This window comes from Lithobates pipiens, unplaced genomic scaffold (genome assembly GCF_037356315.1).
Source record: "Lithobates pipiens isolate NorthernLeopardFrog02 unplaced genomic scaffold, aLitPip1_a1.2 Scaffold_23, whole genome shotgun sequence".
NCBI lineage: Eukaryota > Metazoa > Chordata > Amphibia > Anura > Ranidae > Lithobates > Lithobates pipiens.
The window spans coordinates 47340583-47412671 of record NW_027507785.1 but is presented as its reverse complement, the minus strand read 5'-3'; the positions used below and the strand labels follow the sequence as shown (position 1 = coordinate 47412671).

The 72089-nt window shown below is 45.1% G+C and overlaps 2 protein-coding genes across 3 annotated transcripts; one reads left to right on the top strand and one right to left on the bottom strand.

Annotated features, from left to right (window-relative positions):
- Positions 1-3770: 3770 nt before the first annotated feature.
- Positions 3771-7823, bottom strand: LOC143927113 (toll-like receptor 7). Its single transcript, XM_077451068.1, has 2 exons — positions 7710-7823; positions 3771-6870 (listed from the first exon to the last, which is right to left on the bottom strand). The coding sequence occupies exons 1-2, from the start codon at positions 7821-7823 to the stop codon at positions 3790-3792; spliced, it is 3195 nt and encodes a 1064-aa protein (XP_077307194.1). The 3' UTR covers positions 3771-3789.
- An 11365-nt stretch (positions 7824-19188) lies between these two features.
- LOC143927459 (cadherin-related family member 4-like) lies at positions 19189-69320 on the top strand. Of its 2 annotated transcripts, none has more exons than XM_077451542.1 (20): positions 19189-19577; positions 20799-20936; positions 24950-25140; positions 27496-27658; positions 30468-30553; positions 32430-32522; positions 33928-34031; positions 38312-38442; positions 40946-41129; positions 43402-43552; positions 46025-46127; positions 47091-47303; positions 48504-48649; positions 54052-54196; positions 57317-57534; positions 58295-58434; positions 60665-60721; positions 62407-62506; positions 67227-67345; positions 69033-69320. In XM_077451542.1, the coding sequence occupies exons 2-19, from the start codon at positions 20870-20872 to the stop codon at positions 67302-67304; spliced, it is 2370 nt and encodes a 789-aa protein (XP_077307668.1). In that variant the 5' UTR covers positions 19189-19577; positions 20799-20869; the 3' UTR covers positions 67305-67345; positions 69033-69320. The 2 variants fall into 2 exon arrangements, with proteins under 2 accessions (XP_077307668.1, XP_077307667.1); XM_077451541.1 differs by having other exon boundaries at positions 19190-19577; positions 67227-67254.
- The last annotated feature ends 2769 nt before the right edge of the window (positions 69321-72089 follow it).

Here is a 72089-nt window from a genome sequence, read left to right as displayed (position 1 = left end):
TTTAGACCCCTTAGATGAGACAGTGTCACTGTAGCACCACCACAGGTACACAACCATCCTTAAAGTGGTTGTTTACCCTGTACAACCACTTTTACCTACAGGTAATCCTATATTAAGGCTTACCTGTAGGTGCTGGAAATATATTTACAATAAAGCCATGTGCCGATGTCTACGGCCCATGCGCACTTTAGAAAGGGCAGATCGTGCCTTTTCTAAACGGGGTCATGCTGTGACTGGCGGCTCCTGTGTGCATGCGCGGGAGTGGCGTCACGCCACTCCGGTCAGTCACAGAGCCGGAGTTTGCGGCCCAGGAAGGAAGAGGGGTGAAGAGGGACGATTGCTGCTAGTGGGGACATGGTGACATCGCAGGCTTCGGTTTCAGGTAAGTGACACATAATGGGCTACTATACGATGCCTAGTAGCCCATTATGCTTTACCTTTGCAGGGAAATAAAGTGGAAGTAAAACCATCAGGGTTTACTTCTGCTTTAAGCTATGGCCCCAAAACTAAAATATACATTTTGGGCATGGTATTTGTTGAACTGCATTGATAACTAACAAGAATGAGTCCTTACTTGGGATTATACTAATGCCATTTGCCATGAACCATATATCTTACTGTTAGGGAATAGTGTTGCCAAAATTGTTTTTGCAAAGTATTGTTGACTTGCTGAGCCCTCCATTAATAATACTTTGCTCAATTTCCGCTGAATCTTGGATCCATGCACACACCATTTTTTATTTTTTTTGCTGGGAGTCAGTCCCATAACTCCAGTGCTACACTAAGCCACCATGCTGCTATAATGCTTGACCTTCTTTATTCAAACTGATACACCTACAGCTGGTTTCCCACTGGGTTCCCTCAGGCATAATGGGAACTTCACTTTGTAATGCTCTTCTTTTCTGCATCGGTAACTTGTAAGTGGTATGGCTGAACTGGAATAATCTCTAATGCCGCGTACACGCTCCCGGACTTTCCGGCAGAAAAGGTCCGAAGGAGTTTGCGACCAAAAGAACTTGCCCACACACGAACGGACCAAAGTTTGTTTGTTTTGAACGTGATGACGTTGTCAGGTCACCTTGAGGCGAGGTGACAGATGCACACCGTAGGGATCAGGAGTGCACCGCAAGGTTGTGGACCCTACGGCTGACTGCTGCAGACGGGGGACAGATCTCACTGGGGTTAGAGCGCAAGATTCCCTGGGGCCCTGAGTCTAAGAGCCAGCAGGTGTTCACCAGCGCCTCTAGTGGTGAGGATGGACTTGGCTGCGACCCCTAGGGTCCCCCAGCTCACACCCACAGTAGGCAACAGGAGGATAGGGATAGTGAGGGACAAAGCCAAGGTCAGGGCCACAAGCAGACAGGAATAGTCAGGGACACGCCAAAAGGTCAGGATCACAGGCAAACAGGGATAGTCAAGGACACGCCAAAGTCGGTAACGGAACAACAGAAGAGCACACGGCAGGTAACAGGAAGCTAACACACAAAGGTTGATCAGCAGGGTTGGCTTGCAGTGCACAGGTTAATATAGAGCTCCCTGATAGGAGCTAGGGTGGAGCCATGCCAGAGGATGGATTACAAAAGCAGACAGTTGAGGGTCGGCTGGTCTCTAGATGAACACATGGAGACAGGTAAGCAGACAAACTATTGCATAACCATGACAGAAGTAAAACAGGACTAGAAAAGGAAGATCAATAGCCAGTAGGCCAATAGCTGCCCTTGCGCCATATTTTCGGCCCGTCGGGCCAGCATACAGACAAATGGTTTTCCCGATAGAATTTGATTCCATTGGACAGATTTGAAACATGTTCTTTTTCTGGGTCCGTCTGAATTTTTGAAGAAAAAAGTCTGCTGAAGCCCACACATGATCGTAATATCCTACGGAATGATTCCGTCTGACCTTTTTCTGACGGAAAGTCTGGTCGCGTGTACGCGGCATCAAATTAAATTTAGAGCAAAACTGCTTTCTTATCACAAAATAAAAATGTAATTTATTAAATAGGAAACAAAAGATTTGCGGAGGAAAATTTGATTTTTAGGAAAATCTTGGGACAATAATGGATTGTTTAAAATATTGGGTGTAATAATATACTAATGAATTTTTAAGGGGGAGGCAAATAAAACGCAATTTTTATATCAGATTAGCACATTTATCTCAAACATACATTTTTTTTTCCAGCTCAAAAGATGTCCATAGCAGAATTATAAAACCTTGAGATAAAAAATTAAGCTCTATCAGTGGTTAATATCATGTATATTTCACTTGGGGAGTTGTTTAGACAAAACTGGGAATAAGACCTACTGGGCTGTTTTTGGAGATGAGGATCATAGTAACGCTGACTCTCTTGTTTTAGGGGGGCCCGCAGACAGTGCCAGAGGTAGCTGTGTGCTCTGGGGTTCGTTGGCCAGATCATGAACGTTTTTGGGCAAATCCTTCTCCTGGTAAGCAAATTATGAACAACGGTTCACATAACGCATATTTTACTTGGGGAGTTGCTTAGACAAAGCTGGAAATAAGCCCTACTGGGCTAATTGTGTTTGAAGGTGGAGGTCGTAGTCTCAGGAGGACTCGAAGGCGGTGCCAGAAGTAGCCGCGTGCTTTGGGGTTCCTTGGCCAGACCAAGAATGTTGTTGGACAAATCCTTTTCCTAGTCAGTAAGTAACGAGACATTCTTATCCTGTGATTGAGAATCACCAGAACCACCACATCCTTCTCATCCAGTAGTCTTTGATGGGACATTAATGCTGAATATACAGACTAGTTGTTGATCATGAATCTGGGAATCAGCACCCTACCAACACACAGAATATTAAAGTGGTTTGGTACCTAAAAATGAAAGTTCATGTTATTAAAATCAACAGATAGCATACTTACCTAAACGAACCCTGAAAAAAAAAAATATTATTTACTTACCTTTTATTTCTGATGTTTCAGCTGACTTCCGGGTTGTCCTCCTGTGGGAGTAGGCGTGGCTATCGTCCTCGCAATGGTCCCTGGGAAATTTCCCAAGAATCCATGGGGGACAATGAAAGTTTTTCTTTCCTTGTCACTGCTCTCACTGAGCATGTGCAAGATGGAGCGGAGCATGCTGGGAGCCAGACGTCATCATATACCAGGAAGTAAATGCCTGTGGGCTTCAGACGCCCACAGTTAAAATGGAAAACGCCAGAGCAGGTTTTTATAAGTCATCCTGAGGAAAAGATTCATCGCGCCGGGGGTCAAATAAACGCCGGACGTGGATGCCAATCGAAGGTAGCACTCGCCCACCAGTGAGACAGGTAAGAAAAAAATAAAAAAAGAGTGGAATCCCGCTTTAAGTGGTCTTTCTTCACTGCTTTAAGGGGTTCTGGAATTAGAGAGTAGTGCTACCTCCAGGGCCTCTAGCCAGGATTATTTTAAAATCCATACTGATGCCATTTGTGCTAAATAACAGCTTCTATTATCAGGGAAGAGAGTTGCCAAAATAGTTTTTTGCAAAGTATTGTTGAATTGCTGAGCCCCTCAATATGTAATGCTTTGCTCACTTTCTGCTCAATCTTTAAATCCATGCACACTTCATCTCAGTTGAGAGTCAGAACTCCATGCTTCTGAAACACTCAACGTTCCTCAATTGAACTGATACTACTACACCATGTTTCACCTTTGTTGAAAATGGAGATGTTGTCCAGAGCCACTAATGCACTAAAACTGATACAATATGCCTCTTGAAATAAAAATTTTAAACTCACAACGGTTCACATAACACATATTTTATTTGGAGAGTTGCTTAGACAAAGCTGGAGATAAGCCCTACTGGGCTAATTGTGTTTGAAGGCGGAGGTCGTAGGAATGCTGACTGTCTAGTCTTAGGAGGACTCGAAGGCGGTGCCAGAAGTAACCACGTGCTTTGGGGTTCCTTGGCCAGACCAAGAATGTCGTTGGACAAATCCTTTTCCTAGTCAGTAAGTAAGGAGACATTTTCATTCTGTGATCAAGAATCACCAGAACCACCACATCCTTCTGCTCATCTAGTAGTCTTTGATGGGACATTAAGAAGGCATGACAGAGGACACCAGTACTAAATTCTTCACAATCAAGAATGAAGATCGTTCTCTTGCTTTTATATATGGCATCATATAAGTTCTCGATGCTCGATTTTCCAGCTAGCCAATCTCTGTCTTCCAGGCATAAGTTAAACCTCTCCATTTCGTGACCCTCCAACTGCACCATAAGCTCGTGGTAGACCCAGTCAGTTATGGCATCATCCTTTGTATTAAACACTATGAAGGCATCATACTCCTCAGTTGACTGCCCTGGTAGCTTTGAATAACTTCCGATGGATGCTAAAAGCACCTGACTCAGGTACCACAGGTCCCATGAAAAAAGCTTCAAGGTTAGGGTAACCACCAACCAGGAAATCACTAGAAAAGTTGAATATAAAAAGAGTGTTTCACCATACAAGTCTTGACAGGACTGCGGGTTCATAGAATGTAGCAGCTTACCTCTCATGCTGTCCGGTGAATCACATTTTATATTAGTTGAAAGGCTGGGAATTATGACATTTGTCTCCATCAGGAAATGGATGAACGAACTGGTGAGACATGTACAGTCAAAAGGATTTTTCCGCACATCCATGTATTTCAAACTCTGGAGGCGATCCTTCGGGAAACTGTTCACATCTATGGTTTGAATCTGGTTTTTACCTAAGAAAAGGAACTGGAGCTCCGGATGTAAATCAAAAAATTCTTTGCTTACAGAGGTAATTTTGTTTGAGTGCAAGTTTAAGTGGGTGAGCTTGCTGTACATGGTGGCCTTGATGTAATGGGATTTCAGGGAGTTATAACTGAGATCCAGGTGGGTAAGATTGGCTAGATGGGTGATCTTCTCCCAGTGAAATAATTGCACATTATTGTGAGAAATTATGAGAGTCTCAAGTGACCCTGGAAAATATTCCAAAACTTGAACTGGGATGGCCACTAACTTATTGTAGCTGATGTCCAGTAACTTCAGATTGGTAATATTAGTAAACAGAGTAACGCATGTACGTTTACCATAGTTCCACAAATACATCAACTCGTTATTCCTGAAAAAAAGTCTCTCCAGTGAGGGGTTCTTAAGTTCTTCCGTTATACGGTAGCCAATCATGTTGTTGTTCAGGTTCAGTTCAATCAGATTGGTGAGATTCTCAAGGAAACTGAGATTGTGGTTCACACCTTTTAGCATCATGAACTGATACTCATTATTAGCCAGGTTTAATATCCTGAGGTTCGTCAGTTCACTAAAAGCCAAGTAAAAGTACAAATCAAATCTGTTGTATGAGATATCCAAATGGCGCAGTGACTTCAGATGCCCAAACTGATTACCATCCAGACGTTGGTTGATGTAGTTGTAGCTAATGTTCAGGCATTCGACGTCCTCCATTCCCACAAAGTTATCTGAGTGGAGAGCCATCAGATTATTAAACGATAAGTCAATTGACCGGTTATATTGCCAGCAGATTCGGCTTTCATTCTCAGTATTTTTATATTGTATTTTTGTGTCATGTTGAAACTCCACCGAGCCAGGAATGTTATCCTTATGTCGACTGAAAGAGGAAACTGAGAATCCATGAATTCTTTTTTCGCAGGTTGGTTGGAAAGAGATAAGATTTCCCCCCAAATCAACTCTGCGAATGTTCTTGTTTAGAAAAAGCATGCTTAGGTTTGCCTGTAGGATAAAATTTGTTCTGAGGGTAATTACTTCCAGGTTGGGCAGTTTGAGCAGAGATTGAGTGCTGTTAAAATCTAGAGTTTTGAAGAAGTACCCATCCAGGGAGATGTTCTTTAGAGACTTCATGGAAGCAACACTGGGGTTTATAAATAATAAATCGCGCGTTTCATTTAGTTTACCGTTGAAGCCTAAGTCCAAGGTTTGCAATTTTGGTAACTTTGAAAAAAACACCTCCTTTTCTAGATCTAGCAAGTTATCAGATAAATCCAAATGGGTCAAGCAGCTCAAATTGTCAAACAGAGAACTGTTCACGGTGGGAAGTGAGTTTCCTCGGAGGTTGAGGTCGGAGAGGTTGGTGAGGCAGTCAAAAGCTCCAGGCCCGAGCTGCAAGGCACTGTTGTTTTGGCAGGGAAAGCAAGCCTCGGCGGCATGGTCACACCTCTGGCAATTCCACTGAACGTCCAGTTTCCGGAGCTTGGTGAGGTGGCACAGGTCCTCTTTGTCAATCTTCCAGATCTTATTTTCTGCTAGATATAATTCTGTGAGAGATGAAGGAAGGTTCCTGGGGAAGGAACTTATGTTGTTCAAGGACAGCACCAATATTTCCAGGGAGGTGATATCTCTGAGAGCACGTTCTGAAATATTAAATTCACTGGCACACATGTTCTGTTCATAACAGTTCCATCCAATGTTTAAAGAGATCAGTTTGGTTAATCCAAAAAAATCTCCCCCAGACAGTGTATAAATGTTGTTTAGACTTAGATTCAAGTATTTCATGTTTTTAGGGAACCGAGGGACCGTGGTCAGACTGTTTCCACTCAAGTCCAGATCTTCTAGCTTCTTCAGATGCTCTAATGCTTCAGGTTCAATGGTCAGCCTGCACTGCTCTTCCTCTAGTCTCAGGTTTGTTGGCAGGCAGTTGTTACTAATATTAAGCTTTTTCAGATTTGCCACTCCGGCAAAAGTTCTGTTGGTCAGATGTCTCAGGTTATTGACTGACAGGTCGATTTCAGTGACTGAGTCTGATTCGATGTGAGGCACATTCTTGAGGGAACGTCCACTACATCTCACAACTTGGGCATTATTGTCATCATCACATGGGAGAAACTTCGGGAAGATGCAGAGTGAGGCAGACACCCCAAATATCAACAGTTGAGACAATTTTGGAAGATGTCTTTTGTCCTTTGAAAGGGAAATAGAAGGTAAAAAAATAAAATTAGACTTTGTTAATATTGTAAATTGTAATAAAATTATTAGGAGCATAAACTTTGACATTCATATACAGTGCAGGCTAAGAAGTCATGGAGATGATTCCAATCGTGGTGATAATCTTCGGTCGTGAAGGTTGATTTTAGTAAGGCCGCGTACACACGGGCGGACTGTCTGACGGACTTGGTCCGCTGAAACGTGTTTCAGCAGACAATCCGCTCGTGTGTGGGCTTCAGCAGACTTTTTCAGCGGACAGTCTGGCGGACTAAGTCTTTCGGAATTTCCGTAATATTGTCCGTCCAAACTTGGTTTCAGCGGACAGTCCGCTCGTGTGTAGGCTAGTTGGACGGACTAAGTATGGCGCATGCTCAGAAAGGATTTACACGCCGAAGGTTGCATTGCAGTGTATTGGACGTCGTATTTCTAGTCCCGTCGTACGTGCCGTACAAGTCATCACGCAAGTTTTCAGCGGACTGTCTGTTCGTCGTGTGTGGTCAAGTCCGTTCATTCAAAAGTAGGACGGACTGTCTGTCGGATTGTCTGACGGACTTAGTTGGACGGATAGTCCGCCTGTGTGTAAGCGGCCTAAGGGCTCGTTTACTCTTGCTTCAAAATGTGGCACCCTTTTTTAAAGCGCTATGAATGCCAATCAAAGCTCCTGTCACTAAATAAAATAGTTATCTTACAGTTCTGTTCACACGCTGTGTTTGCTTTGCTTAAAAAATTATACTTCGTGTTGCTTTATTGGTGTTTCAAAGCATTTCCAAAGCCTCCATAGAAGTCTACGACAACGGTCCCTTTACAGGACCTACAGCTTTTGAGAGGCTTTTACTCAGCGTTAACTTTGCTTTGCTTTGGAGGTATTGCACGTATGAGATATCCCAGGATGCACTGGGAAACCAACAAGTGAACCAGAAAGACGTCATCAGCGATCACTTCCAGTTCATGATCTGGAAGTGTCTGGTGCAGACGTCACATCTGGCAGGAAAGCAGGAAGGTTGAGCGGGGTCTGGACCAGAATGGAGCAACTAGCAGACAGCACACGTAGTGAGCAATGTGGGAACACTATAGCAGAAGGTGAGTGGGGACTGGAGAGAGGGGACTGAGCTGCAGAGGGTCAGCAGAGATGGAGGACCGGAGCAGAAGACATTAGCTGATGTCACACGTGGTGTGCAGCGTGGGATCAATAAAGTGGGAAGTAAGCGGGGACTGGCAAGAGAGGAGGCTCAGCAAACCAGAGAATCAGCAGAGTTGGGGGTTACTACTGAGTGGGGGGGACTACAGAGCTGGGGGTTACTACTGAGTAAGGGACCAGCAGAGCTGGGGGTGCTACTGAGCAGGGGATCTGCTGATCAAGGGTACTAATAAGTTGGAGATTTGCTAAATGAGGGTACTAATGAGTTGGGGATCTGTTGAACAAGGGTACTAATGAGCTGGGGTTACGCTAAGTGGGAGTACTACTGAACTGGGGTTCTACTGGATCCCTTTAAAACTAATAGAAAATCAATACACACACAGGGCATCTGACAATCTTCATTAAAGCTTCAAAAATCACATCTGCCAGTGCTGATATTTTTGTACTCCATTACTGGTGGGAGAGTGAAGGAAGGGAAATAAATGCTACTAAGGAGGTCAGTATGGAACTGAACCCATCGCTTTGCCTAACCAACCACCAATACCCCAACATTTTCATTGCCCTAGTCTTACTTTTGTTGCAGAGCATTGGGGGGGGGGGGGGGGGGGAGGGGTGTTTGGAAAGTTTTGTGCTCTGGATGTCAAATCTGCTCAGATTTTTCTTTTTCCTTAACTTAACTATCACAATACTGTACAGTGAGCTGTACATACACCAGCCTTAAAGTTTTTAACTTGGAGGAGCCAGTGAAATACATTTCAGGTCTCTGGGAACCCCTGAAAATAGTTACTACACATAGCACATTAGCATGGTTGTCAGTCGGAAGAATGTTCCTTACATTGGTGATCAGTGAGAAGAATGTCCCTTACATTGGTGATCAGAGGGAAGAATGTTCCTTACATTGGTGATCAGTGGGAAGAATGTCCCTTACATTGGTGATCAGTGAGAAGAATGTTCCTTACATTGGTGATCAGTGAGAAGAATATTCCTTACATTGGTGATCAGTGAGAAGAATGTTCCTTACATTGGTGATCAGTGAGAAGAATGTTCCTTACATTGGTGATCAGAGGGAAGAATGTTCCTTACATTGGTGATCAGTGAGAAGAATGTTCCTTACATTGGTGATCAGCGAGAAGAATGTTCCTTACATTGGTGATCAGTGAGAAGAATGTTCCTTACATTGGTGATCAGTGAGAAGAATGTTCCTTACATTGGTGATCAGTGAGAAGAATGTTCCTTACATTGGTGATCAGTGAGAAGAATGTTCCTTACATTGGTGATCAGTGAGAAGAATGTTCCTTACATTGGTGATCAGTGAGAAGAATGTTCCTTACATTGGTGATCAGTGGGAAGAATGTTCCTTACATTGGTGATCAGTGGGAAGAATGTTCCTTACATTGGTGATCAGTGAGAAGAATGTTCCTTACATTGGTGATCAGTGGGAAGAATGTCCCTTACATTGGTGATCAGTGGGAAGAATGTTCCTTACATTGGTGATCAGTGGGAAGAATGTTCCTTACATTGGTGATCGGTGAGAAGAATGTTCCTTACATTGGTGATCGGTGAGAAGAATGTTCCTTACATTGGTGATCAGTGGGAAGAATGTTCCTTACATTGGTGATCGGTGAGAAGAATGTTCCTTACATTGGTGATCAGTGGGAAGAATGTTCCTTACATTGGTGATCGGTGAGAAGAATGTTCCTTACATTGGTGATCAGTGGGAAGAATGTTCCTTACATTGGTGATCAGTGGGAAGAATGTTCCTTACATTGGTGATCAGTGGGAAGAATGTTCCTTACATTGGTGATCAGTGAGAAGAATGTTCCTTACATTGGTGATCAGTGGGAAGAATGTTCCTTACATTGGTGATCAGTGAGAAGAATGTTCCTTACATTGGTGATCAGTGAGAAGAATGTTCCTTACATTGGTGATCAGTGGGAAGAATGTTCCTTACATTGGTGATCAGTGGGAAGAATGTTCCTTACATTGGTGATCAGTGAGAAGAATGTTCCTTACATTGGTGATCAGTGAGAAGAATGTTCCTTACATTGGTGATCAGTGGGAAGAATGATCCTTACATTGGTGATCAGTGGGAAGAATGTTCCTTACATTGGTGATCAGTGAGAAGAATGTTCCTTACATTGGTGATCAGTGAGAAGAATGTTCCTTACATTGGTGATCAGTGAGAAGAATGTTCCTTACATTGGTGATCAGTGGGAAGAATGTTCCTTACATTGGTGATCAGTGGGAAGAATGTTCCTTACATTGGTGATCAGTGAGAAGAATGTTCCTTACATTGGTGATCAGTGAGAAGAATGTTCCTTACATTGGTGATCAGTGGGAAGAATGATCCTTACATTGGTGATCAGTGGGAAGAATGATCCTTACATTGGTGGTCAGTGAGAAGAATGTTCCTTACATTGGTGGTCAGTGAGAAGAATGTTCCTTACATTGGTGATCAGTGGGAAGAATGATCCTTACATTGGTGATCAGTGAGAAGAATGCTCCTTACATTGGTGATCAGTGGGAAGAATGTTCCTTACATTGGTGATCAGTGAGAAGAATGTTCCTTACATTGGTGATCAGTGGGAAGAATGTTCCTTACATTGGTGATCAGTGAGAAGAATGTTCCTTACATTGGTGATCAGTGGGAAGAATGTTCCTTACATTGGTGATCAGTGGGAAGAATGTTCCTTACATTGGTGATCAGTGAGAAGAATGTTCGCCTAGAGGCGATTCAGTTCGCATTGTGCGCTATATAAGTATTTCATTCATTCATTCATTCAATGATCACCAATCATTCATTCATTCATTCAATGATCACCAATGTTCCTTACATTGGTGATCAGTGGGAAGAATGATCCTTACATTGGTGATCAGTGAGAAGAATGTTCCTTACATTGGTGGTCAGTGGTAAGTATTTCATTCATTCATTCATTCATTCATTCATTCAATGATCACCAATCATTCATTCATTCATTCAATGATCACCAATGTTCCTTACATTGGTGATCAGTGGGAAGAATGTTCCTTACATTGGTGATCAGTGAGAAGAATGTTTCTTACATTGGTGATCAGTGAGAAGAATGTTCCTTACATTGGTGATCAGTGGGAAGAATGTTCCTTACATTGGTGATCAGTGAGAAGAATGTCCCTTACATTGGTGATCAGTGGGAAGAATGTTCCTTACATTGGTGATCAGTGAGAAGAATGTCCCTTACATTGGTGATCAGTGAGAAGAATGTTCCTTACATTGGTGATCAGTGAGAAGAATGCTCCTTACATTGGTGATCAGTGGGATGAATACCTTCCCTTTGGTTAATTTAAATGATTATTGGGAACCCCTAACAATATCTGAGGAACCCTTAGCAGCCCATCAGACATCCCTTGTGTACAGTTTTAAAGGGACAGCTACATGTACATCACCAACAGAAGGTGCAAACATATAGCCCGAAACAAAAATAATATTTTTAAGTCCGTAAAAAGAGTCCACGGTATAGCGGTTTCATATGTTATAAGATCATTTAGATACGGCTAACAGGGGGGATAATAGTCTACGATTCAGGGCCAGCTTTGTATGGGGGAGCAGAAGCTGTCTCCAAGCATGCAAAGAGAAAACAGTACAGGCACCTCTGAGTGTAGACTGTAAGATACTTTAATGAGAACCACCTACAGAAGGGCCCCATGAAAGCCAGCCAACACTAACAATTAGACGCCAGGTGCTTTACAGTCAACTCCAGATGTACCCTCATTTTTTATAAATGCATACACTCACCCACTAAAGGGCTGTATGCACAGAGTGCACCCAGGGACACTTTTTGAGTAGTATTACAGTGGGGATTCTTTTAAGCCATTCATGGTTGATGCTTTTCTTACCAATACTGTGTGGACTAGTGTAAATGGGCTTAACCTTTTTGCAGTATAAGTTAATGGCAGTACGTGAGTCTAACCCACCCAGCAGTTAATCTAACATTTTCTATTGTGCTGTTTGTTTGTTCTATGCATTGCATTTGCTTACCCTTCAATAATACATTCATTCTATTATTTCTTAAGTTGCCTGAATTGTTGGCATAAGCATTTTAGCAGGGGTTTCTTGAGACCTGAAATTTTATTTTAAGGATTCCTCCAGGGCAAAAAAAAACAAAACGGAGAAAGGTTGTGTTAAAAGTTCACCATTATCTCGAATCTCTTTCTGTCACACCAGAGAATGGAGCATACTTCTTTGGCCAGTTCCTCATTTTCTAAGTATTACAATCACAAGTGTTTGGATATTCAGTATCACCTGACCTGCACATGTGAGAGGACACGGGAACCGGTGACCTACGATAGAACTTCCATTGGTTAACCACTGAGCTCAATGGAGAAGTGAGCACCATCTACAATTTTCAAGAGAGCAAATATAAATTGTTCCCCCCCCCGCTGACAAGGATTTTTGAGAAAGAAGGACATTTCCGAGCTCTGGACAGCAGGTGGCGCTAGTGAAATTTAACATTTTGATTGTGATCTTTCCTACAATAGATTATGAAACAGTGTTTGTTTTCAAATTGATCAGTTAAAAAAAAAAAAATAATAATAAAAATTGCTAGATGTTTTAAGAGTTGAGATTTGCCAAGTGTACAGAAGCTGCAATTTTTTTAATTAACAAAATTGTAAACCTCTCAAAATGCTAAAGTGAAATGTTTACAATGTCACTGGAAGTGGCGGGTTTCACAAACTTTCAAACCTCCTGTCAAAATGGCAGCCTGTGTAAATACAGCAGCTGTAATAGCTGCTGCTGTCAACAATCGACGGTATGACACAGTGTTTATAAACATTGTAGATAGAAAAAAAGTAACATTTTTACTTTTGTATTTACATTGTTTCACTCATCTGCTGTCCAGTTTCCTCCCACCCTCCAAAGACATGCAGGTAGGTTAATTGGCTTCTGTCCAAAATTGACCCCTAGTATATGAATGGGGACCTTGGATTGTGGGCTCCTTGAGGGTAGGGACCGATGTGAGTGTGCAATGTACAGGGATAGGGACAATTGTACACACCTCACTCAGGTTGAACTGGATGGACTGGTGTCTTTATTCAACCTTACTAACTATGTAAGACTATGTAATGCCGCGTCCACACGACCGGACTTTCCGGCAGACTAGGTCCAACGGACCTTCAGCGGAGTTTCCGACTGACTTTCCGAACGAACGGACTTGGCCACACGCGAACGGACTTATGCCCTGTACACACGGTTCAGACATTCCGACAACAAAATCCATCGGATTTTTTCCGACGGATTTTCTGCCAAACTTGTCTTTTGCGTACACACGGTCGGACAAAGTTGTCGGAAAATCCGATCGTTCCTATCGAGGCGACGTACAACGCGTACGTCGGGACTATAAAACGGGCCAGTAGCCAATGGCTGTGGTCTCTTAATTTTATTCTGAGCATATGCGTGGCACTTTGTCCGTCGGAATTGTCTACACACGATCGGAAATTTAAACTATCGAATTTTGTTGTCGAAAAAAATGTAAGATCCTGCTCTCAAACTTTGTGTGTCGGAAATTCTGACGGAAAATATCTGCTGGAGCCCACATACGATCGGATTTTCCGACAACACGATCCGATCGCACATTTTCCGTCCGAAAATTCCGACCGCGTGTACAGGGCATAAGTCCGTTCGAAAGTCCGTTCGTTTTGAACGTGATGACGTAAGACGGGACTAAAAAAAGGAAGTTCAATAGCCAGTAGCTGCCCTTGCGTTGTATTTGGTCCATCGGACCAGCACGCAGACAAGCGGTTTTCCCGATAGGAATAGAGTTTTTCGAACAAATTTGAGAATTTTTCTATTTCTAGGTCCGTCTGATTTTTTTTTTTAACAAAAAATGATTGGATTAGCCCACACATGATCGGATTGTCCAACGGACTGATTCCGTCGGACCTAGTCTGCCGGAAAAAGACCGGTCATGTGTACGCGGCATTATATTCAAACTTTTTTTTTAATTTTTACTTGTTTCATTATTTATTGTTTTAGAACCACATACAAAGTAATTGGTAAATAACATTGCAATGCTTTTTACCAGAATTTCAGTTTTAGTGTTATTTTAACCACTTGCCTATCGGGCAGTTTTACCCCCTTCCTGCCCAGGCCAATTTTTAGCTTTCAGCGCCGTCACACTTTGAATGACAATTGCGCAGTCATGCAACACTGTACCCATATTACATTTTTATCTCATTTTTTTTTTTTTACACAAATAGCGCTGTCTTTTGGTGGTATTTAATCGCCGTTGGGTTTTTTATTTTTTGCTCAACAAATAAATAAAGACCAAAGATTCTGAAAAAACAAAAAACAAATTTGCTTAGTTTCTGTTATAAAATTTTGCAAACAGGTAATATTTCTCCTTTACTGATGGGCACTGATGAGGCAGCACTGATGAGAACGGATGAGGAGACACTGATGAGGCTACACTGATATGCAGCACTGATGGGCACTAATAGACGGCACTGATGAGCACTGGACACTGATAGGCGGCACTGATGGGCACTGATAGGCGGTACTGATGGGCACTGATAGGCGGTACTGATGGGCACTGATAGGCGGTACTGATGGGCACTGATAGGCGGTACTGATGGGCACTGATAGGTGGTACTGATTGGCAGCATTGATGAGCATTGATTGGCAGCACTGATCATCAGGACACTGCACACACTGATTCCAAAAATAGCCGAACATGAACGGCGCCTGCGCCGTGAGTCCAGGTTCTTGCCCCACCATCCAAGTGGACATAGAGTTGGAATAAAAAGAGCCAATAAAAAAAGCTTCTTCTGCTCCGTACTGCGCAAGCGCTGCGCATGCACAGTACGGGGCGGACACTATATGATGGCCAGACTGAATATGCCAGAACACCGGCTCCCATTGCAGATCCTACAGATCAGCAACACACCGACACGGAGGAAGCAGATGAGATACCTGAGCAGCCTACACTGGCAGAAATACTCCGGGCAGTTCATAAATGCATTGCCTCAGTGGACACGCTGAAAGACCATTTTGGGGGCCTGAAGGAAGCTGTGGCACTGATCTGACAGGACCTGCAGAAGGTCAGAGAGAGAGAGAGAGAGCTTTGTAGTAGCAACCTGAGAAGATCTTCTGGACATCCAAGCAAAGTCCTTTCACTAAGAATTAACCCTTTCCCACCGCCACCCCCCAACCCTTTAAGCCCTTGTACACACGGTCGGACATTCCGACAACAAAATCCGTCGGATTTTGTCCGAGGGATTTTGTCCAAAACTGGTGTTGCATACACACGGTCGGACAAAGTTGTCGGAAAATCCGATCGTTCGTAACGTGATGACGTTATTTCGTTACGACGGGACTACGTACAGGCTAGTAGCCAATAGCTTTGGTCTAAGAATTTAATCTGAGCATGCGTGGCACTTTGTCTGATCGGAATTCTCTACAAACGATAGGACAAAGTCCAATCGGATCATGTTGTCGGAAATTTTTTATAGCCAAGCTCTAAAACATTGTCGGTCGGATATTCAGATGGAAACAGTCCGATTTAGCCCACACACGGTCGGATTATCCGACAACATCGTTCCAAGTGGACATTTTCCGTCGCAATGTCCGACCGTGTGTACAAGGGCTTAGAGGTTCTAAATGCCAGGAGGCAGAGGCGGGCATTCTGATCATATAGCCACTGCGATTGGCAGTCACAGCGATCACATGATCGCAAAGCTCTCGATTGCAAGTAGACATCGGGAGCTCTCTGGCACCCACCAGTAACTGTGCTGGGAGATTGCAGGGTGCGCGCTCTCAGCACAGAACATGTCTACATATATGTGGTCTTTTGATATTAAAGCCCACACGCAGAGAGTCCATATATATGCGTATGGCCGGCGGGAGCAGGTAAATAGACTGAGCTCTTCAAGATACACTATCCCCTTTAACCATGCTGACACTAGCATGGAAACAGAACACAGTCTGTATAATCTTTCATATTAGTCAGGAACTCAATAGTGTCCTTGGATTATTGGTTGCCTTCTTCCAATATCCTCCAGATGCTTTCACCCCGTGGTACTAGACAAGATCCACAGACGACGCCCCTCAGTCAGCTTCAGCAATTCTTAGCAAAAGTAGGCCTTCAGCTAGCTCTACTGAGGCACATCCCCCCCTAGGCTGCGATCTCATCCTGAGGAAAAAGACCCCTCTGCTTTCAGTCTCAGAGTATTTATACAGACTCCCAACTACCATCTGGGCACCTCTCCCCAGGCAGCTGCTGATTATACTCTTCCTGCCCACTAACTTCCAGGACATTCCTGGGCACCTCTCCCCAGGCAGCTGCTGATTATACTCTTAATGCCCACTAACTTCCAGGACATTCCTGGACAACCAGGGGGAAGCAATCAATCCTGCAGCCACTGAAATACAGAACAGACCAGAACAATCAAACACAACTACACTTATTACCTAACCTAGCACCTATCTAGGAGGGAGCTACACCTATATCCAAGCTCTGCAGGTAGAGGAAGCATTATGGCACACATTGTTACATTGCTGATACTAAATATCTCTATCAATATGTGAAGCTGAGAGGAGAACTCACCATTCTTCCCGGATCAGTTGTCACGATTGCGGGGGAATCAGGGATGGAGTTGATGGTTTTCAGTCTGATGTTCTCCTTTCAGTTCTGCAATTTTACTTGTGGTGTGTCCCATGTAATCCCACTCAATGACAGCTGACTGATCAGCTTCTGGTAATTGGCTCAGCAAGGCAGAGCGGAAAACCTGTCCTGTGTCATAGTTCTAACAGAAGATGAGAGTAATAATTGGGTCGTTATAGATTATCGTAAAACTGAACTCCAGAAAGGTATAGAGAAAACAACAAATTCTGCAATTATATGTTCATTTTTACATTATTAAATATTTTATAATGAATCGGTATAAATAGTTTTGTCATATTTCCTCCTGAAATCGCAGTACAGCGGCACATAGGCTGGGAGAGGCAGCACCCAGGAACCAATTAGAGCTCTTCTGCATGCACAAGGACGTCCCATCAGTGTGCTGCTGCTTCATTCTACAATCATCAGGGTGGGGGCGTGTCCCTGACTAAGGTTTACTTTTTTACTGTCCAGTCAGCAAGGTGGGGGCGTGTCCCTGACCAAGGTGTACTACTTCAATGTTTCTCAACTCGAGTGCTCAAATACCCCCAACCGGAGCCGGACTGGGAATAAAAACCAGCCCTGGAAAAAAATTCATACCAGCCCCATAGCTGTATTATACCAGCACAACATCCATCATTATGTCATTTTCTTATTCATAAAAGGGGTAAACCATGCATTTTAAAGCACATTTGAAGAGTGTATTGTATATAGATAAGACAGATATGAAAGCACATAGGGATTTATATATATATATAACAGCAAATTCCAGTTAAGTGGAAAGGGGAGCAATCATCATGGGGGACACCGGGGGGGGGGGGGACTCTGGTGACCAGAGACCACCTTCCACAGAAAGAATACACAAAGGTAAGGGGGGGTGGGTTACTGATATGAGGAGGAACCTTTATTTCAGTGCCCTCTTATTGTCTCACTCCCCTCCTTACATCAGTGAGCCCCTTTCAGTTTGCTTCTCCATGCAGCCTCACTTTGCCCATCAATGCAGCTTCACTATGCGCATCAATAAGCCTCATTGTGCCCATCAATGCAGCCTCACTGTGCCAATCAATGCAGCCTCACTGTGCCCATCAATGCAGCCTCACTGTGCCCTTCAATGCAGCCTCACTGTGCCCTTTAATGCAGCCTCACTGTGCCCTTCAATGCAGCCTCACTGTGCCCATCAATGCAGCCTGACTGTGCCCTTCAATGCAGCCTCACTGTGCTCATCAATACAGCTTCACTGTGCGCATCAATAAGCCTCATTGTGCCCATCAATGCAGCCTCACTGTGCCAATCAATGCAGCCTCACTGTGCCCTTCAATGCAGCCTCACTGTGCCCATCAATATAGCCTCACTGTGCCCTTCAATGCAGCCTCACTGTGCCCTTCAATGCAGCCTCACTGTGCCCATCAATGCAGCCTGACTGTGCCCTTCAATGCAGCCTCACTGTGCCCTTCAATGCAGCCTGACTGTGCCCTTCAATGCAGCCTCACTGTGCCCATCAATGCAACCTCACTGTGCCCTTCAATGCAGCCTCCCTGTGCCCTTCAATGCAGCCTGACTGTGCCCTTCAATGCAACCTCACTGTGCCCGTCAATGCAGCCTCACTGTGCCCATCAATAAGCCTCACTGTGCCCTTCAATGCAGCCTCACTGTGCCCTTCAATGCAGCCTGACTGTGCCCTTCAATGCAGCCTCACTGTGCCCATCAATGCAGCCTCACTTTGCCCTTCAATGCAGCCTCACTGTGCCCATCAATAAGCCTCACTGTGCCCTTCAAGGCAGCCTCACTGTGCCCATCAATGCAGCCTCACTGTGCCCATTGATGCAGCCTCACTTTACTGTTCATTCAGAAGGGGAGGGGGTGTGTCCCTGATCAATGTTTAATTTTCACTGTCCAGTCATCATGGAGGGGGTGTGTCCCTGACCAAGGTGTACTTCTGCCCTGTCCAGTCATCAGGGTGGGGGTGTGTGCCCTGTGTAGATCCAGGACCTGGCAGTGCTGTATGACAGATGTGTCTGGATCATGAAACAGACTCAAAAGAATTTAAAAATGACCTGTTTATAGGTAATCAGCCCATATACTGGCAAGATCCAGCTTGTGTTTAGTATACAGTATATACAGCAAGCATGTTCTTCTCACTACTGCCATGCTTATTTCGTCATTTTCACATCAGCAGTGTGTTGTTTTTAGCAGGTGATCCTGGAATATAATTCAGGTGGTGCAACATACTGTATGAGGTACAGGCTAGCCTTGTATATATATCAGGGCTAGCTATACATAGGACATGGGATTTGCAGCAAGTGAGATGTGGGGATCTACCATGTTGGATTTTTTTTTTTTTGCGCTATAAACATTTATCCCTGACTTTCATTTTAACAATCGGTTCACCTTACTATAATAATGTGTGACATCAGCATCCACATCACCTGCAGAAAAAGGCTGTCCCGGTCATGTGACCAGAACAATGAGCCCCTCCCCAGTCCAGTGTTTCTCAAATCCAGTCCTCAAGGCACCCTGACAGCCTGGTCATGTTTTCAGGCTGTCCATTATTTTGCACAGGTGATTCGATCAGTTTTCGCTGCCACGGTAATTATCACAGCCGTTTCATCCGAGGGAAATCCTGAAAACATGACCTGTTGGGGCACCTTGAGGACTGGAGTTGAGAAACACTGCCCCCAGTCTATGCACCGGCCATTATTCAATACAAGACAAAGACATTGTTATATAAGTAAATACAGTGATGAGATCTGCTGTGATACAAGTCTGAGTATACAAAGCTGTGATGTCCTCTGTGTGTATTATGAGTCCCAACATGTCCCGTGTTTACTGGAGGAGATCCCCGACAACCCGAGCCAGAGAGGTGAGTGTTGTTAGTTACCTGCAAAGAAGGCGAGGAGGAGGCCGAAGGACAGGTAGGAGCTGGATACAACGTAATATATTATATACAACATACCGGGGCTATACAACACATAACATATATAACACAACTGAATGACTATAAAATAGTGACTATATAATGTATAACATAGTAACAATATATTAAATCACTGAATAAATCACATACAGCGCCTTGAAAAAAAAAAGTATTTATACAATAGAGCTCAGGCTGGAAGAGGGAGAAGCAGCACAAGAAGCCAATCGATTGGGCAGGCTAACTCAGAACATGTTGCTAGGAGGAGAGAGCAAAGTGACAGAGAGATGAGTTTATCAGTCTGCTGCTTCTCCTTTCACTGTCCAATCACAGGCTAGGGGACGGACGAAACCTGTAGGGATTAATGAGAGAAAAATTGCATCTCATTGGTATTGCCGAATATTCATGATGCCAGACAAGAATTGTGTCACCTATAGGCTGTCTCTCTAGTGGTCTGCCCCGCCTCCCGCAGGGAGCTGTCAGTCATGTGAAGCCTGAGGATCAGCCTCTCCTAATTGGAGGAGTTGGTCAGTGACAACCGACTGTTGCTGTCCTCATAAAAAGACAATAAGGAGAACCTGTCACAGGAATGGGGACTACAGGTTACAGAGTCCGATGGTAAATAATCTCACCACACCCATCTCCTCCCCCCATAATCATGATGTCATAATAATCTTCAAAGTAAATGTGGGATAAATCTCAGTTTTAAATACAAATTATCATTTTTTTTTTTTTTCCCACTAAAAGATTGTATTTGGGATCATACAGTCTTGTGATCTTTTAAGGTCCTGGAACCCCCCCCCCCCCCCCCCCCCCACTGCAGCTGCAGCACAGCCTGTGATTGGACAGTGAAGGAGCAGCAGCATGCGGTTGAGTCATCACTCCTCCCCTCAGCATGTTCCTGTCAGCACATGTGCTCTGCAGTGCAGCCTGATTGGCCGATATTTTTCATACCAAGTCAGATTTGTGTTGTTTTTTTTTTTACATTAATATACAGTTATTGTTTAATTTAACTTGTAAATATAAGATCATGAATTGTTTTTTTTATATCTGTCTGGAGTTGCCATTCTCCGATCTGGTAGAAGGCCACAGACTTTCTCCATCATTTACATTTACACCCATATACACAGAATACCCTTCTGGAAACCCCAAGTGGAACCTGCTGGTGTCACAGAGCCATCACGGTCATCCTGTCTCTTATCTCCTCTGTGTTTCCATACAGGTGACACCCCCCTGAGATCTGCGGTAGGAAAGACACCCGCTTCCTCGCCCTGAGCCCCCACGTCTGAAGCCATGGGGTCCCTACCCCCCGTGCTACTTTACATCACCCTACTCTTCATCCATGAGACCTGGGGACAAGGTACATACATGACGGCAGTGCTGCTATTACCTAGAATCCCAAGCTGGGCACTCTGATCTCTTCCCCAATCAGAGTGCTCAGCTCGGGGGTGTTTTATAGATCGGTTCAGGTTAGAGATGACAAATCTGTGTTATCGTTTACGATCTTGTCTGCTGCTGTGTCTGTACAGGTGAAAGCAGGAAGGGAGGAGGAAGGGCAGCAAGGAAAGAGCAGATGGAAGCAAGGAGGCAGCAGGAAGGAAGTAAGAAAGAAGATGAGAGGGAGCATAAAAGGAGAAGGTGAGATCAGGGTGGAAGCCTGGAAGGTGGAAGGAAAGGGTGGGAGCAGAGAAGGAGCGTGGAAGAGTGGGGAAGAACCAGAGGAGGAGCAGGAAGGAAGCAAGTAGATGCAAGGAAGGTACAAAAAAAGGCACGGAGAAGGAGTGGGGAAGGGGCAGAGAATAAGCAGGAAGGAAGAAGGAAAGAAGAGAAAACGGGACAAATGGTAATGGAGAGGAAGCAGGGAGGAGAGTGGAGATCAGGCTGGAAGGAAAAAGAAAGGGGCAGAAAAGGAGTAGGAAAGGGGCAGAGAATGAGCAAGGATAGGGGATGGAGAGAGGAGGGAGCAAGTGGTAGTGGGGAAAGAGCAGGAAAGGAGCAGAGAGGAAGCAAGTAGGAACAAGAAAGGAGCAGAGAAGTAGCTTGGAAGGGGCAGAGAAGGATTAGGAACTGCGTGGGGAAGAGGCAGAGAAGGAGTAGGAATGGAGTGGGGAAGAGGCAAAGAAGGAGTAGGAACGGCGTGGGGAAGAGGCAGAGAAGGAGTAGGAAAAGAGTGGGGAAGAGGCGGAGAAGGAGTAAAAACGGAATGGGGAAGAGACAGAGAAGGAGTAGGAATGGACTGGGGAAGAGGCAGAGAAGGAGTAGGAATGGAGTGGGGAAGAGGCAGAGAAGGAGTAGGAAAGGAGTGGGGAAGAGGCAGAGAAGGAGTAGGAACGGAGTGGGGAAGAGGCAGAGAAGGAGTAGGAACAGAGTGGGGAAGAGGCAGAGAAGGAGTAGGAATGGAGTGGGGAAGAGGCAGAGAAGGAGTAGGAATGGAGTGGGGAAGAGACAGAGAAGGAGTAGGAATGGAGTGGGGAAGAGGCAGAGAAGGAGTAGGAAAGGAGTGGGGAAGAGACAGAGAAGGAGTAGGAACGGAGTGGGGAAGAGGCAGAGAAGGAGTAGGAACAGAGTGGGGAAGAGGCAGAGAAGGAGTAGGAATGGAGTGGGGAAGAGGCAGAGAAGGAGTAGGTATGGAGTGGGGAAGAGGCAGAGAAGGAGTAGGAACGGAGTGGGGAAGAAACAGAGAAGGAGTAGGAATGGAGTGGGGAAGAGGCAGAGAAGGAGTAGGAACGGCGTGGGGAAGAGGCAGAGAAGGAGTAGGAATGGAGTGGGGAAGAGGTAGAGAAGGAGTAGGAATGGAGTGGGGAAGAGACAGAGAAGGAGTAGGAACGGAGTGGGGAAGAGACAGAGAAGGAGTAGGAATGGACTAGGGAAGAGGCAGAGAAGGAGTAGGAATGGAGTGGGGAAGAGGTAGAGAAGGAGTAGGAATGGAGTGGGGAAGAGGCAGAGAAGGAGTAGGAACGGCGTGGGGAAGAGGCAGAGAAGGAGTAGGAATGGAGTGGGGAAGAGGCGGAGAAGGAGAAGGAACGGAGTGGGGAAGAGACAGAGAAGGAGTAGGAATGGACTGGGGAAGAGGCTGAGAAGGAGTAGGAATGGAGTGGGGAAGAGGCGGAGAAGGAGTAGGAACAGAGTGGGGAAGAGACAGAGAAGGAGTAGGAATGGACTGGGGAAGAGGCAGAGAAGGAGTAGGAATGGAGTGGGGAAGAGGCAGATGAGTAGGAATGGAGTGGGGAAGAGGCAGAGAAGGAGTAGCAATGGAGTGGCGAAGAGGTAGAGAAGGAGTAGGAATGGAGTGAGGAAGAGGCGGAGAAGGAGTAGGAACGGAGTGGGGAAGAGACAGAGAAGGAGTAGGAATGGAGTGGGGAAGAGGCAAAAAAGGAGTAGGAATGGAGTGGGAAAGAGGCAGAGAAGGAGTAGGAATGGAGTGGGGAAGAGGCAAAGAAGGAGTAGGAATGGAGTGGGGAAGAGGTAGAGAAGGAGTAGGAATGGAGTGGGGAAGAGGCAGAGAAGGAGTAGGAATGGAGTGAGGAGGAGGCAGAGAAGGAGTAGGAACAAAGTGGGGAAGAGGCAGAGAAGGAGTAGGAATGGAGTGGGGAAGAGGCAGAGAAGGAGTAGGAACGGAGTGGGAAAGAGGCAGAGAAGGAGTAGGAATGGAGTGGGGAAGAGGCAGAGAAGGAGTAGGAATGGAGTGGGGAAGAGGCAGAGAAGGAACAGAGAAAAGGTGGAGAAGGGGCAGAGAAAGAATTGGGAAGGAGAGGAGAAGGGGTAGAGAAGGAGCAGAGAAGGGGCAGTAAAGCAGTGGCAAAAGAGAGGGGCATGGAAGGAGTAGTAAAGGTGTGGAGAAGGAATGGCAAAAAGACAGAGAAGAAATATGGAAGGAGCGGAAAAGGAGCAGGAAAGGAGCTCAGAAGGAACAGGGAATGGTCAGAGAAGGAGCTCAGAAGAGGAAAAGGTGCAGGAAAGGAGCTGAGAAGGAGTGGGGAAGGATCCGAGAAGGAGCGGGGAAAGGGCAGAGAAGGGGTAGTGAAGAAGAGGAGAAGGAATGGGAAAAGGGCAGAGAAGGTATAAGGAAGGAGTGGAGAAGGAGCAGGAAAGGAGCTCAGAAGGAACAGGGAAAGTTCAGAGAAGCCGTACGGAAGCAGCAGAGATGGAGCAAGGAAGAAAAGGCACATGAAAGGAGCTGAGAATAAATGGGGATAGGGCCAGAGAGGAGAAGGAAGGGGGATGGGGCAGGAGAGGAGAATAAGCAAGGAGGGAGAAGCACAGAGGTGGCAATAGAGTAGGAGGAGAAGGAGTAGGGAGGAAGTAGAATAGGAGCAGGAAAGGAGCTCAAAGGGAATGGGGAAAGGGCAGAGAAGTAGCGAGGAAGGGGTAGAAGATGAAGCAAGGATGAAAAAGGGAACGAGCAGGTAGGTAAAGAGGAGAGAGCAACTGGGAGGGGAAAAACAGGGAGGAAAGAGCAGTGCAGAAGCACAGAGGGAGCAGGGAAGGAGCAGGGAGGGGGCAGGTAAAGAGCAGTGCAGAAGCACAGAGGGAGCAGGGAGGGAGCAGGTAAAGAGCAGTGCAGAAGCACAGAGGGAGCAGGGAGGGGGCAGGTAAAGAGCAGTGCAGAAGCACAGAGGGAGCAGGGAGGGGGCAGGTAAAGAGCAGTGCAGAAGCACAGAGGGAGCAGGGAGGGAGCAGGTAAAGAGCAGTGCAGAAGCACAGAGGGAGCAGGGAGGGGGCAGGTAAAGAGCAGTGCAGAAGCACAGAGGGAGCAGGGAGGGGGCAGGTAAAGAGCAGTGCAGAAGCACAGAGGGAGCAGGGAAGGAACAGGGAGGGAGCAGGTAAAGAGCAGTGCAGAAGCAGGGAAGCAGCAGGGAAGGAGCAAGGCAGGGGAGCCCGGGATAAACAGGGAAGGGGGAAAGAAGAAACAAATAGGAGCAGAAAAGAAGGGAAGGAGCAGAAAAAGAGTCCCCAGGTCAGCTCCATACACTGCCAGCATGTTAGAAAGCTATATTGCCGACCCCCACTGCTTTGTGCTCTGCAGGTACTGAAATCTGCCATTTTAGTGCACCCAATAATCTGGGGGTTGTATTAAGAAAATAGCGATGGGGACTCTGATGTAAGGGTGGGCTCTGACTTAAGTGGGGACTATTAAGGTGGACTCTGATATAAGGAGGCTCTGATGGGGACCCTGGTGTAAGGGGGGGCTTTCATTGGGATCCTGAAGTAAAGCATTTTTACTTATTTAAATGTGGCCCTCATACTGAAAAGTTTGGAGACCCCCCTTGTATAGAATAAATGTGAGCTGTGATTGGGTGGCCTCTGTTCCCGTGGTGAGGCAGATGCAGATCACCCCCTCCCCCCCCTGTACTTTGTGTCTTCTATTTGCAGTGGAGTTCCTCTCCTTGCCGGACACGGTGTCCATCAAAGAAAGATCTCCCATCGGCACCTCCGTCCATAACTTCAGCCTGATCAACTGTACCAGCAACAACCCCACCGTCACCATCACCAGCGTCACCCCACCGACAACGTACTTCAACACCCCAACGCAGACTCTCAGGGGATCCGTCTTTAATTTACAGGTGAGACCGGCGCTGGGCACACTGTCAGGGAGACTCGGTACCCGCTGAGTGCACAGAGAATGAGTCTCTGCTGGAGGGTCAAACCAGAAACATTGGTTCCTTGACCAAGACAGACCATTGTCCTAAATAGTTGTTAGATAAAAAGAATTGTGCAGATTCTAACATTTTGTTGAGAAATCATACCCATACCCCCCTCCCCCCCAGCATTTCTAGCTTTGGCCATCTTGAGTAAGGGCAGATTATTCATGCAGCATTTACTTCCTGGAATCCATCTGTCCTTAGCTCAGGCATGCATGCAGGAGGTGGTGCTTAGCTGAGAAAGCCCCTCCTCATGACATCATTTTGCTCTAGTCATTGGTGACAAAGGCCTTGTCTGGGAAAAAAATGAATCTACTCATTGTGTCGCACAGGAGGTGACCGGTACCAAGAGGACATACGGAAATCAGCGGCCAATGACAGATGACCCACGAAGTTTGCACCACACTCCACTCATATTATAATTTATCAGTCGCCATGGGATGTAATCGGTTTCTGTTTAATCTGACAATCGATTCCCTTGCAAATAATTAATTGAAGCTCAGACAGCACCCATTTTCTATTACCCTTTTCTATTACTCTGTTCTATTGGAGCTGGGGGGGGGGTCTAAGGTCCGTGTCATATGTGTCCCAAATTTCCTCTTACTTCCTGTCCACAGTCCAGGTGACAGCGTCTCTCCTAGTACAGGAAGTGAAGTGACATCTCCCCAGCGGAGTCTCAGGCAGCAATGAGGTCCTAACAGAGGTCTGCACTCCTCCCCGCTCCATCCAAAGAAGGGAGCTCCAAACTTTCTAAACAAAAGGCCAGTTTTTCAGACTTTAGGGGGCCAGACTGTGGCCACTGGGAGCAGAAAAGGTCCTGAGGTCAGTGGGAATAAACAATGGCCCATCTTTGGTGTCAGTGGGAGGAATTGTGCCTTATCATTGGCGTCATTGCGACCCATCGTTGGTGTCATTGGGAAGAATTGTGCCCCATCTTTGGTGTCGTTGAGAGGAATTGTGCCTTATCATTGGCGTCATTGCGACTCATCGTTGGTGTCATTGGGAAGAATTGTGCCCCATCTTTGGTGTCGTTGAGAGGAATTGTGCCTTATCATTGGCGTCATTGTGACCCATCGTTGGTGTCATTGGGAAGAATTGTGCCCCATCTTTGGTGTCGTTGGGAAGAAATTGTGCCCCATCTTTGGTGTCATTGGGAAGAAATTGTGCCCCATCTTTGGTGTCGTTGAGAGGAATTGTGCCACATCTTTGGTGTCGTTGAGAGGAATTGTGCCTTATCATTGGCGTCATTGCGACCCATCGTTGGTGTCATTGGGAAGAATTGTGCCCCATCTTTGGTGTCGTTGGGAAGAAATTGTGCCTTATCATTGGCGTCATTGCAACCCATCATTGGTGTCATTGGGAAGAATTGTGCCCCATCTTTGGTGTCGTTGAGAGGAATTGTGCCTTATCATTGGCGTCATTGCGACCCATCATTGGTGTCATTGGGAAGAATTGTGCCCCATCTTTGGTGTCATTGAGAGGAATTGTGCCACATCTTTGGTGTCGTTGAGAGGAATTGTGCCTTATCATTGGCGTCATTGCGACCCATCGTTGGTGTCATTGGAAAGAATTGTACCCCATCTTATGTGTCGTTGGGAAGAAATTGTGCCCCATCTTTAGTGTCGTTGAGAGGAATTGTGCCCCCATCTTTGGTGTCATTGGGAGAAATTGTGCCCCATCTTTGGTGTCATTGGGAGAAATTGTGCCTTATCATTGGCGTCATTGCGATCCTTCGTTGGTGTCATTGGGAAGAATTGTGCCCCATCTTTGGTGTCGTTGAGAGGAATTGTGCCTTATCATTGGCATCATTGCGACCCATTGTTGGTGTCATTGGAAAGAATTGTACCCCATCTTATGTGTCGTTGGGAAGAAATTGTGCCCCATCTTTAGTGTCGTTGAGAGGAATTGTGCCCCCATCTTTGGTGTCATTGGGAGAAATTGTGCCCCATCTTTGGTGTCATTGGGAGAAATTGTGCCCCATCTTTGGTGTCATTGGGAGGAATTCTGTCCCTTCATTGGTGTCAGAGGGGGTAATTGTGTTGCATTGCTGGAAACAATGGATGAAAGTAGTGTCCCAAGGGCTGGATAAAAGCAAACAAAGGCTGCAGTTTGGAGACCACTGAAAGGGAATATTTTCCCAGAGAGATACAAACCTTATTGACTCTTTGTGCATGTTGGGACTTGTAGTTCCCCAGGGGCTGGAGGTGGCAGATTTGGAAATGGCAGAATACGTGTGATGATGTCAGGTGTATGACCTCACTGTGATTTGTCTATTAGATCACGCTCAGCAGCACGGCGACTCTGAACGCACAAGTGGTGAATGAGTACATACTACAGATCACCGCCGAATGCGGCAATGAGACCGTCACCGCTCAGCTGTTTGTCAAAATCATAGACGACCTCCCGGAGCCGCTGTGTGAGCCGAAGTTCTCCAGCCAAGGTAAGACGGTGACCAAATGCCTTGCCCATCATCATGTGACCACACAGCTCCAGTAATAGGGTGCTTCCGGGGGTACTATTTTTCTTAAACATAGGGGGTCACACAATAGTCAACCCCCACCTGTTAACATGGATGAGATACATTTTCATGCACAACAACAAAAATTGTATAAAGAATGTACACAACATTCTGACCGCCATCTATATGGAGCTTCCTGATAAAATAGCCGGGCAATGCTGTATGTAAACCCCAGCAAGAGCTAAGCCTCCAGATAGGACTTCTATAGAATAATTCAAGGAAGAATAGCTACTGTTATTTTTAAAAAACCAACGCATTTCAAGGTGAGCACCATCTCTTCTTCAGGGTTAAACAGAATTCACAACATCATGTTGAAACTGTGGTTTCCCTGAAGAAGAGGAGATGCCCACCTTGAAACATGTTGGGATTTGTCAGGAAGGGCATGCCAGTAGACAACATGGTTCCTCTAGACCAGGGATATGCAATTAGTGGGCCTCCAGCTGTTGCAAAACTACAAGTCCCATCATGCCTCTGCCTCTGGGTGTCATGCTTGTGGCTGTCAGAGTCTTGCTGTGCCTCATGGGAGTTGTAGTTCTGCAACAGCTGGAGGTCCGCTAATTGCATATCCCTGCTCTAGGTGAACTTCTGTGCCTCTTCACAGGCTAATTTATGCTCCCTCTCATACATGTAGAAATTTGGCTAATACTTATGCACAAATGCATATGGGCACACGTGTGTGCATACACATGCACGTCAGCGTGCTCATGTGCACAGGTGACAGATGTTGGCGCCAAATGGGCAATTTAAACTGTCAGTGCTCTGGATCAGTGCTGCTTTGTCTTTCAGCCTCCTGTGTATCCTGTTGTGACCCTGTGATTCTGTATCCTGATTCCAGTTGCTGACCCAGCTTGCCTGACTCCGCCTGCACCGACCCACGGCTTGTCCTTGACCTGCGCTTCTGTCTGCTCCATTTGCTTCTCTTCCACTGATTGGCTCCTGACCCAGCTTGTACCCAGACCACGCTCCTGCCTGCTACTCTGCACCTGATACGCCCTGCCAGTGTGTGACCTGGCTTACCTGACTCTGCTTCCTGACACTTCCTGCTGTTCTACATCGGCTACCAGTTCATGCCTCATCTGCCCGCTGTCGCCAGTACCAGCCTGCTTCAGTCTGCCATCCTTCAGCTGTCTACCAGCCTGCCTGCTTCACTGAAGACTGCTGACGACTCCCCTGCCTGGCATGCGTACCCGCTCCGCTACTGGCCAGACTTACAGGCACTCGTGCCACTTTGCACTCCTGCGCCTCCTGTCAACACTATCAGGGGCCTGGAGTCAGAGGTGTAAGAGAGGCCTTCCTCATCATTTCAGGCTCTGCTACCAGGTACGTGATTTTAGCAATACAATTCCACAATTATATCTCTCTACAAGACAGGCAAACAGCCCAGAAAACAAAATAGCTCACTTCAGTTAACAAACTCAAAATAGTCCATAACTCAGGTTCAAATGGAAAGCAGGGTATTGGCTCACCGCCGCTCTTCTGGTCCCACAATGGGGTTTTGGTGCTTCCCGTATGCTTTAGGCAGCATTCACATCTGATCGTTTTGTAGCTCAAAGCTTGAAGATACTCAACAAGCAAAATATTATTTATTTCAATGGCCCCTCCTCACATGTGTGTGTGATCAGGGGCCATTGAAATGAATAGGATTTTGCTTGTTGAGAGGCTTCGAACTCCAGGCTGTGAACTCCAAAACGCTCAGGTGTGAATGCAACCTAATGGATCCCAAAGAAGAGGTTTCCATAGTTCAGCAACCCTGGCTTGATCCCAAATATAGGAAAAGAAACTGTAAGCTCAATGATGGAGTGACTGTAAGACCCCTTCCACACGAGGCGGATCCGATTCAGCGGGAGATCTCCCCATTGATCTCCGCTGAGCCGGCGGATGATAGGTCCGTCTCTGCTCACTGAACAGGGAGGCGCCTGCCGAGAGCCAATGATGGGGCACTATTCCTCCCACTGACATCAATGATGGGGCACTATTCCTCCCACTGAAACCAACCATGGGGCACTATTCCTCTCACTGACACCAATGATGGGGCACTATTCCTCCTACTGACACCAATAATAGGGCATTGTTCCTCCCACTGACACCAATGATGGGGCATTGTTACTGATGGCAGTACATTTTCTACTTCCACTAACCACAGTCTGCCCCCCCCCCTATCCCTTGTATTTAGAAAGTGTTAAGAGCCCTGCATCAGATGACAGCTTAAGAAAATCACTATTTTTAGTGTTAAGATCCAACATGTTCCAGGGTGGGCATCGTCTCCTCTTCAGGGATAAAATAGCATTATCAACAGTCTTATAATACTCTTCTGTCCTTTAGGAAGAGGAGTTGCTCACCTTGAAATGTGTCAGGTTTTACCATTAAAAATAGCTACTTTGTATTTTTGTGACCCCTCGATATACACACAGGTACCCGTAGATACTCTGGTTTCTGGTTGTTGGTTTCAGACCCATTTGAGGAAGACGTAGGATGGCTGCTGATCAGCAGGTATTTTGTTTTAACTCCCCCCAAGTACCTCGGATTGTTTGCACCCCATGGACATGATTTGTGGGTCTCTACCGTATAGCTCTAGTAACAAGGGATTATGCGAAGGAACACAATGGTGGTGGCAGTCATGGTTCTTGCAGTGCCATCATGGCTTCTTCTCCCAGAAGATCTGTAGGGGAGTGCTTGTAGGGTCCATACTGATTATAGGAATAATGGATCTAATTGTTTTTTCTCTTGGCAGTTGGAGACACTGTTGAAGTCTACTCCAATGTTCCGGCCTCCAGCACCATCTACACTGTGGTGTTACCCAAAATGACAGCAGTGACGGTAAGGTGCCTATGGCATGAAATGGTGTAAGAAAGTTGTGGCAGAAATATTTCGCTCTCACAGTCGCTGGCCAAACCCCAGCTCCAGCCAAAGAATTTGATTTTGTGTTGGGTGGAGCAGGGAAGTGATGGAAAATCTCTCCAATTGGGACTTGTCAATATACAATGGTATAGTACTAGTGAAGTACAAAGTGTGGAAATCCAGTGCAACCAATAGGAAGTCACCCTAATGAGGGCAAATTTGTACTAAGAGGACCGTTCTGGATGCATTTATCACTTTCTACGCTCATAATTTTCTGATGATGTGTATATGATTGATGAGTTACAAAGTAACTTATATCATTTCTATATATATAGTGAATATGTTGTATAATATCTCTATGTATAATAATTATGTCATATGTAGAGTGTTTATGTTGTATAGTATCTCTACACATATAGACTATATGTTTTATATAGTCTCTCTCTTTATATATATATATATATATATATATATATATATACTAGTATCCATCTGTATACTGCATATGTTATATGGAAGCTCTATCTATCTATAGGGTACATTGTATATAGTATCTATGTATATATCATATATACAGTATGTTATACAGTACTGTAGATGTATGGGTGCTGCCAGCATTGCTGCAGAGGTTGGGGGGATAGCTTGTCAGTGCTCAGACCATACGCCGCACACTGCATCAAATTGCATGGCTGTCATCCCAGAAGGAAGCCCCTTCTAAAGACGATGCACAAGAAAGACCACAAACAGTTTACCGAAGGCAAGCAGACTAAGGAGATGGATTACTGGAACCATGTCCTGTGGTCTGATGAGACCAAGATAAATGTATTTGGTGTCAGATAGTGACAAGCGTGTGTGGGGGCAACCAGGTGAGGAGGACAAAGACAAGTGTGTCTTGTCTACAGTCAAGCATGGTGGTGGGGGTGTCATGGTCTGGGGCTACATGAGTGCTGCCGGCACTGGGGGGCTACAGATCATTGAGGGAACCATGAATGCCAACATGTACTGTGACATACTGAAGCAGAGCATGATCTCCTCCCTTCAGAGACTGGACCGCAGGGCAGTATTCCAACATGATAACCACCCCAAACACACCTCCAAGACCACCACTGCCTTGCTAAAGAAGCTGAGGGTAAAGGTGATGGACTGGCCAAGCATGTCTCCAGACCTAAACCCTATTGAGCATCTGTGGGACATCCTCAAACAGGAGGTGGAGGAGCACAAGGTCTCCAACATCCACCAGCTCTGTGATGTCGTCATGGGGGAGGGGAAGAGGACTCCAGTGGCAACCTGTGAAGTTCTGGTGACCTCCATGCCCAAGAGGGTTAAGGCAGTGCTGGAAAATAATTGAAAATAATGGCGGCCGCACAAAATATTGACACTTTGGGCCCAATTTGGACATTTTCACTTAGGGGTGTACTGACTTCTGTTGCCAGCGGTTTAGACATTAATGGCTGTGTGTTGAGTTATTTTGAGGGGACAGCAAATTTACACCGTTATACAAGCTGTACACTCACTACTTTACATTGTAGACAAAGTGTCATTTCTTCAGTGTTGTCACATGTAAAGATAGAAGAAAATAGTTACAAAAATGTGAGGGGTGTACTTACTTTTGTTAGATACTGTATATTATCTATATGCTGTATAGTACCTCTATATATGGTATATACAGTATGTTATACAGTATTATCTCTCTGTATATACAGTGTACATGTTGTACAGTATCTCTATGTGTGGTATAAAGTATGTTATATATTATCTATATATACTGTATATGTTATGTAGTATCTCTACTGTAATATGTAGTACAGTATGTTATGTGGTAGCACTCAATGAATCCTTTTTCCATTCCTTGCAGTATAAGATCACCTCCCCCAGCCCGTCCCCATTCACCGTCTCACCGGATGGAACTGTCCGAGCTCCTGCTGCAGGATTCGCCAATGCGAATTTGGTGAGTCCCACACAATGTTTATTGGCTATTCCATCTCTCCATCTGCCATCTCATGTGCCCCCTCATAAGAAGGTGGTATGTGCGTATGCCCCCGGGGGCATGGGGGGAGGGTACACTCTCTTCACCCCCATCTACAGCTTCTCATTTATTTCTGGCTCCTTCTAAATATGCATAATGAAATTCCTGCTGTGTCTATATGATAAATATGTACCCAACAGAAGCCCTCAGAATCTTCCAGGAATACTCCCTAGGGCAGTGATGGGGAACCTTGGCACCCCAGATGTTTTGGAACTACATTTCCCATGATGCTCAACTACACTGCAGAGTTCATGAGCATCATGGGAAATGTAGTTCCTTGGCACTACACCAAAATGTAGTGCCAAGGTTCCCCCTCACTGCCCTAGGGGAAGGGTGGAGTACATTTATTGGTTGAAAAAAATGAGCTTCAAGCCAAGCAATACAAGTAAGAGAAGTTTTTTTTGGGCTGGTTTTTGGTCTTTTTTTTATTGAATTCAATTCTATTTCCGGAGTGTTTTACAGTATCCGCCACCATTGTTTCAGCAGTTGAGATGGAAGTCATGAGTTACGGGGTCTATCAGCTTTCATTTTTGCAGCAGTTCAGAGGGAAGACACGGAGCATGTGATCTATCATCCACTATCCGTTGTTTTTATGGGTAAAATCCAACGCGTTTCATGGTGGACACCATCTATTCTTCAGGGGTAAAGGATAAAATAAAATTATAATACTCTGCTGTGCCTGAAGAAGAAGAGTTGCCCACCTTAAAATGTGTTGGATTTTGCTATTAAAACAAAGGACTTTTTGCTGCGTGACCCCTTGATCTATAAGAATACTGGTCACCATTGATGCTTCCTGTGTTTTAGGTTCTTGTTTTCACACGTTTCACACCCATTTGAGTAAAAGACGTTTTTAACTCCCACTGAGTACCTTGGATTGTTCACACCCCATGGACGTGATTTGGGGGTCTCTACTACATACTTTCAGTAATAATGGATTATGAGGTGGAACGCAAAAGGCGGTGGAAGTCCTGGTTCCTGCCGTTCCATCATGGCTTCTTCTCCCATTATATCGGTAGGGGGGTGTTTGTAGGGTCCATACTGAATTTAGGAACAATGGATCTATCATCAGCTGCTATTGTTGGAGCAGCTTAGAGGGAAGGCACGGGTCATGTGGTCTATCCGGTATGCTATGACTATTATTGGGACTATCTTACTGGTCAAGTCTTCACTATAGTCTTTTCTATTGGGATGTAGCCGTGTTGTCCTCTTTTACATTTTTTTGGTTATCACGTGGTCTATCAGTTACCATTGTTATCTTCTAATAACTCTCAGTTTAACGAAAGATCCTGATCTGCCTCTTATTAATCAGATACATTCTCCCTTCCAGAATTATCAGCTGCAGATCCAGGTCACTGATACGGCGGGCAACACATGCAATGGAACGCTCAACGTCAAAGTTCTTCCTGTCTACCAAAACAGTGTCAACTTCACGTAAGAGTGTGCAAGAGGTGGGGTGGGGGGGTTCCTAAAAAGCGGTGAGCTCCTTTATTATTATTATTAGCACCCTCCTGGCAGGGCCGTCTTTAAGGTAGGGCAAAAGGGGCAGCTACCCTGGGCCCTGTCATTGTTGTGGGGCCCAAAAGCAGCTGCCTCATACTTGCCAACTATCCCAGTTTACATTCCCTTGAAGTTTTAGTCCTGTGCTGCTACTAATGCTGCCCAGCTCTGCCCTATTGTGTACAGATGACTCACCTGCAGACCTGTGTTTACATGTAAATACTGGCATTCATATGTAAATAGCAGTGACATGCATATGTAAATAGCTGAGGCCCACTGCATTGATATGTAAATAAAGGCAGCATTCATAGGTATATCATAGCCCCCTGCAGTGAGGAGAAGATGTGCTGTAACCTATAGCAACCAGTGAGCAGTATTACTGTACAGCAATCTCTAGCAGCCAATCAACAAGCAGAAATGTGCTGTAACCTCTAGCAACTAATCAGTGAGCCTTAAGGAGTGCTGTAACCTTTAGCAACCAGTCAGTAAGCAGTAATGATATGCTGTAACCTCTGGCAACCAATCGCAATCGCTGCCTGATCTGATACAGTAAACTGATTTTAAGTCTAGCTGCTATTTATTGTATGTCTTAGAGAAGGTGGAGAGCGAAATTGCATGGGAGGGGGCCTAAGAAAATTTTTGCCCAGGGTCCAACCAATATTAAAGACGGCCCTGCCTCCTGTGTGGAATCCCTGGTTTGGACCCTGTATTGCACTTACCATGAAAGCAGACAAGGGAGTCTCACTCTTCTTGCCGCACTCTTCAGAGTATAAATTTGTTGTTTGCTGCAGAATATGTGGTGTTGAGATCTTATTTCTGCAGCCCCAGAGAGACGACTAACGCTGGTGGGTCACAATTAACCCTTTAGAGTTCCAAATGGCAACAACAGTCCGGCAGCAGCAGGTCATTCATACGGCATTATTATATGAATGATCTGCTCCCATTGACCCGGGTTCAGACCCAGCGACACGTTTTGTGTCTCGCCTTCAATCTTTGTCAGTGAGAACTTGAGAAGTGATAAATAAAGATACATTGCGTGATGTAATCTTCCAAAGCTATGGGGCGCAATCGCCCAAACTGCCTCGCTACATACCCTGCCTGACATTCCTGGAACACAAAGGGGGTCTTATGAAAAAAATCGCATAGCAATTTGTCCGGTGAATCTGTATGTACATTCATTCTGTCTAGAGTCCATCTAGTGCTCTCTAGAATTGTTACATTGTGTCTTCATGTTACAAAGTTGGATGTGTTTCCCAGGCTACTCAGCTCCATCTAATGGCCAAAATGTGGTATTTTACTACTTCAAATGGAATACATTTTTTTTTTTTTGCTAATTCCCTCTAGTTTTCTCTACAATCGTCATATAGTTACGAAAATAAGACCTAGCGTGATTGTCGGTGATGGCTGCAATATAAGCCCTTCCCCCCAAATAAGCCCTAGTTAAAGTCCTTGTAGGTCGTATTTTCAGGGTAGGGCTTATTTTCGGGGCAAACAGGGTAGGGCTTATTTGGGGGGTAGTGCTTATATTGCAGCCATCACCGACAATCACGCTACGTCTTATTTACAGGGAAACAGGGTAGTTACATAGTAGGTAAGGTTTAATAAAGACAACAGTCCATCTAGTTCAACCTGTGTGTGTGTGTGTAGAAAAATTATTACCCATATCCCCGTATATTGTAAATTGTTGCAATGTATCCCTTGCTACAAGGATGTACGGTATGTATTTTCAGTGCTCATTAGCTCCATATAGTAGCCATAATGTGGTATTTTACTACTACTGAAAATTGGCTTTATTTATTTGTTAATCCCATCCAGCCTCCTCTAGAATTGTTACATTATAATTCTTGTTGCTAAAGACGTATGTATTTTCTATGTTGCTCGGCTTCATCTGGTGGCCGTAGTCAGGGGTGGCCGTCCATTAAGGCGCATTAAGGGCGACTCCACCTATCCGTGCATCTGGCCCTTTTCGGGACCCTAGATGCATGGATTCCAATTTGGGGGGGGGGGGGGGGGGCTGTCAAGAGATTTGTTTTAGCAATTTCTGAAGGTTTCTCTGTCAGTGGTGGCAGGTGTTGGGAGAAGGTCACCTCCCGGAGGTGCATAGGTTTTTCCCCAGTTGTCGCGGAAGTGGGGTAAGTAGACATCCCCGGGTGGGGGGTACAGAGAGTCCCAGCTGTTGACTAGGAGACACTGAGCGGTATACCTCACCAGTGACATCGGTCCCATCGTGGCTACAGGATGGCACTCTCCTCCTCTTGCCTCGCTGAGCTTGGTTACCGTTCCATGTTGCCAGCACAGACACTTCCCCATCCTGGGCTCTTCTCATCCCGTGCTCCTCTCCATTCAGGAAATGGCTCACAGCTTCTCCCCAGCCAATGTGAACAGATGGGGTGTGGACTGTGGAAGGCAAAGTAGAAGCCCAGTACTGGAGCGTGGCTGTGGGGCACTAGGGCAGATCGGAGCTGGATTTTGTGGAGGATATGATAATATGACAGGAAAGCTGCAGGGGTCCCCTGGATCTATGGGCAGGGTTGCGATTGTGACCCCTGCAACCCTTTATGCTACACCCATGTCTACAATAGCTGTTTGATGATGCCATGTCCTGACTCCCCTCCCTCCCGAGCTCTGACTACGATTACCATGTCTGCTAAGCCGAGAGATCGTAGTCTGCATCACAAGCAGCTCTACTATTCTCCTCTGGGCCTGTCTTCAGCTCCCCCTTCCTCCTCCTCCTCCTCCCTCTTCCTGTCAACACGTAGCCTCTCTCCTCTCGGATTGTCTGCTCGGCTCTCATACTTAACCTGAAAAGCTCCCATCCCCTTGTATTAGAACAAGAAGTGCCCCAGTGTCTGTGTTTTATCATATAACACATTGGCTCCCTGCGATCACATGACTCTGTCTCTCCTCTCTCCCCTCCTCCCCAGCTGACGTCAGTGGCAGTGCTTGGCCCCCGGTGTTCTGGCAGATAGTGTCCTACCATCATATAGTGTCCGTCCAGTACTGCGCATGCACAGTACGGGACAGAAGAAGCTTCAGAAAATCTCCGAAGATGAATGGCGCGTGCGTCGTGAGTGGAGGTGGTAGCCCCACCATCCAAGCGGACATAGGGTTGGGAAAATTTGAGGGCCCCTCGCGGGCGAGCTTCGCTCGCCACGCTTCGGGCGAGGCCTCGCTGCCCTCGGCTCTTTTTTATTCCTACTCTATGTCCACTTGGATGGTGGGGCTAGAACCTGGACTCACGGCCCAGGCGCCGTTCATCCTCGGCTATTTTCGGAATCTGTATGTGCTGTGTACTGCGCATGCGCAGTACACAGCGGACACTATCCGATGGGGGACTGTATGTGATAGGACACCGGAACTCTCAACTGGCAGAGGAGACGGTAGAAAAGGCAACTGATGGTAGGAAGAAGGTGTGTTATCAGTATAGATAAGCATATTTATAATACAATACAGGTACAGGGGAACTTATTGTCCTAATACAGAGGGGATGGGAGCATTTTATACACGTGGCTTAACAACCACTTTAAATGAAGTCATGTTATGGTCACTGTTACAAAGACTTTCTATGCTTCTTGCACCATCTACTGGCCATTATATGGTATTTTCCTACTGCCCTTATTTATTTTCTAATTCTCTCCAGTGTTCTCTAGAATTGTTACATCTATCTCTTGTTGCAAAGACATATGTATTTCCTATACTCCTCTGCTCCATCTAGTGGCAATAATGCTGTATTTTACTACTGCCAATCAACTTAGTTTATTTGCTAATTCCCTCTAGTGTTCTCTAGAATTGTTACCTTGTTATAAAGATTTATGTATTTCCTCCTCAGCTTCATCTATACAGGGCCATAATACAGTATTTTACTACTGCCCATAACATTCGTTCGGAGGAGAAAATAGACTAGATGTCCAATTCACACCACAGAATAAAGCTATATGCAGATTTGCTGGATACATGCCAATTTTTCATAAATAGTCTCCAAAGTGTTGAGTCTTGTGCAGGTGCAGGCCAAGAATTCATGACTCTCACCAGGGCTAGTTCCATGCTGGCATTTGGTTGCATTCAAATAAATATATTTTTGGATTTTCGCACGGCTGCGGAGTTGCCTGAATAGGAATTCATATTTCATCAGTGTTCTTCCTCCCTCTGCTCTGTAAGGTGGGTTTATGTACACGGACTGCCTTCTGATTGTTGCTCCGCTTTATCCCACTCAGGTCTTCCTCATATACTGTCACCATCCCGGAAAAAGGTGGACCCGGCTATCTGGTGGCCACGTTGAAGGCGACTGGGACCGATGTTCTGTACCAGCTGATTGATCCCAGCACCATCTACTACATCGAACCAGGTATAGTGAGGCCTGAGTAATCCAGAGAGTCAATAGGTCAGCCAGCAACTATTAAGAGACACAGAGCAATAGCACCAAGCTGGTGAGCGCTCCCTCTAGGGGCTGATCTTCAAATCTATGAATGTATAGATTTGTAGATCGGCCTCTAGAGGGAGCGCTCATTGGCTTGGTGCTATTGCATTAACAGAACTATTCATTTATATCTTTATATAGAATCACTTTTATGATTGTCCGTATTCCAAAATCAAATATATGACCACCAAATATCCGTCCTACGATTACATCATTAATTCATATTAATATTAAGTCCAAAATCATAAAATTGGATTATGGTAATTCAATTAGCCATACCCACGTTTTGTTGCTTTGTGTGCCTTTTGTCCTCACTAGGAATGAGTGAACTGGGAAAAGTTCAGTGTACAGGAGATTTGACGCACCCATCAGGATATCTCCAAACCCAAATATAGCCTCAAACCCTACTAAAGTCTATGGGAGGTGAATCTTGTAATGGTCCTTTTCAAGGCCAGTTTGCAAGACTTGGTTAGAAGGAGAAAGGTTGGAAAGGGTGGCTTCTTGATTCCGATAACCCCCTCTGCAACCCCCACATCATTTTTGTAGATGGTGTGTGCAGGTAAGACCCTTGTCCCGTTATCAGGAGGACACCTTGCAAAGAAAGGGGGGGAATTTGTCTATGTTGAGGGTGTGTGGTCTGGTATGGTTGGGGGGGGGGCAGTGTTGGAGGTTTTACACACACTCCCTGTGCCCAATCCCTTTCTGTGAGCCTCAAATTGTCCCCGATTCCCTGGCATCCAGGGCCAGCGCTACCACTAGGCAAACTAGGGTGCACTGCTGCCTAGGGGCGCCTGGCCACTGGGGTTCCTACTCTCTTCTCTCTGCAACAAGCAAGTAAGTCTCTGCAGGAAGCCGCCGCTCCGTTCGCACATAGTGTCAGAGGCGCATCGTGGCAGAGGACTGTGTCTGTGTCCCAACCCCGAATGATTGAAAGCAAGCAAACATTCATTGATGGGCACTGGTAGGCTGTGTTGATGGGTGCTGGTGAGGCTGCATTTGATGGGCACTGGTAAGGCTGCATTGATGGGCCCTGGTCGGCTGCATTTGATGGGAGCTTCATTAAAAAGGTGGGGTATACATGGGCAGGGCAAATGGGGTAGAGTAAGGGGTGGGGCCAAGGAAGGGGGTGGCAAAATTAGGTTTTGTCAAGGGCAGTGATGGCGAACCTTGGCACCCCAGATGTTTTGGAACTACATTTCCCATGATGCTCAACTACACTGCAGAGTGCATGAGCCATCATGGGAAATGTAGTTCCAAAACATCTGGGGTGCCAAGGTTCGCCATCACTGGTCTAGAGTGTCAAAAATCCTTGCAACAGCCCTGCTGGCATCAACCCCCCCCCACTCCCCTGCTATGCCTCCTGGGTGATGCTGGGTGGTGGGGAGGGAGACCAGTGAACATCTGTTCACTGATCTCGCCTAGCTAGAAAGAACCATGTGACATGTAAAACATCATTTCTAGTGACATCTGCAATCCATTTGTGCTCCATTAACTTCAATGGAAGGTAGGTCAATTATTCACAATTAACTCTAAACTGATGGCTTGCAGGGACTTTTAATAGGGTGTTGAAGATTGTTGTTTTGTTTTTGTTTTTTTGGGCCTATATAAATGTAAAATTTGAAATATTGGGTATTTATTTACTCTACGCAACCTCCAAAAATGGGGTAATATATTGCATTTGTGTGTTCTAAAATTAATTTAATTGTATTTTTTACTGAAGTTTTGTGCTTGACAAACTGTTGTGCAAATATCATGTGACATAAAAATTTAGAACTACCACCATTTTATTCTCTGAGGTCTCTATTTTCAGAAAATATATAATGTTTGGGGGCCTTCAGGCCTAAAATTAATTTTTAAATGTGTGCAAAAAAACAAAAAAAACAAAAACAAAGGTGATTCTGCCCATGATTTTCCATTCATGAAGAGTGAATGGGGCCTTCATATTGATGACATGGCGTCACATTGACCTGGTGCAGCCCAATAATGCTGCTCCACTGCTGCACGACGGTGCTGCTCCCATTGACAGGTCCACAGATGTTTGTAAACACAGGTGACATCGTTGACCAAACAGGGTCATGGCTGTTTTTTGGTCAATGATATCACCTGTGAACCCCGTTTGGTTTGCTTACATACAGAAGTTGGGGGCTCGTCCGGGATGATCGGCCTAATTTGGCCGGGTACAGGTGGAACTCACATTTGACCCCCAACCTGAACTTCATCCTACTTCTCACCCTACAGACCGCTGACACATCTGGTCTTCCTTATTATACCTCCTGCCAACGACTATTGCAGACTGTGAGCATCACGGATTATAAACCGGTGGTGACACTTCCTGCTCACGCCTATCCTTGTCCCTGGAAGTCCAGGAGTTCAGTGATTCTCGGTAATAAATCTTTATGTGATTGTACAATGTCTACTGTTCTTCTTTTAGGTACTGGGACGATCAGAACAACATTTAACCTGGACCTGGAAACCAACCCATCGCTGGTCACCACCATCCTGAAGGTCCGAGCCTATGACAGCACCCAGCGCTCTGACAGCGCCACCACTACCGTCACCATTGCCGTCACTGACGTCAATGACATCGCTCCGCAGTGCAGCCCTGCCCTTGTGGTGTGAGTATGATCACAAGACACAACACCATATACCACTACATAGATCGATACAAGTGAAGTGGTACTGTGCAGAGTCTATACACACAGAATAAGAACAGACACCCAAAATTACACATCGCATACAGGACAAGAGAAGTGGTACTGTGCAGAGTCTATACACACAGAATAAGAACAGACACCCAAAATTACACATCGCATACAGGACAAGAGAAGTGGTACTGTGCAGAGTCCATACATACAGAATAAGAACAGATACTGACAATTACACCCGACATACAGGACAAGAGAAGTGATACTGTGCAGAGTCCATACATACAGAATAAGAACAGCAACTGAGAATTACACCCGCCATACAGGACAAGAGAAGTGATACTGTGCAGAGTCCATACATACAGAATAAGAACAGCAACTGAGAATTACACCCGCCATACAGGACAAGAGAAGCGGTACTGTGCAGAGTCCATACATACAGAATAAGAACAGATACTGAGAATTACACATAGCATTCAGGACAAAAGAAGTGGTACTGTGCAAAGTCCATACATACAGAATAAGAACAGATACTGAGAATTACACATAGCATACAGGACAAGAGAAGTGGTACTGTGCAGAGTCCATACATACAGAATAAGAACAAATACTGACAATTACACATAGCATACAGGACAAGAGAAGTGGTACTGTTCAGAGTCCATACATACAGAATAAGAACAGATACTGAGAATTACACCCGGCATACAGGACAAGAGAAGTGGTACTGTGCAGAGTCCATACATACAGAATAAGAACAAATACTGAGAATTACACCCGACATACAGGACAAGAGAAGTGATACTGTGCAGAGTCCATACATACAGAATAAGAACAGATACTGAGAATTACACATAGCATACAGGACAAGAGAAGTGGTACTGTGCAGAGTCCATACATACAGAATAAGAACAGATACTGAGAATTACACCCGACATACAGGACAAGAGAAGTGGTACTGTGCAGAGTCCATACATACAGAATAAGAACAGATACTGAGAATTACACCCGATATACAGGACAAGAGAAGTGGTACTGTGCAGAGTCCATACATACAGAATAAGAACAGATACTGAGAATTACACATAGCATACAGGACAAGAGAAGTGGTACTGTGCAGAGTCCATACATACAGAATAAGAACAGATACTGAGAATTACACCCGGCATACAGGACAAGAGAAGTGGTACTGTGCAAAGTCCATACATACAGAATAAGAACAGATACTGAGAATTACACCCGGCATACAGGACAAGAGAAGTGGTACTGTGCAGAGTCCATACATACAGAATAAGAACAAATACTGAGAATTACACCCGACATAGAGGACAAGAGAAGTGGTACTGTGCAGAGTCCATACATGCATACAGGACAAGAGAAGTGGTACTGTGCAGAGCCCATACATGCATACAGGACAAGAGAAGTGGTACTGTGCAGAGTCCACACATACAGAATAAGAACAGATACTGAGGATTACACCCAACATACAGGACAAGAGAAGTCGTACTGTGCAGAGTCCATACATGCATACAGGACAAGAGAAGTGGTACTGTGCAGAGCCCATACATGCATACAGGACAAGAGAAGTGGTACTGTGCAGAGTCCATACATGCATATAGGACAAGAGAAGTGGTACTGTGCAGAGTCCTGGCTGTTCAGAGTATAGATAGTTGGCCCAAATGGGGAATTACGGCCTGATTTTTGAATTTTGTATGTACATCAAAACACAAAAATGAAATGGAAAAAAAAAGAACAGGTACTGAGAATTACACCCGGAATATAGGACAAGAGAAGTGGTACTGTGCAGAGTCCATGCATAAAGAATAAGCACAGATAGTGAGAATTACACCCGGCATACAGGACAAGAGAAGTGGTACTGTGCAGAATCCATAAATACAAAAGAACAGATACCAAGATTTACACCCGGCATACAGGACAAGAGAAGTGGTACTGTGCAGAATCCATAAATACAAAAGAACAGATACCAAGATTTACACCCGGCATACAGGACAAGAGAAGTGGTACTGTGCAGAATCCATAAATACAAAAGAACAGATACCAAGATTTACACCTGGCATACAGGACAAGAGAAGTGGTACTGAGCAGAGTCCATACATACAGAATAAGAGACGTGGTATTGGTTTTTATCTGTATTTTATGATTTGTGGATCTCTTGTAGTGTGAATACTGAGATCAGATGCTCTCTGGGTAATATTAACCCCTCGTTCTCTTCCACAAATAGGAAGCAGGTTCCACAGAACACTCCAGTTGGACACATAATTGATACTTTCAGCTGTACGGATCCCGATTATAGCAGCACCGGCCTCACCTATTCCATCATTTCCAACGCCAACTCCCTGTATTCCTTCCGCATGGTGGGCAACCAGCTGGTGGTGAGTGTGGACTGGATCAGGAAATTCCATAGGGGGCCACATTGTTCCCACCAGGGGCCACGCTACCCTAACTGGGGAGGGTTGATGGGAAGAAAAGCTAAACTGAATGGAGGAGCTCAGCTATGGGGAGACAGTAAGGCTGTGTTTCTACTAGTGCGACTCCAAAGTCACGCGATTCAGAGTGCGACTTTGATGCAACTTTGAGCGCGACTTTGATCTGACTTTACACTCTCTAAGGCAAAGTCATATCAAAGTAGTGCAGGCACCTAGTGTAAACGGATCCTAACTAATCTAAATGTATTCTCCCTTGATTGAGGTGATTATGGGGGGGGTATGATGTATAAATACATAAATGTCCCTATAGAAATATATTACATTTAATTCTCACCCCTGTAACCCCCTATAGAGCAGATCAGATTTTACAATCCCTCTATGCTCCTGTTTATTTGGCAAAAACTTTGTCATTACTTAAAGTATTTACTAAAGACAAAACTTTTTTTTCTAGTTTTGGATAGAGTGGAGAGGGATTAGAACCCCTGTCGGTATTTATTGCTGTCTGTGCCCTCATTAGGGAGATTCCCCCTCTCTTTTTGTCCTGTTTTTGTCCTGTTTACCGTTATCACCGAAAGTTAAAGCAAAACCCACATGTTGGGTTTTCACCAGAATAATAGCAATAAAGGGGAAATATTTCATTGGGGACAGTCACTTTGGAAGGATTTCCTCTCACTTCCTGTTGTGGCTATGGGACAGGAAGTAAAGGGAATTCTCTGCAACGGGACAGAAAATGACAATAAATAAACCTGTCAGGGGTTATAACCCTTCCTTATGAAGGTAATTACCAGTCCAGGTGATTCCACTTGTGTTCACACCGTCCTGATCTATAGGAGATGAAGTTTACCGGCTCTGCAAGGTCATGTGGCAAAAAATGAGGGAAAGGACGGCCACACTCCAAAATAACAACTTTAATAATTAATACTCGAGTCCCCCTCTGTGCTCCCCGGGTCCTCCTCCGGGTCCCCCTCTGTGCTTCCTGGGTCCCCCTCTGTGCTTCCTGAGTCCCCCTCTGTGCTCCCTGGGTCCTCCTCCGGGTCCCCCTCTGTGCTTCCTGGGTCCCCTTCTGTGCAACCCGGGTCCTCCTCCGGGTCCCCCTCTGTGCTTCCTGGGTCCCCCTCTGTGCACCCCGGGTCCTCCTCTGGGTCCCCCTCTGTGCTTCCTGGGTCCCCCTCTGTGCTTCCTGAGTCCCCCTCTGTGCTCCCCGGGTCCTCCTCCGGGTCCCCCTCTGTGCTTCCTGGGTCCCCCTCTGTGCACCCCAGGTCCTCCTCTGGGTCCCCCTCTGTGCTTCCCAAGTTCCCCTCTGTGCTCCCCATGTCCTCCTCTGGGCCCCCGATCCCTTTCATTGTCAGGGTCCCCCTAGGTCCTCCCTGGCTCTCCATGTCCTCCTCCGGGTCCCGATCTATTTCGTCCTCCGGGCCCCCTGTGTCCTCCCCGGCTCTCCGTGTCCTCCTCTGGTCCCCCCCTGTCCCAGATGTTTCAGGATGGAGAACAAAGGAAGGGGCCGGTATATATGTCATTTACCGGCTCCTTCCTTTTCTGAATGCACACAGTCAGTGATCACTGACTGTCCATTCATAACTGAGCGTCGTAAACTGTGTTTATGATTTCTCAGTTTATGAATGGAGAGGAGCCGCTGTCTCGTGTCCATTCGTCTTCAGTGCAGCTGAGGCTGCTGAGAAAGGGACTGGGGAATCTGTGTCCTCAGTCCCTTTTTTCATAACTCAAAGGGGTAATATTAGGGGTCTGTTTAGACCCCTGATATCTCATCACCAAAGTCGCCCCCCCCCCCCCCCCCAACAGATCTGATAAAAAAATAATAATAATAAAAAAAAATAGAAAAAAACATTTAATAGATATTTCAACATTAAACAAAAAAAACACTGACACCATCTACTCCCCCCCCCCCGCCCCCCAAAAAAGAAAGCATTGTAAAAAATTTTTTTTTTAAAATGGTAAAAAAATAATAAAAACATAAATTGTAAAAAATAATAAAAAAAAATAAAATGTAAAAAAGAAAATTACTTGAAAAAAAACTATTGGTACTTGTACTCGGTCTTAAAACAAAGTGATATCGGTGCGTCCCTAATTGTTACATTGTCACATTTTACACAGGAGTGGCATTTTGACAGCCATTTATTGCCGACAGCTGTGACAGTCGGAGAGGATCAGGACGTAAGTGATACGTCCTACAAACTTCGTTGACGTGAACGTATCTCGTACATTTAAAATCCTGAAGTGATTAAGGTTCCCACAGAGCACACAAGGCGTTCCTCCACCTATGAGAGAAAACGGAGATTCTTTATAATAGGGGCCGGGTAGCTGGTTTATTGGAGAGAAGTTTGTACTTTATTTCGGCTCTTTGTTCTGAACCCCAATAATGACAAATCTTTGTTCAGACATTTCCCTCCTCTTGCGCAGATCAATAATACTCTGAATTACGACTCCTATGAAATGGCGAGCGTGAATTTCCAATATTCGGCCACCGTTGTGGTGACTGACAATGGCACGCCGAAAATGACCGGTAAGTTGTTTTATTACTTTATGAATAAGAAGCTGAGTTCACAAAGTTTTAACACACGGTTTTCCATATCTACTCATGTGACGGTCATTTTCAAATCTCACTGAGAAATAATGTCTCCTTCACACTGGTTTCAGTGTCTGAAGAACAATCCATGTTCAGAATCACTCTTCAGGGAGCTTTTGACAGGTGGGGAGGTGTTGTATGGCCTGCTCACCAACTGCTTTATTGCCTTGAACCCTGTGCTAGTGCACAGCAACCATGTGCAGTTTGCGCGGTTGCGGGGCATTCGCAGGGCCTTTTGAACCACTTTATCATTTGATTTTGGAATGCATAGACTTTACAGAACGCAAAGCCACACACATTGTTAGGAATGCGTTTTAGAAAAAGTTTCCATCCAACTCCTTTGAATTTTTTTTGATCAAGAATGAATGTGGATTTGGCCCCACTAATGATTAGAAGAACTAACAAACTTTCTTAGCACATTCTTTGTCTTATGCCGCGTACACGCGATCGGAATTCCGGCCAGAAAAAGACCGATGAGAGCTTTTCATTGGAAAATGCGACCGTGTGTATGCTCCATCGGAATTTAGCTGTCCGAATTTCCACCAGCCAAAAATTTGAATTCCAATTTGAATTCAAGCACTGGCTATTGAACTTCATTTTTCTCGGCTCGTCATACGTGTTGTACGTCACCGCGTTCTTGACGTTTGGAATTTCCGACAACATTCGTGCGACCGCGTGTATGCAAGACAAGTTTGAGCCAACATCCGTCGGAAAAAAAATCCATGGATTCTGTTGTCGGAATGTCCGAGCGTGTGTACGCGGCATTAGAGTTCTTCTTTAAGTATTTGGTGAGAAATTGTAACCTGTACAGACCTGAGATTCTCTGACACCCCCGGACACAGGATGGAGGTCACTGGGGGGGGGGGGGGAGTGATAAATTCTCTTGTCCTTGTTTTTCAGCCAACATCCCAGTATTTGTCACGGTCACTCCGGTGAATGATTACGAACCTGTTTGTGTCGGCCCGCTTACATACAGCATCAATGAGAACCAGCCGTTTGGGACTGTGGTGGGGCAGCTGAATGCCACAGATGCTGACTATCCCTTTAATAACGTGGAGTACAGTATCAGCGGTGCGCAGAACCCAACAATGTTCTACATCAACCCGAGAAATGGTGAGACCCAGTTCTGACTTTCCTCCTTTGTTTCCCCTATTTATATAGCACCGCCATAGGATGTAGCGCCCCCGGCAGAGTACAAAGATCCTTGTTTCAATATAAATGTATTTAAAAAAAATATATCAACTTTTGCTGCATTACTCTCCTCCTCTCTGGTGCTGTCCCAACACACTGACTGCTCTGGGATCCAGCACCATTGGACCTCTAGGTTGAATGATGCCCAGTGTCATTCAATCCATTTCCTGTGAGCCCACAGGGTGTCAAGGCTCCACAACCCCCTACCCTACCCGGGCTCACAGGAAGACTGCTGCAAAGAGTGGCATTATTTAATTACATAGCCCCCCCCCCTCATGCACATGGTTATATTTTGGTAACTTTCCCATTGGTCAACCCTTTTATTTATTTTTTTGCTGTTGTCAGAAACCATGAAATCAGGCCGAGACAGAAGTACAGTTAAATCACACTTAAACGTAGTCAAAACATAGCCAAAGATCAGTAACCGGAATGGATAGTCAGCCAAGCCAGAAGTCAGGGATCAATGTAGTGGAACAGCAAGCAGGATCTGGAGCCAGAAGGGATGTCAGCACAGCAAGTCTTGAACTGGATCGCAGGCGATACTTTCTGTGATGTTGACCAAGGTGAAGGCAGAGCTCCTCTAGACTGGACAGCTTAAGTAGGCAGTACTGACGAGCAGGATATCATCAACAGCTGAGTGACTGTGGAGAGATAGGAGCTGGCAATTAGCCGACAGCTGTGCGGCCAGTTCAGTGAAGGAAGGGCTGAGCCCAGTATATACTGTACATAGCTAGATCTCTTATTTTTTGTACATTTTTTAAACCTTTGGGAGGATTATTTGCCTTTCCCTAAAGCTTTCAGTGGGTGCAGTTTGGTCTATTGGGATGTTTTCTTACATCAGAGCCAATGGAGATCAGAATAAAAGAGTTAATTATATTCTCCTAATTAAATCTGTGTTCAGTCTGTTGTCTCCAGCACAGTATTGTAGAAAGAAGCCTCCTGAGAAAAGTTGGCGATATAGATGATAGATTGAGGTGGCACTAAGAGGACCTGTTTTGTCCCCCATGGTTTGTCTTGGTCATATTTACACCAAAAAGTGCCAGACATCAGGAATATCTATCAGGGATCCTGGGTTTTATTGTGAAGGCCACCATCATCAATGTACCCCCATTCCACACACAGGAGAGATCAATCTGCTCGGCCCCCTAGACTACGAGAAGCAGACCACCTACAACCTGGTGATCAAGCTGGTGGATCTGAATAATCACACCTTACCGGACGCGCAGAAGCAGCCGACTGGTTCGTGCACAATCACCATCAACGTGCAGGTAAGAGGTCAAAACGGACAACTGCCGAAACAACTACAGAGACTCTCTAGAGATCCTTTGTCACATTCGACACATACAGTATTGATATAAGGAAAATCTCAACCTCTGTTTATTCACAGTAAAACGTTTTGAAAGTTTACCACTTGCTGACCAGGCCTTTTTCTGACATTTGTTGCTTACAAGTTAAAAAAAATCTGTATTTTTTTGCTAGAAAATTACTCAGGACCCTCAAACATTATATATGTATTTTTTTTTTTTTAAGCAGAGACCCTAGAGAATAAAAGGGCAATCGTTGCAATATTTATGTCGTGCGGTATTTGCATTTGCGACTGTATTTATCTTTCAAACGCAATTTAATTGGAAAAAATACACGTCAATGGATTAAGAAAAAAAAAAAAAAAACGAAACAGTAAAGTTAGCCCAATTTTTTTTTATAATGTGAAAGATGATGCTACGCCGAGTAAATAGATACCTAACATGTCACGCTTTAAAATTGCGCACGCTCGTGGAAGGGTCATCAAACTACAGTACTTAAAAATCGCCATAGGCGGCGCTTTACATTTTTTTTTAACAGTTACCTGTTTAGAGTTACAGAGGAGGTTTAGTGCTAGAATTATTGTTCTCGCTCTAATGATCGCAGCGATACCTCACATGTGTGATATGAACACCGTTTACATTTGCGGGCGCGACTTACGTATGCGTTTTCTTTGGTTCGTGAGCATGGAGGGATGGGGTGCTTTTAAAAAAAAATGTTTCTTATTTATCTTATTTCATTTATTTTTTTTTTACTTTTACACTGTCCCTTTAAAAAAAAATAAAAAATTCTGATCACTTTTATTGCTGTCACAAGGAATGCAACTTGTGGCAGTAATAGGCAGGGACTGGTACACTTTATTGAGGGATCTCGGCCCTGCCCCTGCTCTCTCCTCACTGGCTGTGAGTTACAGCAGCAAAAGCCAATGGCTGCCGCTGCTGTGTGAGCAAATGAGGAGTGAGAGACTCGGGAGAGATGCTGCTCTCATGCACAGCGTTGGATCGAGATAGGTAAGTAAAAGGCTGACCATACACGAAGCAAATTTGCTAGATTCCCCCCCCCCCCCCATCAACACAGTGTTGATGCGGGAATTCCTCCTGCTGCGCCATTTTCTTCTCCTGGCAAGGGTGGGGGTGGGGTCGGGGGGGGTAGGGTGAGGGAGGGTGGGGTAAGCCGTCCCTGCCGGGAGAAGCCAGTGATTATCGCAAGGGAGTCTGGCAGGATGGTTATATCCAAACGATCAACTTGGTACATTCAGCCTGCCCATTAACGGTCCTGCTGAACCGGCCGACATTTGAACCGTGTATGGCCAGCCTAAGGTGGGCTGGGGGAAGTTGCACCCAGAAGGTTTTTTTTACCTTAATGCATAAAATGTATAAAGGTAAAAAACCTTCTGCCTTTACAACCACTTTAACTGTCTCTCCACATTGAACAACAAGATGTTTCAAGGAGTTGGGGAACAACAATTGTTCCGATAACACCTTTCAGTCAATATAACAAGCAACCCTGTTATTATACAGAACTTAACATTAACATATAAGCACTAATGGCACTTATCATTATAATATAAGCACTAATGGCACTTAACATTAGCATATAAGCACTAATGGCACTTAACATTAGCATATAAGCACTAATGGCACTTATCATTAACATATAAGCACTAATGGCACTTATCATTATAATATAAGCACTAATGGCACTTAAAGCGGTTCTGCACCTAAAATAAAAATATTAAAAGCCAGCAGCTACTAATATTGCAGCTGCTGACTTTTAATAAAATCACACTTACCTGTCCCAGGGTCCAGCGATGTCGGCGGCAGATGGCGAGTGATCGCTCGTCTCGCTGCTGCCCCCGCCGCCATCCTCTGTCAGGGAATCGGCAAGTGAAGCATTACAGCTTCACTGCCCGGTTCCCTACTGCGCATGCGCGAGTCGCGCTGCGCGTCTCTTATGGTCCCCTGCTGTGTCTCTGGGAACTGTGTGTTTCCCAGAACACAACGGGGCGGGGCGTCTGCGGCGGTCTGGCCGGAAGTGGGTGCAGTTACCTGGATTATCCAGGTAACTGCACCCCCCTCCCCCCTGAAAGGTGCCGATTGTGGCACCGGAGGGGGGGAGGGATCAGATTAGCAGAACTTCCCCTTTAGGGTGAAGAACCGCTTTAACATTAGCATATAAGCACTAATGGCACTTAACATTAGCATATAAGCACTAATGGCACTTAACATTAGCATATAAGCACTAATGGCACTTAACATTAGCATATAAGCACTAATGGCACTTAATCATTAATAAAAGCATATACTATTTTTCTTTCTTTATGAATATATGTCTGCTGTTTGGAGTGTGAGCCCCATAATCCCCATGGAAAAAAGAATATAGCGTGTGTTTGTTATTTGACAACTGTATCTCAAACCCTTATCCAAAAACGGACTCAGACTGACCCAACCTGACAGCTGCTGCCTTTCTGTTTTTATACAGTCTAACAATAAGGCTGGCCATACATTATTCCCTTAGCACTGACCGTTCACAAATTTGCGTTCATGGCAGCTGCAGGCATCACCCCGGTACCATTTTTCTTAGAGCGGGTGGTTGGCTTTTTAGTAACAACCGATGCAGCTAAAAGCCGATCGGCTGTTATCCTAGAGGAGAAGTTGAGGACACCCCCCCCGCCACCTTCTGCCGCTGTTCCCGGGCCTCCTTTCCCACCAGGAGACCCCGATCCACGATCCGGCGCTTTCGCCGGCTATGGTGAGACTGTAACGAAGCCGAAAACGGCTTTGATCGAGTCACCTATGTAAAATCCTGGGAGCAGCGTCACAACATCACGTCCGGTATACTCCGCTGCCAATGGCGCTGATTTAAAAAAAAAAAATGACAGTATTCAGATTTGCAGATTTTGGCGATCTGAACACTTTTAAGTGCAAAGGAGGGATTTGGGGTATTTTAGACCCAGATCCCTCCATAAAGAGTACCTGTCACCACCTATTACTGTCACAAGGGATGTTTACATTCCTTGTGACAGCAATAAAAGTGATCAGAATTCTATATATATATATATATATATATATATATATATATATATATATATATATAATAAAGGGACAATGTAAAAAAAATAAAAATAAAAGTACCCCCGCCCCACGTGCTTGTGCAGAAAACGCATATGTAGGTTGCGCCCGAAAATGGTAAACGGTGTTCAAATTACACATGTGAGGTATCAACGCGATCGTCCAAGTGAGAGCAATAATCCTAGCAAAAGATCTACCTCTGTAGCTGTAACCTGGTAGCTGTTACATTTTTTATAAAACATCGCCTATAGAGATTTTTAGGTACCGTAGTTTTTTGTAATTCCACCAGTGTGTGCAATTTCAAAGCGTGACATGTTGGGTATCTATTTAGTCGGTGTAACATCATCTTTCACATTGCGGAAAAAATTGGGATAACTTTACTGTTTAGTTTTTTTAACTTCATGAAACTGTCTTTTTATTTTTTTTACAAAAAATTGTGTTTGAAAGACCACTGTGCAAATACCGTGTGCAGGGCCGTCTTTAAGGCATGGCAAAAGGGGCAGCTGCCCTGGGCCTTGTCATTGATGTGGGGCCCAAAGCAGCTGCCTCATACTTGCCAACTATCCCAGTTTAAATTCCCTTGTCCTTTGAAGTTTTAGTCCTGTGCTGTGTCCTGATATCTCAGTGTGAAGTGCTGCTACTAATGCTGCCCAGCTCTGCCCTATTGTTGTGTGCAGATGATTCACCTGCAGACCCTGTGTTTACATGTAAATACCGGCATTCATATGTAAATAGCGTCAGCATTCATAAGTAAATGATTGCGGCCAGCTGCATTGATTGCTGCATGCCCCCCCCTGCAGTGAGGAGATGATGTGCTGTAACCTCTAGCAACCAATCAGTGAGCAGTATTACTGTACAGTAATCTCTAGCAACCAATTAACAAGCAGAAATCATTTGCTGTAACCTCTAGCAACTAATCAGTGAGCCGTAATGTGTTCTCTAACCTCCAGCAACCAGTCAGTAAGCAGTAATTATATGCTGTAACCACTGGCAACCAATCGCAAATTGCTGCCTGATATGATCCAGTAAACAGATTTTAAGTCTAGCTGCTATTTATTGTATGTCTCAGAGCAGGTGAAGAGTGAAATTGCATTGGGGGGGCCCAAGAAATGTTTTGCCCAGGGTCCAATCAATATTAAAGACGGCCCTGACCAGGGGCGGACTGACAACTCATGGGGCCCCTGGGTAATAGGATATTATGGGGCCCCCAGGCAATCAGAGATTATGGGGCCACACAGTATAAACACACACACACAGTATACAATCACACAGGTTACACATACTTTTACACACAGTATACACAGATATGTTTCTATTGGCTGAGAAGGTACTGGAGAGGTGGGGCAGCTATAATCTTGGGATTTATAGACCAAAAGGATGTCGGTAAGGGACATTTCGGAGACAGATGTAAGAAAAACACAGATTTTTATATACTATCCCTGGTTTTACTGAGGCTGGCAACCCTGATGGGGCCCCCTAGTGGCCCGGGGCCCTCGGGCAGTGCCCCAGTGGCTGAATGGTCAGTCCGCCCCTGGCCCTGACCGTGTGACATAAAATATTGCAATGATCACCATTTTATTCTCTATGGTCTCTGCAAAAAATAAAATAAATAAATAAATAAATATAAATATATATATATATATATATATATATATATATATATATATATATATATATATATATATACACACATACATATATATGTTTGGGGGTTCTAAGTAATTTTCTAGCAAAAAAATATGGATTTTAACTTGTAATCAACAAATTTCAGAAAACAGGCTTAGGCATGAAGGGGTTATAGAATTTTCTTATTAAATTTCGAGCTAAATTGGCACCGCAGGAGTGTGAACCGGCCCTTAGGCCCCTTTCAAACTGGCGCGACTTGAAAGTTGCGGGGTCCCTGCCAATGGTAATTTCCGACGGAACCCACACACGATTGGATTTTCCCTCCATGGCTGTCTGCCTATAGAGGGCTCGGAGTCTGCAAATTAACTTTGCAACTACTTACAGGTGTCCTGGCCCTAACCCTCTCTCCCACAGTTCTGTTCAAGAGACAATAAATCTCTTTACATTCAAGAAGTGTCTGGCGCCCATCAATTCACCTTGCATTACACCCACCATGCCTTGTAACCCACTCTACATAGAAGGATGTCCACTGTCCCTGGCTCCGGAGGTCACCATTAGGCCTCTGGGGACCCGGGACCTCGCTACATACACAGTTTCAGATGTACGAATTTGCTGCGACGTCCTCCACAATCTTTCCGATCCAGGTTCATCTCTCTGTATTGTCTTCCCAGGACTACAATGACAACCCCCCCATCTGTACACCTCCATATGATGAAGCGACAATACACTCCACCGATTCGACGGCAATCCCAGTAAAATCGCTGACCTGCAGTGACATAGACGTTACCTCTGTGCTGAGTTACACCATCGTAGGCGGTGAGATATCTTCCTGGTGTGTGCATCGATTGTCTGTTTTTACATATCGTACCTCCAAATGAGAGCGCACATACACAGATTATCTGCAGGGGGAAAAAAAACATCCCAGACCTGGCCCAAAGAGGGCGCCATTGGTATTCAGCACCAAGGGATCTGCTCATCTATCAAGCAGTTGGGATTAAAATTAGACATGTGCGATTCGTTTAGTTCCGAATTAGTTTTTGAACGAATTTTGACAAATTCGTTAATACCGAAATTTCCGGATTTTCTCATTTCTGGATTTAGGAATTTCAAATTTTTGGATTTCAGAATTGCGAAAAAATATCTAATTTCCAAATTTCTAAATTACGAAATACAAATTTCGGAAATTCAAAATCCGGAAATTAGAAAATTTGGAAATCCGAAATTCAGAAATGTGAAAATTCAGAAATTTGAAATACAGAAATTTGAAAATTCGGAAATCAGAATATTCAGAAATCCGAAAATTCAAAATTCCGAAAATTTGGAAATTCGGTAATTAGAAAATTCAGAATTTTTGGATTTCCGAATTTCCGAAAAAAGCAAAAAAAGAAAAACGAGTGAAACAGAAACAAACAATCTTTTTTTGTCAGTGCAAGTCTAATAAAAATCATACTCCAAAATTTAGCTCTTCCTTCTGTATTTAATGTGTCAAAAAAAGTTAAACTGCTTACATTGATGTCTCCACCCAAAATTTCTAATTTTCTGATTTCTGAATTTAGAATTTTCAGATTTCCGAATTTTCTAATTTCTGAATTTAGAATTTTTGGATTTTCAAATTTCTGAATTTAGAATTTTTGGTTTTCTAAATTTCCGAATTTTTGGATTTCGGAATTTCCGGATTTCCGAATTTCGGAATTTTCTAATTTATGAATTTCCAAAATACAAATTTGGAAATCTGAAAATTCAAAAATTCAAAAATCAGAAAATTTCGCATTTTGGAAATCCGAAAAATTTAAATTTGAAAATTCCGAATTTTTGGATTTCTGAAAAAAAACAAAGAAACGAATGAAACAAAAACAAACACTTTTTTTTTTGTCAGTGCACATGTCTAATAAAAATCATACTCCAAAATGTAGCACTTCTTTTTGTATTTAATGTGTCCAAAAAAAGTTAAACTGCTTACATTGATGTCTCCACCCGAAATCCCCTTCCTTGACGCGTTTCACCACTGCTGGCATGCTCTCAAGGATAGGAGGACTTCCCTTCTCATTGCGAGAAAGCCAGCAGTGGTGAAACACATCAAGGATGTCAGTTTCGGTTGGAGACATCAATGTAAATGTATCAATGTCAGCAGTTACTTTATTTTTTATTTTTTTTACATATTAAATACAAAAATTAGAGCTATGTTTTGGAGTGCAGCGTTTATATTTTTTTATTAGGGTTGCACCAATATTGTTGTTTTTATCAGCGAGCACGAGTACTGATACTTTCGGTCAAGTACTCGCCAATACCAAGTACCGATATTTTGTGGTGCAATTTGTGTCATTACAAAATAAATGGACGCATGTGATTTGAACAGGAATGCGCTGTGATGCCTGTCCAAATTGCATGCGATTTGCCCCACCGCTCCTGTGTGTGCGTAAAGAAAGGGAAAAGCCTCATCTAGTAGGCAGTTTATTAAAAGTTTTAGACCTCACATTACCACTTGCCGACCGTCATTTTACGGCGACAGGTCAGCATTGTTCCCGCGAATCGCCGTACATGTACGATGTCCGCTGGCCACCCGTGATCGTGGGAAATAGCCAGAACGGGGATCTGTCAATGTAAACAGGCAAATCCCCGTTCTGTCTGGCTACATGAGTGGCTGGGGGCGCGATGACGTCACTCCCGTGCATGCGTGCGAGAGCCTTTTTCACGGCACGGGCTATGAAGGTCAGGCACTGTAACCCGGACCTTCAGAGCGCATGCGCCATGATGTCATCGGCTGCATACACTCTGAATATCTCCAAATTTAGGAGATATTCACAGTACCTACAGGTAAACCTTATTATAGGCTCACCTGTAGGTACAAGTGGTGAAACAGTTTACTAACACTTTAAGTAGATTTTTTTTCATCACCATCACCCCATAATATGTCAGCAATTCAAAAACCATACCCTCCAGATGAGGCCACCACTTGCACTTGGGAAGGTAGGTTGGTGGAGCTATGGAAGCCTGAGCTCCTAAAATCAGAAGAGCTGGATTGGTTAGCAGGTGGTGGAAGCAAGGTCACCGATATGGGGGGGGGGGTTGGTAAAGCGATCCCTCCTGTACCAGTTGTTTTTTGTCCTTCACCCCATAATATGTCAACAACTCAAAAACCATACCCTCCAGATCCAGATGAGGCCATCACTTGGGAAGGTATGGTGGTGGGGCTATGGAGGCCTAAGATCCTAAAATTAGAGTGGAATGGTTAGCAGGTGGGGGGGGCAGGGTCACTGATATGGGGGGGGGGGGGTTGGTAAAGTGATCCCTGGGCCCCATCAGTTTTTTTTTTGTCCATCACCCCATAATATGTCAGACTCAAAAACCATATCCTCCAGATGAGGCCATCACTTGGGAAGGTAGGGTGGTGGTGCTATGGAAGCCTGAGCTCCTGAAATCAGAAGATCTGGATTGGTTAGCAGGTGGTGGAAGCAGGGTCACCGATATGGGTGGGGGTTGGTAAAGCGATCCCGTCAGTTCATCAAAATTGGCCAGGGGACAGAAAGGGAACTATTGACTCCCGATTTTCGGGAGCAGGGGAGGTAATCCTTCGTGCCTCGGCTCGGAGCACCGAACAGATCCCTTCATGAGCAAATGGAACAATGATGGGCAAAAAATGGCACTGGAAAGGCAAATTTTCTATATGTTGGTTTTTTTTGCTCCTTTTTTGTAAATTTTTTATTTTTATTTTTATGGTAAGTTTATCTTTTTTTGTGGGTTCCACACAACATACTAGCTTTTACATACCATGCAATTCTATCTATCAGTGGGCTCAGTAATCAGTACCTTAGCCGAGGGAAACATATTTGTAAACTGTATGTTGGGTGGGTGATGCTCAAGCACAAAATGTTTGTCAGTGACTGGTTCTCTTTACCAATAAAGTCTTTTGGTGTATGGCCTCCTCTCTTCTTACAGGAAATATTAATAGCCGCTTTTGGATGTCCGGCAGTAGCGTCATGCACAACCCGTTCTCCTTTAACACCGATGGTGGTGTCTACGACCCTGAAAACTATGAGCTCCTCATCCTGGTGACGGACAGCACGGCCTCCCCTCAGTACAGCACCACCGCCACTGTGTTCGTTACCGTTATCCCCTGGACCACCACACAGCCCACCCCCACCACCACCACACCCGTGAGTATATTTTTTTTTTTCAAGAAAATATCAGAAGACATTTGAAGTAACTTGTGAATGTTAATGTTGTGAATGATAATGTCTCAAAACGTCCCACGGTTGTCTATAGCACTTTTATGACAATCATTGTGCCATTCATTAATGCTGCACCTTTACCCATAATGCCATGGGGTTCTCTGGAGTGACACAGCCAACCAACAGGCAAGACAGATGATGGAGAGATGTACTGTATGTCCTTAAGACACCAATCAATCAATCATTTCAAGATCCAGATATTTCTAGAGAGACAGAGGCCGATACTCGGGATGAACACAGCCAAGCTGAGTAAAAACCCAGTCCAAACGGTTCTCAGGAATATTCAAGGCCACAAGCAATTCAATATCAGAAAGACCTGTATCTAGGAAATCAGCAGACAGACTGACCTAATGATCAGACTCAAGTTGAATGTCCAGCAGTCTATTGGAGCTTCTTTGATTAGGGCAGGTGTGCACTGCTCAGACAACAAACTGCAGTGCTGAGTAACAACCAGCAGATGGCGAAGGCTCAAATCCGAACATTATAATAGAAAGCAGAATTAATGGAGAGTTATTGAATACAAGGCTTGTGAAGCTCAAATCACCACTTATGAGCCCCCAACATTATACAATCTACTTTACTGCCACCTCTGAGTTCCCCTGGCAGCACCAAGCCAGCTGATATAAACTGGTTGGATGCTTCTCTTTTAGTCAATTAAATCCTTTGTAATGTTTTCTGTTTCCAGACTCCACAGAAGAAAACGACGATTGTGAATCAGACTCTGGAGTACTGGCAGCCCGACACCTGGTTCATAGTGGTCATGATAATCACTGGAGCACTGCTCCTCGGTGCCATTGGTCTGCTGACCTGGGCTCTGTGTAGAAGGTGAGTCCTCTGTCACAACACACACCGGGGTGGACAAATGAATGTAGAAATGAGACAGGATTCATTATCAGGATCTGGGGAAGGGGATGGAGCTCTCTAAGGCTGGCCATACCTTATATATTTCTGTTTGTTAAACCAGCTGCTGATTGGTACAGATGCACCTTACATTGGTGGTCAGTGAGAAGAATGTTCCTTACATTGGTGATCAGTGAGAAGAATGTTCCTTACATTGGTGATCAGTGAGAAGAATGTTCCTTACATTGGTGATCAGTGAGAAGAATGTTCCTTACATTGGTGATCAGTGAGAAGAATGTTCCTTACATTGGTGATCAGTGAGAAGAATGTTCCTTACATTGGTGATCAGTGAGAAGAATGTTCCTTACATTGGTGATCAGTGAGAAGAATGTTCCTTACATTGGTGATCAGTGGGAAGAATGTTCCTTACATTGGGGATCAGTGAGAAGAATGTTCCTTACATTGGTGGTCAGTGGGAAGAATGTTCCTTACATTGGTGATCAGTGGGAAGAATGTTCCTTACATTGGTGATCAGTGAGAAGAATGTTCCTTACATTGGTGATCAGTGAGAAGAATGTTCCTTACATTGGTGATCAGTGGGAAGAATGTTCCTTACATTGGTGATCAGTGAGAAGAATGTTCCTTACATTGGTGATCAGTGAGAAGAATGTTCCTTACATTGGTGGTCAGTGGGAAGAATGTTCCTTACATTGGTGATCAGTGGGAAGAATGTTCCTTACATTGGTGATCAGTGGGAAGAATGTTCCTTACATTGGTGATCAGTGAGAAGAATGTTCCTTACATTGGTGATCAGTGAGAAGAATGTTCCTTACATTGGTGATCAGTGAGAAGAATGTTCCTTACATTGGTGATCAGTGAGAAGAATGTTCCTTACATTGGTGATCAGTGAGAAGAATGTTCCTTACATTGGTGATCAGTGGGAAGAATGTTCCTTACATTGGGGATCAGTGAGAAGAATGTTCCTTACATTGGTGATCAGTGAGAAGAATGTTCCTTACATTGGTGATCAGTGAGAAGAATGTTCCTTACATTGGTGATCAGTGAGAAGAATGCTCCTTACATTGGTGATCAGTGAGAAGAATGTTCCTTACATTGGTGATCAGTGAGAAGAATGTTCCTTACATTGGTGATCAGTGAGAAGAATGTTCCTTACATTGGTGATCAGTGAGAAGAATGTTCCTTACATTGGTGATCAGTGGGAAGAATGTTCCTTACATTGGTGATCAGTGAGAAGAATGTTCCTTACATTGGTGATCAGTGAGAAGAATGTTCCTTACATTGGTGATCAGTGAGAAGAATGATCCTTACATTGGTGATCAGTGAGAAGAATGATCCTTACATTGGTGATCAGTGAGAAGAATGTTCCTTACATTGGTGATCAGTGAGAAGAATGATCCTTACATTGGTGATCAGTGAGAAGAATGTTCCTTACATTGGTGATCAGTGAGAAGAATGTTCCTTACATTGGTGATCAGTGGGAAGAATGATCCTTACATTGGTGATCAGTGAGAAGAATGTTCCTTACATTGGTGATCAGTGAGAAGAATGTTCCTTACATTGGTGATCAGTGGGAAGAATGTTCCTTACATTGGTGATCAGTGGGAAGAATGTTCCTTACATTGGTGATCAGTGGGAAGAATGTTCCTTACATTGGTGGTCAGTGGGATGAATGCTCTCCTCCATGTTGGTGGTGAAAATGGTCAACATACAGCAGCTAAAACAATCACTGGTGTGATGCCACTGGCTCTAGAAATTGGCATTAGCTCCAGAATCACCATCCAATGGGAGGTTAAGTAGCCACATCTCAAGGAACCCCTAACAGCCTTAGATGGAACCTCAGATTTCTGGTTGAAAATGGCCAACATAAGAAGTTTAAAGGCAAGCTGGAGGTATTGGTTGTGCAGGGCAGAGACAGAGCAGGTCAGGCCTCCGATGGAATGTTACAATATCCTGCAAACCTGAATTGTAGGAATTGAGTTTCCATACACAGGAGATATCCCGTCCTCGGGGTGAGTAGAAGTTTTGGTTTCTTTAGGAAATATGAAGGATTCTTCTCACATTTTGATAAATAAGACTGAACCAAATTCCCAGCATGCCGTTTGTCTATTCCGACCAATCATGGTGGGCGCTCCATAGTGCAGCTCTACAAGACAAACACACTGGAGATTAATGGCGGCATTTCTTCTTCTTCCAGATACCCGTGTTGTGCCCAAGGCCCGAAAGATGCCACCGAGCCCCTCCTGCAGGAGCGGTAAGTGACTCCACTTGTCGGTGTGACAGAGTTGTGATAATTGGCGCGCAGAGACGCCGATTTTGGCCCACTAGAAGGAGCCGAGATTATACCGATACATTTCCAGTAGATTGGCTGTATTTGAAATGCGTTTTGGTGCCAATTTTAAAGTAGAAATTTTTTGGTTTTACATAAAAATATTGCGATGGCGGCAGGTTTATGTTTGTTTTTTGCCGTAAGCGGCCTTAAATGGGGATTTAATTAACAGGTAAAGAGTCCCCACCGCAGGTTTGATCTTAAATTGTTCACAAATGGTTTTAGTGTGTTGTGTTTGCTGCTATTGATGAGAGCGAACACCTCCCCTCCCCCTCCCCCGGTTCGGTTCGCACCAGAACATGCGAACAGATGAAAAATTTTGTGCGAACACCATTAAAGTCTATGGGACACGAATGTGAAAATCCAAAAGTGCTCTCCTTCTGACGTCATGTGATGTGAGAGGGTGGGCGGGGTCACCCAATACGTCACTGGGTGGCCCCGCCCATGACTATATCAGAGCTGTCAGAGCAAAAAGACTGGAGTCAGCTGGACCCCTCCCATGGAGGCGGAGTTTTTCGGAACTATCAGCACCGTGATTGAAGATGGATGGGCGTCGTTTTTATATAAATTGTCCAAAACTGTCTCCTGTCATTTTTACTATTTTGACACTTTTTTTGGTGAATGGGCAGGTGTACAATGTACCCCCAACCATTCCTATAGGGGGGCCAGGATCTGGGGGCTCCCATGTTAAAGGAATCCAGATTCCAATAAGTCCCCCCGCCCGCAGACCTCCACGACCACCGGGCAAGGGTTGTGGGGATGAGGCCCTTGTCCCCATCAACATGGGGACAAGGTGCTTTGGGGGGGGACCCAAAGCACACTCCTCATGTTGAGGGCATGTGGCCTGGTATGGTTCAGGAGGGGGGGCGCTCTTTCATCCCCCCTTCCTGCAGCCTGCCGGGTTGCATGCTCGGATAAGGGTCTGGTATGAATTTTGGGGGGGGGGGGGGGGCCCACACCATTTTTTTTTAAAAAATTGGTGCGGGTTTCCCCTTTAAATCCATACTAGACTTGAAGGTTCTGAGGGAATTTTTGCTTGGGGGGATAAGCATGCAGATTGGTGCTCGTTTTTTTTTTTTTGGGTGGGGAGAGGATTTTTGCTGACACATAATGCTCCTATATCTTGGGGTGGGGGGGGGGCACAGTTTGGGATGTCCATCCCGGGCCTTAGAAGACCTTGTCCCAGCACTGCCTAGCAAATACACGGATCTTCCGCCCAGTGCCCGGACAAGGTCATCCAGTGCCCAGGCCAAAAAAGCCAAACTGCACCCCCCCCCCCACCCCCATTAATGATGTGCAAGCTTAGGGCATCCTAGGCCCAGCAGTCACTGGCTTGTCTAAACCACTGTCACTAGCACTACTCCTGCCAACCTTGTAACAGAAGGAAGGCGCCCCCATCCCTACAGTAAACCATTGTGCCCAGGGCAACCGTCCCTCCTGCCCACCCCTTGTCTTGGCCCTGCCTCTGCCTTCAATGCTATTGGTCACTAACCTGGAACAGTTATACAGATCCAGATAAAGTAACTCAAAGTATTATTTGGCTCCACACCTCTGTGTCCGGCTATACGGGGTGATAACCTGCTGTTACCAGATGGTTTTCCCCCTTACAGGTCATTACAGAACACCAACCAGAACACCAACCAGAACCAACAGCCGCCTCCCCCATCCAAGGAGAAGAAGGATGTCGCTCCAGTCAGCCCGCTAAGCCTGGTATGTGATCATCCAATACCACCCCGATAACGGGGGGGGGGGCACCGGTATCAAATAATAATAATCATCACAATAAAATAAATATGTGTTACATGCATTCTGCACATAAATTAAAAATGAAGACACCTTACTGAATATCCTTCCAGCTTGGGAATCTCAGGTTTGGGGATGCCGAAGTGTCAGTTGAGGGACACCAATCTTAATTTTTATGTCGTATCCATATATATGAAAAACTTTGTGTACATTCGTTCTATGTGCAAAATCTAATGTTCTCAGGCCATATTTGTTCAAGCAGATTAAATATTTATTTATTGTAAAAAAAAAAAAGGTGTGAATGGGTGGAAATACCGCATTATGGCCACTAGATGTCACTGAGTATCATAAATAATAAGTATGCGCCTCACCTCCACCTAGTGGTCATAACAAGGGTTTTTTTTTTTCCTCCATTAACATTGTTTATTCTCAATGGATAATATTTGATCAGCTCATCTATAACCACCTAAATCAAGGGTCTGAAACTGGCGGCCCTCCAGCTGTTGCAAAACTACAAGTCCCATCATGCCTCTGCCTGTGGGAGCCAGGCTTGTAACCGTCAATGCATCATGGGAATTGTAGTTCCGTGACAGCTGGGGGGCTGCCAGTTTGAGACCCCCACTAACGTAGATGACCTGACCTCCATTTAATTAGCATGCTATAGATAACACTTGCTGATCAGGCCTTTTCTGGTACTTTTTGTTTAGTTTAAATCGTATTTTTGCTAGAAAATGACTTAGACTCCCCCAAAAATCATGTTTTTTTTTTGTTTTTTAGCAGAAACCCTAGATAATAAAATGGCAATTATTGCAAACTTTAAAAAAAAAAAAAAAAAAAAAAAATATATATATATATATATATATATATATATATATATATATATATACGGTATATATATATATATATATATATATATATATATATATATATATATATATATAAAATCCCATTTTTTTTGGTAAAATTATAAAAGATTTATAAAATAAGCTTGGGCTAAAAACAAAAAAATAAACCAAACTGCTGAATTTTTTAAATTATTTCCCTGTTAGATAACAGACAGTGCAACTTTTTTTTTTTTCACACTTTATATATTGTTTTTCTGTATTCAGGAATTTTAACAGTGAAGTAGTTTTTGGTTTATTTTTTCGGTTAATTGATAATGTAGTTGTCGGAAACCATGAAATCAGACCGAGACGTACAGTTAAATCACACTTGTTTAATAATAAAAGTAAATAAAACATAGCCAGAGTTCAGGAACAGGAACTGATAGTCAGACAAGCCAAACGTCAGGGAGCCGGAGATGAGCGTAGTAAAACGGCAAGCAGGATCTGGAGCCAGACGGGATGTCAGCCAAACAAGTCTTTAAAAGGAACACAGGAGATAGTCTCTGTGATGTTGACCAAGGCGAAAGCGGAGATCATCTGGACTGGACGGCTTAAGTAGGCAGGACTGACGAGCAGGATATCATCAACAGCTGAGTAACTGTGGAGAGAGGTAGGAGCTGGCAATTAGCTGACAGATGAGCGGCCAGCTCAGGGAAGGAAGGGCTGGGCCCAGCCCTGACAATAGTGGTTCTGTGCTGATGGAAAAACCTATTTTTGAAGGGAGCTGCTGCCTCCACCGTGACACCTACAAAGTAGGGTCTGAGTAGTGAAAGTGAATGGGTTAAAATCTAAAAGATGATGTTACATTGAGTAGACATATACCCAACACGTCAAGCTTTAATGTCATGTCACGTGTGACGAAATGCGCAGGGCGGAGCGACATGCTGACGTCATTGCAAAGTTCCCGGAAGTGTGGGTTGCTGCTGTCTGGCCAGTAAGAGCTCTATATAAAAGTGCTTTTTATGCATCAAAACACTGTAAGTGTAATTTTATCAATTAGTAAAGCTGTGTTAAAGTTTTACCCGATCGGAGCACTTTATATCTTCTAGGGATCGTATGGATTGATTTATGGGGCGATGCCCAACTGAGAAATGACCATCATCAACCATTAGGTGGGAAACCTGAGGAGTGGCTGTTGAGCTATCCCAGGCTGTGTACCCTCGTGAAAGCGTTTATGACCTTCCTTTGATTAGGTGGCCACATTGCTTCTGGTGGGCGTGGCCTTCCCTCTGTATGGTGGTGATGTCACGAGGGCGATTAACCCTTGTTGGTGGTGGAAAATTTGGGCTTTTCTACGCATTCTTTTTGTCACCGTGGAGGATGACTGTTTATTAATTATTTTTTCTATGGTGCATATTCGACTTTAATTATCGCAGATTGAATTTTTGGGTTTTTCTTAATTTCTTACATTTTTTTTTTTGTGGGTATTTAATATGTGATATAATCAATAATCACTTTTGTTCCTTTATTTAGCGTGATAATCATTTAATGTGTACGGTACCTCACGGTAGAGTTGCAGCTATCATTTTTTATTTTTCTATGGCCACCCATCAGATAATTTCTCCCGCTTGCTTCTCAAAAGCGATCCAGCAGCTAATTAACCCGCTTGGACCTCTTTCACGAGAAAGAGAATCGCCAGCTGAAAAAGAAAAAAGTACCAGTTATGGCTGATAGCTTCAGCCACAGGGGGTGCCAGGTGTGCCTGGGCACACCCTAATCACTCTGTGTGGTGTAGACTCCCCCCTACTGCCTGGGCTTACCCCCCCATGTTGCCCCCCCCCATATCCCCCCCCCCACAGTGCTGCTGGCTTCCCGCCTCTTCCCTTGGCTGCTGGATAGAGAGCAGAGGAAAGGGGCTAGTCAATATGTCATTGACTAGCCCCTTCCTTTTCTAAATGAACAGAGTAAACCCACTCGCTCACTGTGTTCATTCATAACTGAAGCATAGTAAACTGTGCTTACTATGGTTCAGTTTCAGAAGGAACAGGAAGCCGCTCAGCACTTCCCATTCATTTGCTGGCCCGTGCAGCTGAGGCTGCAGAGAAGGTCATATGTGTTTGAGATTTGGGGTGCACACCCCTAATGCAATAGGCCGCTCACACCTATGGATTCACCCCGGTAAACCACTTGATGTGTGTGTGTATGTATATATATATTATATTTTATATATATATATATATATATATATATATATATATATATATATATATATATTATATTTTATTATATATATATATATATATATACCGTATATACTCGAGTATAAGCCGAGATTTTCAGCCTCTTTTTTGAGGCTGAAAGTGCCCCCCTCGGCTTATACTCGAGTCATCGCTGTCTGCCTGCTCGATCAGCGTGTCGAGCAGACAGACAGCGGCCATTCTATTCTAATTCAAAAGCCGCGCCTCCGGCTCCGCCTTCGCCTGTGATAGGCGGAACACTGAATTTCCCAGCAGCCTGTGTTCCGCCTATCACGGACATCCGCTCATCCTCGTACTACGGACGAGGATGAAAGGATGGCCGTGATAGGCGGAACACAGACTGCTGGGAAATTGTGTTCCGCCTATCACAGACAGGGAGGCGCGGCATTTGAACAGGAAAATGGGCGCCGACGAAGAGCGGTGATCCTGGGACGGGACCGGACGGAGGCTCGGCTCGGCTCGGCTCGGGACGGGACGGGACGGGACCGGACGGAGTCTCGGGACGGGACGGGACCGGACCGGACGGAGTCTCGGGACGGGACGGGACCGGACCGGACGGGACCGGACGGAGGCTCGGGACCGGACGGAGGCTGGGGACACAGGTAGGCTGGACACACAAGGCCTCACACACACACACACACACACACACACACACACACATGGATGGACACACACACACAGGGATGGATGGATGGATGGATGGACGGACACACACACAGGGATGGATGGATGGATGGACACACACACACACACAGGGATGGATGGATGGATGGACGGACACACACACAGGGATGGATGGATGGATGGACACACACACACACACAGGGATGGATGGATGGATGGACACACACACACACAGGGATGGATGGATGGATGGACACACACACAGGGATGGACAGGCATATCTCACCCTCGGCTTATACACGAGTCAATAGGTTTCCCAGTTTTTTGGGGGTAAATTGGGGGCCTCGGCTTATACTCGGGTCGGCCTATACTCGAGTATATACGGTATATATATATATAATATATTGCATTTGGCAAGTGGTAAAGTATGCAGTATCTGCATCTGCCTCACTTTGGGGTTTATTTATATTAAATAAATTATAATGAATAAATGAAACAATAGAAAAATCGCATTGCTGTTAGTCCTGGAGAACTGCCTGTGAATTAATTTGGTGTGAATGGATGAAAATCGAATGATCTCAGGCTGTATTCTCTGCACATCAAATGTTATTCATATATATGGCCACTAGATGGAGGTGAAGAACATGCTTATCTCCCATGCTAATCCGCTCCCTCTAGTGGCCATACTTTGGTATTTTCCCGATTCAAACAGTTTTATTTTTTTTTTAATGATATAACATTTGATCTTCAGAAAAAATAACCTGAGAACATTTCTGTCCCATTTGCAGAGAAGAAATGTATATGCAGTTTCATATGACTGCTAACAATCCTGATAATCTACAGATAATAATAAGATGCTTTGCAACCACAGGAAATTCTGCAGAATGGAACCCGGCGTGGCGGATGTCTTGTATATGACATGCTATTAATACATTATACTCTGTAATATCGATGATGTGACTTGTCCTTCTTTTCTTGCAGCAGTTTGACGGCAGGGCTCGGGATCCAAGTAAGTGTTGGCTCCGCCCACAGCGCAGCCTGCGCCCACCAGCTGCTTGAGTCCTCTAACAATCCCTGAACTGAACATTCCTCCGCCCCAGGTTATCAGCTGCCGATATCAGATCAATTCTGATCAATATTCCGATTATCATTACTCAGCCATCTTTATACTCCACTTGATGACTTTGCCTAGGCTGAGATGATGTCATCAGTCTGCTGCAGGCAGGAGGAGTAATTTCCTCAGTCTCCCCTCCCCCAGTGATCAGACTGTACATTGCAACTTTGTAGAAGGAGGAGGAGGCATTTCCTCAGTCCCCCCCCCCCCCCCCCCGATCAGACTGTACATTGTAACTTTGTAGAAGAAGGAGCCATTTCCTCAGTCTCCCCTCCCCCAGTGATCAGACTGTACATTGTAACTTTGTAGAAGGAGGAGGAGGCATTTCCTCAGTCTCTCCTCCCTCCTGTGATCAGACTGTACATTGTAACTTTGTAGGAGGAGGAGGAAGCATTTCCTCAGTCTCCCCTCCCCCCAGTGATCAGACTGTACATTGTAACTTTGTAGAAGGAGGAGGAGGCGGCATTTCCTCAGTCTCTCCTCCCCCCCCGATCAGACTGTACATTGTAACTCTGTAGAAGAAGGAGCCATTTCCTCAGTCTGCCCTCCCCCAGTGATCAGACTGTACATTGTAACTTTGTAGAAGGAGGAGGAAGCATTTCCTCAGTCTCTCCCCCCCCCCCCCATCAGACTGTACATTGTAACTTTGTAGAAGAAGGAGCCATTTCCTCAGTCTCCCCTCTCCCAGTGATCAGACTGTACATTGTAACTTAGTAGAAGGAGGAGGAGTCATTTCCTCAGTCTCTCCTCCCCCCAGTGATCAGACTGTACATTGTAACTTTGTAGAAGGAGGAGGAGTCATTTCCTCAGTCTCTCCTCCCCCCCAGTGATCAGACTGTACATTGTAACTTAGTAGAAGGAGGAGGAAGCATTTCCTCAGTCTCTCCTCCCCCCCAGTGATCAGACTGTACATTGTAACTTTGTAGAAGGAGGAGGAGTCATTTCCTCAGTCTCTCCTCCCCCCCCAGTGATCAGACTGTACATTGTAACTTAGTAGAAGGAGGAGGAAGCATTTCCTCAGTCTCTCCTCCCCCCAGTGATCAGACTGTACATTGTAACTTAGTAGAAGGAGGAGGAGTCATTTCCTCAGTCTCTCCTCCCCCCAGTGATCAGACTGTACATTGTAACTTAGTAGAAGGAGGAGGAGTCATTTCCTCAGTCTCTCCTCCCCCCAGTGATCAGACTGTACATTGTAACTTAGTAGAAGGAGGAGGAAGCATTTCCTCAGTCTCTCCTCCCCCCCAGTGATCAGACTGTACATTGTAACTTAGTAGAAGGAGGAGGAAGCATTTCCTCAGTCTCTCCTCCCCCCCCCCCCCCCCCCCCCGATAAGACTGTACATTGTAAATCTGTAGAAGAGGGAGCCATTTCCTCAGTCTCCCCTCCCCCAGTGGTCAGACTGTGCATTGTAGCTTTGTAGAAGGAAGAGGAGTCATTTCCTCAGTCTCCCCTCCCCCCAGCGATCAGACTGTACATTGTAACTTTGTATCAAGTCACAAAGTGAGAGGCTGCCGCAGGGGGCTGATCTGCGTCAGACATTTGTGAACGCAGCCAAGAACTGCACAGAGGTATGGAAGGCGGTAGCGCGTTAATAGAGGGTTTGTGTTGGCCGCCATGTTTATGGAGAAGTGTCTTCAGTCACCTTATTAATATTCTTCCTCCTCTGCCGGCAGTGACGGGACGGGAATATCTCTTCAACAGCCACACCGGGGAGAGACGTTGGGTATGAGGAGAGAGAGAAGGACGCCGATTCACCGACATCTCACCGATATCTGCGCCAAAAATCATCATCATCACCGACCTGTCCTCCTAAGAGATCCGAGAGCCGAGGAATCACAAAATCAAAGACTCCATTTTATTCTGATGGATTTTGTATATTTTCTGTAAAGCCGAATAATTGTCTTCATTGTACATCGCTGCATATAAAATCTACTGATTAGAATTATCTTCTGTGTACACAATGTGCAGTGTCTCTTCTTATCCTGCAGGGGGAGCCAACAGCAGAGGCTGGGACAACACAACTTGTATAGAATGTATATACACTATATTACCAAAAGTATTGGGACACCTGCCCTTTACACACACATGACCATTAATGGCCTCCCAGTCTTAGTCCGTAGGATTCAATATTGAGTTGCCCCTTTGCCGCTATAACAGCTTCAACTCTTTTACAAGGTTTAGGAGATGTGTCTATGGGGATGTTTGACCATTCTCCCAGAAGCGCATTCGTGAGGTCAGGCATTGATGTTGGATGAGAAGGCCTGGCTTGCAGTCTCTGCTCTAATTCATCTTAAAGGTGTTCTATCGGGTTGAGGTCAGGACTCTGTGTAGGCCAGTCAAGTTCCTCCACCCCAAACTCGCTCATCCATGTCTTTATGGACCTTGCTTTGCCTTGCCCTGAGAGGGGCCGAACACATATATAGGGGGAGGCGGCGATGGATGGGGGAGTCAGTATAATCTTTTACAATAGTCCCAAGAAAGGACTTATTCTTGTTGTTCATCAATGCAGTTCAACTAATACTGTGCCCAAAAATTGTATTTTAGTTCTGAAGCCTAGGGATGGTTGTGTACCTGTGGTGGGGCTACAGTGCTGTTACTGTGTAGCACCGTGCTTTCAAAGCCTTTCTACAGCATAGCTTAACTAAAGTTTTATAAATAACTATATAGCCCACAAAACCAACAACGGGTACACCTAAACCAGCAAACTATAGCAGTAGAAAGACCAGCAGTATAGATACACTGGTAGGTCACCCTGGCAGATGACGCTGTCTCACCTGAGGGGTCTAAGCACTAACCAGTATTCGTCAGTTCTCCAGATGGTGGAGACGGGTTTTGGCAGCTTGTTGGAACCAGGTCACAGTTCTCAGGATCGCTTCACCAGGCGGTGAGCAAGCTGGGGTTCAGTAGCAGATAGTGCAGGTTGGAACCAAGAGGGAGCGTAGTCAGAAAATAAGCCAAAGGTCAGTAACAGGTGGTTGCAGGTTGAGACCAATTGGGAGCGTAGTCAGAAAATAAGCCAAAGGTCAGTAACAGGTGGTCGCGGGTTTGGGACCAAGCTGGAGCGTAGTCAGAAAATAAGCCAAAGGTCAGTAAAAGATGGTTGCAGGTTGAGACCAATCGGGAGCGTAGTCAAAAAATAAGCCAAAGGTCAGTAACAGGTGGTCGCGGGTTTGGGACCAAGCTGGAGCGTAGTCAGAAAATAAGCCAAAGGTCAGTAAAAGATGGTTGCCGGTTGAGACAAATCGGGAGCGTAGTCAGAAAATAAGCCAAAGGTCAGTAACAGGTGGTCGTGGGTTTGGGACCAAGCTGGAGCGTAGTCAGAAAATAAGCCAAAGGTCAGTAACAGGTGGTCGCGGGTTTGGGACCAATCGGGAGCGTAGTCAGAAAATAAGCCAAAGGTCAGTAACAGGTGGTCGCGGGTTTGGGACCAAGCGGGAGCGTAGTCAGAAAATAAGCCAAAGGTCAGTAACAGATGGTTGCAGGTTGAGACCAATCGGGAGCGTAGTCAGAAAATAAGCCAAAGGTCAGTAACAGGTGGTTGTGGGTTGGGACCAAGTGGGAACGTAGTCAGAAAATAAGCCAAAGGTCAGTAACAGGTGGTTGCGGGTTGGGACCAATCGGGAGCGTAGTCAGAAAATAAGCCAAAGGTCAGTAACAGGTGGTTGCGGGTTGGGACCAAGCGGGAGCGTAGTCAGAAAATAAGGTCAGTAACAGGTGGTTGCAGGTTGGGACCAATCGGGCGCGTAGTCAGAAAATAAGCCAAAGGTCAGTAACAGGTGGTCGCGGGTTTGGGACCAAGCAGGAGCGTAGTCAGAAAATAAGCCAAAGGTCAGTAACAGGTGGTTGCAGGATGGGACCAAGCGGAAGCATAGGTGCCGGACAAGCCCAAGGTCAGTAAAGTGTGGTAGTGGAGAAAAGGGCAGCTGCAGGTATGAAAAGGAGCAAGACATTGGCTGGAAAGGGCACAAGAATCTGCCAAACAGAGCAAAGGCTTGGCTTAATAGGAAGTTTGTAGGAGGTGCAAGAAGTTCAAGGTTCACCAGGGTTCCTTAGCGTGGTGGTAAACTCTGTACTACCACTTGTACCTACAGCTAAGCCTATATTAAGACCTATAATAAGGCTTACCGGTAGCTACTGCGAATATCTCCTAAACTTGCACAGTTCATGTGCCAAGGTGAGTGGTCATGCAGGATCCAGTGCCTGACATGACGTTACAGGTCTTACCCCTATCCTCATCCAGGTGTAGTGCGGCCGGAGTCCCCAAGGCACAGCTCATAAGTCAATCAATCCAGAAGCTGCAGAAGGAGCACCCCTGTCAGACAGAACGGACAGGTCCTGGGCCGGCACTGCAGTAGTACACCTTGGTTATAGACAAGCCCCCGTCCTGCTGACTGGACAGTGCAGTAGCACACCTTGGTCCGGGACACACCCCCACCCTACTTAATGGACAGTGAAGCAGTAGCACACTGATTGGACATCCTTCTGCTTTTGTCAGGGCTAGGCTCCGCCCTTCCTTCTCTGAGCTGGCCGCTCAGCTGTCGGCTAATTGCCAGCTCCTATCTCTCTCCACAGTTACTCAGCTGTTGATGATATCCTGCTCGTCAGTCCTGCCTAGTTATGCCGTCCAGTCCAGAGGATCTCTGCCTTCTCCTTGGTCAACATCACAGAGACTATCTCCTGCGTTCCTGTTTAACCACTTGCTTACTGGGCACTTAAACCCCCCTCAGTCC

Excerpts from the sequence above, each read along its gene's own strand:
- LOC143927459 (XM_077451541.1), top strand. The coding sequence starts at position 20,870 with ATGGGGTCCCTACCCCCCGTGCTACTTTACATCACCCTACTCTTCATC. Across the intron at positions 34,032-38,311 it reads CAAAACAGTGTCAACTTCAC|GTCTTCCTCATATACTGTCA; the intron begins GTAAGAGTGTGC and ends TATCCCACTCAG. Across the intron at positions 41,130-43,401 it reads TGCAGCCCTGCCCTTGTGGT|GAAGCAGGTTCCACAGAACA; the intron begins GTGAGTATGATC and ends TTCCACAAATAG.
- LOC143927113 (XM_077451068.1), bottom strand. The coding sequence starts at position 7,823 with ATGACGTCTTTCTGGTTCACTTGTTGGTTTCCCAGTGCATCCTGGGAT. Across the intron at positions 6,871-7,709 it reads GTAAAAGCCTCTCAAAAGCT|GACAAAAGACATCTTCCAAA; the intron begins GTAGGTCCTGTA and ends TCCCTTTCAAAG.